This window comes from Rissa tridactyla, chromosome 7, assembly GCF_028500815.1.
Source record: "Rissa tridactyla isolate bRisTri1 chromosome 7, bRisTri1.patW.cur.20221130, whole genome shotgun sequence".
NCBI lineage: Eukaryota > Metazoa > Chordata > Aves > Charadriiformes > Laridae > Rissa > Rissa tridactyla.
The window spans coordinates 8,902,057-8,974,145 of record NC_071472.1 but is presented as its reverse complement, the minus strand read 5'-3'; the positions used below and the strand labels follow the sequence as shown (position 1 = coordinate 8,974,145).

Genomic DNA, 72,089 nt, shown 5'->3' with positions numbered 1-72,089 from the left:
CTCACACCTACCCCCTCACAGCTGACCATGGGGCTTCTGGCCAGTCCAGACCCAGGCCATGAATGGAACCAGGGAGTCTGAGGTGGTGCCATATTGCTGCCAGTGCACCATCATGGTAGCAACTGGCACCTACGGTGGATAGAGAGCAAATTAAACTACACCAGAAGCCCAGTGGTACCATTTTGGGTCCTTGAAGTAAACCCTCCTTAAGCAGTCCACTGCAGGGATGCACAGGGCCTCTGAGCTGGTAACAATAGGATACTTCTCATACCCGTCCCCTGTTTGGCTCACCTCAGACTCCAACACAGACAACTGTTATGATTTCCCTGTCACTCCCAAAATCCACTTTCTTCACTGTAATCTTTCTGATGACAAAACAGGATTGTATCTTTCTGACCAATATATACTGTGATTCCTAAAGGCAGGTCCTCAGTATACATGCCTACAGTCAACACATCTTTCTTTGGACAAGCCTGCTTAGTCGACTGTAAGCATTTCCTTAAGGCTAACTTCACACACACATCACACAAGGGCTAAAGAAGCATAAGGTATCCATGTAGACACAATTCAGGAATGCGGTTCGTTTCTATATTGACTGGTATAAGCTATGGGCAACTTGACCGAAACCATTTCATTGTACCAATAGAAACGCAGAAGAGGACAAGATCAAAGTGAAATAACTTTATGGGACAATGATGAATTAACAAAATGCTCGTAACTAACTGCTGCTTCTAAGGCAGTTTTTGACCAAAATTTTAGGTCTGCACGTTATATTTCACATCCTTACCCATATACCAAACAGATGATTATAACTAATCACAGACATAGCTAAACTTTAGCACATATTTCTGATTGCATCCTAAATATCTAAATATCTCAAATAACAATGGTCTGACTTTCAGTTAAAGTGTTTCTTCTCTACATGTTAGTATATATGATACTTTAAAGGTATATCTGATTAAGTTAGACACTTTAGGAAGGACTTAGAAATTTCAGCTCCAGCATATCACGAATTTCAACTCAATCCAGGCTGTACAACATGACAAACCTGAGGATAACAGTGCAATGAAACTTGCAAATCGTCTGTAGCTAAAAAGGTGGGGGAAAGCAGTGTTTCAGTAGTTTTAAGCTTCACAGACTCTCATTTTTAAATCGTAACTGCTTTTTGCTTCTTTGTCAAGTACGGGTGGCTGAGAAGAACATCAATACAGTTATAAAAAGAACTAACGCATGCAACTCCAAAAGTTGCTTTTCACAGAGAGCTCATGTCTGATGGGATGGATGCCCGTTATTTCTTATAATTAGAAAAAACCCGAATACAAACTTAGCAGAAAATTTTCTCTCTGTTACCATAGCATTGTTATGTAAATATTGAAAATTATCACGAGGGAAAGAGTCTCTTTTCAGTGGCCTGAGACTGTCAGGAACCATCCCAGAAGCAAGAAGTCCTCTGCCTCGCTCCAAACTGCTGCCACTAGGTAACAAGACCAAGTCCAACTCCTCCAAAAGAGATAGAAACTGACCTCCTTGATATTTGGGGACAAGGCGCGTACAAGAGCACACAACCAGAAGGCAAATTCCCCCTTCCTGATGGTGTGGAGTAATTGCACCTCCTCATCTCTTGAATCTGTATCCTCAGGCAGCTGGCCCTCACCCACCCAAGGCACGCTGTATTTCAAGTCAGCACTGAGCTAGTCTGAGATCCATTTTGCACCCATGAAACCCAAAGCAGTGAAAGATAAGTTTTTCACCCTTCTCCATGTCCCAGAACATAAACCACTTCTCTGTATGCCACATCTTTCCCTTCACATCTGAAGCAGCGCCAGTCCACCTAGAGGTTCTGAGTGCATTCAAAAATAAATGTTTTAATGAAAGGCCTGTTTGACCTCTGATGGATATTTCCTTTTCAATCATTCCCTTTTTCCAATTGCAATTCAGCTGAGGCTGCATTTGGTCTAAGTAGTTATTTATTGCTCTACAACAACTCACTTGATAACAGGTGAGTTATTTACTATTGACTGACACCAAATGCAGTCTCATCCTCTTCTGTTAGTCACGCACCCTGCATAAAGCATTTCAAGAGTAAGACAGAAAGGAGTGCAGAAAGGGTGTTATTGCATGGCAGAGCAACCTGACTCTCATTTATTTCATGTTTGGAAATGAAACAATGATCAAGCCAAGTCTGAATGCATAGCTCCTCCTCAGAAACCAGTTCCAAGCTAGGAGAATTGGTCTTAGAGGATTGTTTTCTGGAGGCCTGAAAAGCCCGCTCAGTGTTGAGGAATGTCTCAGAAAGAATTCCTGCTCTAAGTATATTAAGATTTAAAATGTGCTTTCAGGGAAAAAATATCACACACAACTGCATGAAGTCGTCCATTTTTTTCTGCCATGGATGGATCAGCCATAACTGCAAGACAAGGTTCTCATAAAGCAATAAGCAGTGGAGACATCAAAAAAGAGGTGTCGGGAGGGTTAAGATTAGGTAAAATTCTCTAAGTGGCTTTTTTGAAGCATCAGCTTTCCTTATCTTTAAAATACCTGAAAATCTTACACTTAAGATTTTTTTTAGCCTCACTGTTAGGAAGGTAGGTTTCAAGTTTTTAGCTGCCCTGTTTATTCACACAGGGCAGATGATAAGTATCGGTGCTGACAAATTTAAGCCATACATTCTGCAAGAGCTACCCGTACTTCTTGCACAACTCTAAATTCACAAAGCATCTTCCAGAGTAGCTCAATAAAAATCTCTGCTCCAGGCACAGCAATGGTCAAAAAAATCTAATCAAACAATTGGATGCCTAGAAAATGTGATAGAAAATACTGAAATTGGAATAATGCCCTCAGATCAATCTCTCTCAGAACATAAAGAAAGACTCTTTCAGAATATAAAGACTGAACAGCCTATCTGCAAAGAAAGGTAAAGGTTTTAGCTTCAATTTTTACTCAGGCTACAGAAAGGCACAGACCCTGCAGAAAAAAAGTGCAAATTGATGGTACCCTGATTTTAAAATCACTTGGTTTCCTCATTACAGCAAACAGTGTGCACGTATGCGAGGAACACAAACCTGAGGCTCTGTCAGCATCTGCAAGCTCTACTCATGCTCTCAATCTTACAGGCAGAACACTTTATGGCTCAAGCTGTCTGAAATAGATACTGTGGACAGCAGCACAAATACTGAGTTTGTCAAGAGAGCTGACACTGTGTTCAGCACATCTGTAATTGCAATCTGGCCCCTACCAGAAGTAATTCCAAGGAACCACTTAGGAACAATATTTTTCTCCCCCTCCCTTTCTATTTTTAAAGAAACTCAGGGAAAATCTCTTCAGATGACTCAGCGCTCCTCATTGTTGCATCCAGCCAAACTGAGCAGCCGACCCATATATGCACACACATCCACATACAACTGGAAAATAGAGCAGCTGCTGCCCATGTCCCCGCTGGATAAGTAGGGTCCTCTCAATCTTTGCGTGGCACTTGGTGAATAATTTCAGAAGGAAAAGTGTTTTTCTGCAGCAATCTGGTAAACCCCTTTTCCCATTGCAATCCCATTAGCGTCCTGCCTTCCCAGGACTCCTGTACCGCCAGGGAAACGCTAACTGCTTCATGAGCCAGAAGGAGCTACAGAGCTTGTCAGAGAGTATAGATACCTAACCCATCTCTTTCATTAGAAATCACAAAATAAAAGCACCTACAGCTACATTTATCAGCAGTCTCTGAAAGCACAAAGAGGAAATATCAGAAGCTTTTCTTTCCAGAACTGCTTTTGGATGAATAGACCATTTTCGTTGAAGGAAGAAGAATCTTACAGGGAAAAGTACTTTTGCTATCACACCTGGCTAGTACGTAATACACATTTATCTGTTAAGATATGCTCAAGAGGGAATTTTGGTATGGGTAACTTAATCGCCGTGTTACTGATAGAAAGGCAATCCCCGGCTGTTAAGGCTCAGAGCAGGTGACAGAGACCTGCTAGCTATCAGTATATGCCTAAATCCTGCAATACTCCGTGGCAGACAGAGGTAAGTGTTTGCTGAATTGAGGTCCTCAGTATAATAGCTTTTCAAATGGTAGCAGACCTTAAACACATCTATTAATTTTAGGATAACATATAAAAAAAATTCTGATGCCTTAAACATAAAATCTCTGCTTCCCTTCAACCCATGAATTTGTAATTTATAGCTTGCATATTTAGATTCATGCATTCTGAAACTTGATTTTATTATTGTGCATCATCACACTGGCTTTTGTTTAAAACTGCTTATTTACCGCCCCACTGCATAAGATCACAACTGAAGCTAAAGCAAATGCCTGATCAAAGCTGAAGTTGGTTTGTAGACAATGACAAGAACATTTAGAGAATTAAATCATCTAAGAAAGAATAAAGTTACCCAATTAAAGAAAACAAAAACTATAAGCTAGAAAGTTGTTATCGGTAATAGTATTTTCTATTTGAATGGCATCCGTTTTTTTTCACCTTTATGAAATGAATTGCTGCCCTGGCCTATGCAGAACTGGGGCCACACTGCAGACACTCAGACCCACAACTTCTTGTACCACAATTGCGACCCTATCATAGAAAAATCCCTAACATTTTCCAGGTAAATTCTTTTGCCAATGTGTTTATTTTTTAAACAAAAAATACAAGTTTCTTAAAGGCAGAAATCAATGACTTTAATGAGTTTCAGTACAGCAGTTCCAATGCCAAGAAGTAATTATGGTTTATTAGATTTGCTATTTTACTGGAAATGCCCACACTGATGATAAATTGTTACACTACCCTGTCTGGATGCTAGACCACATCCAACATTAGAAGAAATGACGAGTTTAATTAGACTAGCTGTGACATCACCCAGCTCCTTGCACTCAACAGTACCATCTTCCCCAAGATAAAACAGGAAATACCTGAAAGTTTTGATTCCATATGCTAATTAAATAAATTTTCAAACTTTTCCACAGAGAATTTCTTAATACAAATTTAAAGTTTAAAAGTCTTAATTGCTACCTTTCAGCCATATTTTCTCCACAGTCATTTTAACTGTGTATCTTTTGTAATCATGGACAAGCATATTTGATTTACAAAGATATTCTCTAATGATTTTTGTGGTCTTTTGGGGGGGAATACGTCATTGACATCAGTGAGAAACACTGCAGTGCACACAAGTTTGAAACAAGTTGAACAAGCTTGAAATAGTCGCCTCTTCAATGACTTGCAAGCTCTTGAAGGAACGGGCAGGACCAAAAGAGATCGCTATTGGCAACTGGGCATCCTGGCCCTGCCAAGGCCAGCTGCCCCCAGTCGCCCCACACCTCTCTGGCCACCGTGCCTTGTGGCCCCACTGGTGCACTGCTCTCTCCAGTGCCCACACTGGCCTCTGCGAGCAGGAATTTGGTGACCGTCCACCATGCAGGTGGCTGCAGATACGTCTCTTTCTCCCAGAACCTTAGTGATACCAGAAGGCCACTGACCACTATCAATAGAAAACTCGGGAACAGAATGGTTCAACATTTATTCAGAGGCTTTGAGGGGGGTGAGGGGCACCCAAAGCACACACACCTACCTTCACCTCTCCATTTTGAGGCAGCGCTGCCATTCCAGGCTTGGCTCAGCCCCTGCTGCCCATCTCCCAAGGCCTGGCTGCACAAAGCTGCCTGAAAGGGGCTCATAAACCCCCCGGTCCTCCCCACGTTCCCCTCACCAGTGTCACCTTGGCAAGTCCCGGTGCTGCTGGAGATGGGCAATGATCCAGCCAGGGTCAGCCCTGAGGGTCGGCCATAACCCCACCAGAGGGCTGGATGTCAGAAACCCGCTAGGGATAACCAGGGAAGAACAGCCCCAAGCTAGTCACAGCCGCAGGCACGGCTGAGAAAGAAGCGTTGCTTTCCTAAACTTAGCTCCCAAAGAAAGGGGATGCCTGAGAATCATCAAAAAACTGAAAAAAATAGGAAGGAAAAGTAAAAAAGAAAAAAATCAACTTACAGCAGAGGATGGTGAGGTGGTGACCTGCTGGGGGATGGCTCCTGGTGACACCTGGGCTGCCAGCACTCGCACACTCGCCTGTCACCCTCTCTTTTTACACTTGTGAGTAAAAGTTGGAGTGTTTTTAGCCAAGCATTGTTCCCGGTGTGTGTGCCCGGGCGCTGGCTGTGGTGGCTCCTCTGTGAGGAGAAAACAGGGCCGCCCCCTGCCACACGCAGCCCGTTCCAGCTGGTTCCAGCCGGTTCCAGCCAGCTCTGCCGCTGCCCCACCACAGGGCACAGCCAGGCCTGTCAGCAATGCCGGTGGCCCTTAAGAAAGGGCAAAACACCGCAGAGGCGGTGAGGTGTGAGGAAAAAAGCGTGAGAAACAGGATTGGGGAGGAGGAGGAGGAGGGTACAGGTATTTCCCTGCAGCCCATGAAGGGACCCCGCTGGAGCAGGCCCCCACACGGCGGCCCATGGAGGACCCCACGCCGGAGCAGGTGAACGTTCCCCTGAAGGAGCTATGGCTGCAGAGAGCCCACGCTGGAGCATATCGGGAGGAAGGAGCGGCAGAGAGGAGCTGTCACAGACTGTCTGCAAGCCCCCACATGTGCAAAGTACATCTTCAACGTGCCAAAATGGTGGACACCTTACTTCAATTCATTGACTGAATGATTTCCAGCACGATTTCTTTCATACCCCACCTCTCCCCGCTGCTAGAGACACACTGTTTAGGATTCTGGGCCCTTCTGTCTTTACAGCAGGCCTTTATTCGCTGCACCGTAGGCTGCGGTTCTGGCATAATTCAAAATGGACAGGAGCCAGCTCAGAGCGTGCTTGTATGGCAAACCTCCGAGCAGCATGTGCGTTGTAGTGCTTCGGGGGGTAGGAGTCTTTCCTCGTATCAAAAACCCTGTCAGATTTCTAGGGAACTCAATGCTGTCAAAGAAAGCGTTTCTGAGATCAGAGGCAAGAAACAGCTCATGCCATAAACTGGTGAAATTTAATCACAAACATTCATCAGAAGATAACTACGGCCATGGAGGCTGAAATATTTCTCTCTAAACATCTTGAGCTCTGCAGACTTTTGCCGAAACTTCAGCCTGGCTCCCGGAGCAGGGCTGATTTCCAGGCAAATCTGGCCAGAATCCTTAGATCTAAGGCAGATCTGCCACAAGGCAGATTTCCTCTGAAAAGGGATGTTATCTCCAAGTCCTGTCAGCCTTTCCAAGATTTTTCATTTCTGCCTCAGGAATGAGGCCTTCCAGCTCTGCAAGTTAGAAAGCCCCACGAGTGCTGAATGGAGTTGGGCTCCGACAGCTTCCAAATTCTTACTGCAAAGGTGAGACTGAGGCTTGGAAAGGAGCCTCCTTTATTTGGGTGTTTGGGTTTTTCTGGTTGGTAGGAAATTTTGAAAGTTTTGAGGGTTGCCTTCACTTGGGATTGAAACTACATATCAAACCCACACAGGCAGAAAAAATCCTGGCAATCCTCTGCCTAATCTGTCCTTTAAACCTCAGCAGTAGAAATCCTACAGCCTTTTTCACTGCAGCTCAAATGAAAAAGAGATACAGAGGAAGAAGAAAATCCTTGCCCATGACCCTTTCACCAAGGGGTAGTGACAGACCAGCCAGCTGCCAGTCTGAGAAGTGTTGATTTGGGCTATATTTTAGCACATCATGATGTATTTTGAGCATCCTCAAAGAATAGGAGTGCCCTCGTGCTTAGCTAGCCCAGAAGTACAAATATCTTCCTAATGCCTAGGTCCCCGTTGCTGCAATTTAAGTCCAGCACTTCTTCCTTTACCTGTCATACCTATGGAAACAGTTTCTTTCTCTTTGCAATGTTTTTCTCAGCTGTATTTCAGGGCTGAGATCTTCCATCAAACCTCTCTCCTTTACAGGATGCAGATACAGCACTTCAGTCTTTGCTCATACATCTCACTTTTAGTAGCTCTGAACTTCCTTGCACGCGTCCACTTCGTATTACTAAGGACGACACTGAGTACAGCGACATAAGTGAGTGAGACATTCCCAGAGTGCTGTGTACACACTACTTCAAACATTTTAAATGCCACACTGCTCCTTAAATATTGCAGTATTTGCTATTTTGGGGGGAGAAGGAGGGGTGCAAGAGTATGATGTTCATGATTTCCCTGACATAGCAGAACAACTGGAGGATAACTCAGGGTGGCCCAAAGACCCTTTTTATAAGCATCATTTGTCACTCGGTTTCCACTTTCTATACCAATTCCTTTTAAAATTTCAGGGCACTAAAAAACTTACAGTTTAACTTCCTACGCCATCTCCACAGCAGGATACTTTACTCTCAAATTCCTTAAGGAACAGTCAAGCATCCTGTGTACCTTTTCAATGTAGATTTGTTTCCCATGAGTAAATCTTACCAATTATTGGAGGGGACCAACATGTGCTGTCTTGAATTCATCTTTTTATTGTCTTCTCCCTCTTTGCCTTCCCAAGAACACTATCACTATCATTTCATGGTGAAGAAAGTGCCTTTCACCATCTTATTCTCAATGAGTCCCCTGTGCTGATCAGAACAAAGCTAGACAAGTCCTCCTCTCTGCTTTCTCTCCTTCTCTGTCCAAAGTTGTCGCCAGTTTACTTCAGGAACCTTGGCCTATGTCCCTGGGCAGTCTGTTCCCTCCCCATCAATCCCAGTCCTCCCTGCAGATGATGCTATTTGTTATTACATGAGGTCACATCCACCCAATGTGCTTACCTCGGTCCCTACCACTGCCACACTTGTCTTTCATTCCTTTTACATTTAAGTAGGGACTTCAAATGGCTTCATCACTTACTACCTTCTGGACCTCGAAGTGGTTATACAGCTTCTTTCTTGGTTCTTCCTCATCCCTCATCCCCCAGGGCAGTATGCACATACCTAAGGTGCTTGTGAAAATTAAACTCAGCTTTTCTCCTTATCCTTCCCAAAGCTGTAACTTCACTATGCAAATTCACATTACCATCTCTCTTCCTCTCGTGTCCTTGTCCAAGGATCAGCTTGTCAGTTCCAAATCTCATTTACTAGTTCACAACCTTACAACCAAACATATACTTTCCAACGTTTATATTTTAGACCATCCTTTTTTTCCATAGGCTGAATCACTCTACTCTAGATATTTGAGGTAAGAGGGCAGGTTCTCATAAAAGTGTTTTTTAGCAAGAAGCAAATAATCACAGTGTTTTAGAACCAGAAGAACATACTTTAGTAATTCCTGGGTTTTGAACATTGATGGAACAAGAAAAGAAAACATCTATATGTATAGAGATTTGTGTATTTGTATAGATAGAGAAAAAGAGTGTTATAAATTTATAAATAAAAAAACTAGTTCATCATCAGAATCTATTCCCTTTAGTGCATTTTCCTTTGGCTTCATTATAGATGACCTTTCTTTAGATCAAAGACAAGCTTCCTGGAAGCACATTTTCATAATTTATTAGTTTTAGAAAACAAAATCCAAAAATACTGCAAAATTTCACATGCATATCACATGACACTTGCTTTGAATACAAAAGACCAAATGCTGCTGATCTTGTGGCAATAGGACGCCCACTCAATGAAATTACATTTTTGCTTAGGGAAGAATAGTAGGTTTCGGTCCAGGATTTTATTGGTTTTAATTTTTAGAGATTGTTTTGTGCAGAATTTTGCAGTGAAGATGACTTCCACAGTGCAAAGCTATACAAGCCTGTTTGTTAATCTACTTACAAGTGGACACATCTCTATCACAAAAAATCTGTTATCCCTTGAATGTGAATAAGAAAAGAATTGTTTAAGTAATGCTAAGAAAGGACCATGCAGCCCCAAGAATGCTGAGTATTTTAAGAGAAATGGGCCAGAAAAGAGAGAGGAAGGTGATGATCAGAAGTTCACCTTTAAGTCTCTGTAACACCTTCTTCTTCCCCATTTTTTTTATTCATCCTTTCAACTACATAGAAAAGAGTTTCACAAATCCTTTTTTGTAATTGAAGTATTTATGCTCATCCTATGGCCCACCCCTGATGCTGTAAACAGAAAAACTCACCAAATCTCATGCTGCTGCTGAAACCTTACACACACTAAAGGCTACTTACATCAAATAACCCAAAACGCAATGCTCAGTTTTGCTAATGGGACTCTACATGACTGAGACTCTCCAGAAGCCCCACAGAGCTGCTCCCTGGCTCTGCAGGAGCACTTGAACAGAGGCTTCCCCAGCCGCTGGGCTGAGACTGCTGCCACATCTTGCATGGGTCACAGAAAACAAGCTTGCAAAACTTTCCGTTGGACATTTGCAGGACCAGGATGAGCTCTGTAATTGCTGCAGACATCAGCCACATCGAACTGTTGAGATTGACAGCAGCTGAGAATATCAGGGGATTTTTCTGTCATCTTTCAATAGGAAATATCTCTGCGTGTCTGCTCGATAACAGCAGGCATTACGTCGGGGCTTGGCAAACTGTCTACGTCTTGGCCCAGACCAGAGAACAGAAAGCAACTCCTGGCAAGGACGGCAGGGCAGCATCAGCGTGAGCCACATCCGCAGAGTTAATGAAGTCAAGGAGTGAAGCTCTTAAAGGAATGAATATCCCAAAATTAATGAAATTTTTCATTTCATTAGGAAGCGAATACTCTTTCTTTTTATTCTACACCATTGAAACCATAAAGATGGCCCCTCTGGAAAGGGAAGACTGATTTGAAAAACTGATTTCATCTTTATCCATTATCTTCCCCAAAGCAGCATCTTAGTGCCTGTGCTTTGAGTGTTCTCCAGAGAGCCAACGGGATTTCTTAATGGACTCTGTGCCGGGCTGTGGGAGGATGGCTCTGGCATTTAGCTCCTCGCATAGCTTCACCTAATGTTATAAATGTAGCACTGCAGCTGAGGAAAGATGGAAGTTGTCAGTTATTGCCTTGCATGTGGGAATCTCTCGTTTTCAGTGCATTTGGGTGTGTTTCATGCCAGAGAGAGCTCCAGTCCAAATTTCAGTGTAATGTTTAAAACATAATTGTGTTTAACAAACCCAGTAAAAAGTGGCAAGCAATGCAACAGTGAGGTAAAGCCCAGACTTGTTTCCAAACAAGCCCTGGGCTGACTGAGCCAGGCAGCTCTCAGGAGCTGTGCCTGAGGACACATCCAGCAAGGATGGGGTGTCATGGGGAGCTGCAGGGTGGCTGCAGGAGGTGCATGGGGACTGCAAGAGGTAAGGTTTAAGGGGAGATTTGGAAGCCTCTGCGCCTGCTTCCATCACTGTTGGTCTCAGCGCCAGCCCCCATCCCTGGAGGCCTGGCAGGAATGGGGAGGGCAGCCCAGTCCCACCGTCCCCAGTCAGCGCAGTGGTTTGGCACAGGGAAATTTCAGTACTGGGAGGAAGGAGGGAGGCAAGAGTGGCCTCACAGCTGATTACAAAAGTCTGCAGGTCCAGCCTGGCCACTCACAATGTAAGTAATTAAATACCGGTCTGTCACCTCTCTATTAAGCCCAATACTTTTTGTTTGACCAAAGATGTCCTCTCTGGGCTTAAGACAACCGTTTGTGATTTGAAAGCATTTGAGAGACTGTGAATCAGCTGCTTCACTTGGTAATTTGTTCCAGTGATTAATCATCCTCACTGCTAAAAACTGTGCTGGATTTCTCATTTGAATTTATTTGACTTCAGCTTTCAGCTATTCATTCTTTTTATACCTTTTTTTCCCTGAGCCACTTAACTCTATAGTAACTATTACTTTTTCCCTGTGGATTTTCACCGTAATCAAGTTACCTCTCCGTCTCCTTTTTGATAATCTAAACAATATAAACTCTTCAAGGCTGCCTCTTTCAGACAGAGCCTAAACAATTCTGCAGCCTGAAATTCTGTGTACAGCTCTTTTTTCTAAATCCCCAATAGTGTTCTTCAACATCCTTTTTAAAATATCAGTCTCATTAAAATCAGATTAAAATGCATTTTGCCCAAATAAGCCCTGCCTCCCAAGTGATCTGCATGACTTTAATAGATTTCCCTTTCCTCGTGTTAGTTCTCGGTTTGCATCAGCCACAGGTTTGTAATCCATGTTGTTATATTTGCTTTGATAGAGTGCAGTGGTGCTGGGGGGGGTGCTCCTCTCCACCAAGCCCAGAGCCACCCGGGGCAGGTGGCAGCTCTGCATGCAGCGCTGTAGCCTTGCACACTTAATAAGATCCCACGTGATATCTGCCTTTTTCCCAGCCTGATGCTGTGAAGCTGTGACCTATCCCTCCCGTGACAGCGAGCTGAGGGACTGCCTGGGGTAGTACCTGATCCTGCAGAATGAAGACAGCCGGGCCGGGGGAGCTGCAGCCCCTGCACCCCTCTGGATCAGCTCCAGTCATCCTTCCTGCCTCACAAGAGCCGTTAGGTCTACATAGTACAATGGTATTTACACTCCTCTACATGTGTTGAGGTATTTTCTATGCGGGCAGCATAGTAAATAAAACAAGCAAGGCATGCAGCAAAGGGTTTTTGCTGATGTATCTGGTGCAGTCAGAGTTCCCATTGCTGTATACCAATACCACTTCATCCGTGAGGAGATGTGAAAGGAGCAATTGTAAAGCTGAGACCAAATTCAGCTGTTCAACAATTTACAGATCTCCTTTTATGAATACCATAGGTATCATATTTTTTTTATCACAGTACTTCCGCAGGTGCCTTATATTTTTTCTTTCCAGTAGTGTTGTTGCCTCCAGCTCACCTGGTCTAGCGTGGGATGTCCCTGCCCATGGCATGGGGTTGGAACTTGCTGCTCTTTAAGGTCCCTTCCAACCTAAACAATTCTATGATTCTATGATTCTATGATTCTATGAAATAGCTGCTTGATTAATTTTAATAGCTTAGCTAAAATTGCTATTTACAACACAGGAGTGTTAGCAAGAAAAGGAAGGCTGGGGGATGGCAGAGGGATGGCAGCAAAAGTGCTGCTCTCTGCTGCTGCCAGCTCTCCTTCAGCCCCAGCACCTCGTGCAATCCCACTTGCTGCACCAGGGGCCACAGCTTTTGCAGACCCAGTGATGGTTGTGGCTACAAGCTGGAGTTTCTGGACTTCAACTATGTAAAAGAGGAAATGTGGATTCCATGCCCTGATGTCTCCAGGGCTGCAGACACAATCCTGATGTAGTTTTTATTTATAATTCAATGGAGTTTTGATCGTCTCTGGGGGAACTGAAGAAAATGGGGTTACAATGAAAGATCTGTTTGTATTTTCTGTGTGCCTTGAGAAATGCCTCCCCAGGATTCACCTTTATGCATTCCTTGAGTCAGGAGTCAGGAACATGTTTTAGCTTCTACATTTTATGGGATCTGCAGCTGCAGAATTAGAAACCAGAGCCAAAATAAATAATAAAAATAAAACAAGTGCCACAAAGACACTATTGCCATTCTGAGCAGAAGGCAACTCCTGTAAATGGGAGTGCCAGGAAGAGCTTCCTTTGGGAAATAACAGGACAGCATCTTTCCATCACTGAAATCATCTGGGAAACGGCTCTCTACAGCTCCTTGTTTCTTGTGTTGTCTTAAGTTAGGGCAGACATTACTCAGGGACCTGCCATAGCTTATAATTTGGCAAAGAAAGGATCGGGTGTGCGCAGAGCCGAGTGGCTGGCGGAGAAGCAGATAACAGCAAGTGTGCAAATGGGCAGCGGTGGCTGCTTTCTGGCCACCCACACCCTCCTCTGTGGTGCACAAGGGTCAACACTACGCAAAGCCCAAGTTAATATTTAGTTTTTTGTAACTAAATATTATAGAAGAACCACACCTTACCTTCTGGGATGAGGGAGTTAATACCTTAAGAGTTATGTTTTTGAAGGCAAGCTTAATATCAGGGAAACCTGAAATCAGCAAATGCCAAGTTTTCTTCATTGCCTCTTCGCTGGCTGGTGTGATTTCTGTGCAGCACAGTGCAGTGGGTGCGGGGTCCATTGCTCCCACCGTGTGGGGAAAGCACTGATACAGCACCGGAGGATACACGATACAGCCAACTCAGCTCCCAGTGCGGCAAGCAATTTTAAAGCAGATGGTCTGAAGCATTGTTCAGTATTAATGCATTTTAACTCTCTTTCTTTCCTTCCCTCCCCTTCCAACCACACATCTGTAATAATTTTGCCATTTTATTTGCTAATGGAATCAGAGCAACTGAGAGCAGCAGCTTTAATGCTCGATGAAACACACCTCCCCTGGAGCACCGAGTGTGTGAAACAGCATGGGGAAGCGCTGAAAGTCAGATTGGTCTTTCTGAAAAGTACCTGCGCAGCAAACTTGACGTCCTCGGCTAGAAACGTGTGGGCTGACAGATAATATATTTTCCTTTTCCCCATCACTTTGCACTAAAAGCCTGGACAGTTTTAGTCTTTCAAATACCAATGAAACATAATTTTTTAACAGTTTTGAAACTTCTTTCTGGTTTTATTCTCTTTCCCGGACAAGGACTCTTCTTCTGTCTGGTACTTACTGGAATTGCTTTTTAATTCAAATTACTCCACCTCTAGGTCATCCTGTCAGCATGAGAGGTGCAGCCATTACATTTCTGCCTTCCCAAGTTTGAAACATATTTTTCATTTTGCAGCTATAGAAATTCACTCTCTTTGCTCCCAGAAGAGCAGCGGTTACAAGAAATGCACATCTTGAGCAGCAGAAAAGCAAAAAGTGGCATTAAGCGAAGCCCTGGCAGAAAGCCTGGGGAGTGCACCGGTGCCCCACTGCTGTGTTTTGGGAAGGTTCATTTGTTTGTAGCTAACTCTGGGCCAAATCTTGGGCACCTCCTTGGGATGGGGAAAGATGGCTGTAATGAGTGGAAAACAGGTCTGTAAAGTTGCAACCACATTGCAGAGATTTGCCGTGATTTCCCTTTGGATGCAATGATCAGATCAACACTTTGATGTGTTCAGGCAGGTAGTTCTACTTCACTTTTATTTTTATTATTTTAATCCAGTCCAGTTCAGATTTTCCATGAAAATATGATTTCCATTTGGAACAGAAATTTCTATTTTCCATCAGTTCTGCTGAACTGATGAACAAGGAGTTTCTCCCTTTTTTGTTTTTTGAATGTGGCCAGAACTCTTCTTCTCCAAACACTGCTTGCTTTCTGCTGTTGAGCTCCCATTTATTCTTCTGCTTCTGTGCATGCTGGTCACCTTTCACATTTTGGAAATTGCTTTAGATGCTAATAAATCCACTTGTGGCTCCGCACTCAGGATTTTAAAAGTTACTAGGAAATTCAAAGTAACATATGACAAATCTGAGCCTTTGCTGCTGATTCACATAATTGTTTTTAGGGGGGTTGGTTTTCTCATTTTCTTCTTTTATTAACAGATGTTCACTTCCATTTTAAAGGCCCTCAAAATGCTAATTGCTTAAAATACCAGATCTGATCATCCTTTATCCTCTCTATGTTTTTCTGCTTTTTCTTTCAGCAAGATTACCAACCAGCACACAGCACATTTAATTCACTCTGTAGACCTCAGTTATAGATAAGTAGACTGATTCCTTTCACACAGCATGCTGAGATTTAGAGAAATGGAAGTAAACACAAACTGTTGGACTTTAAATAGGGATTCAGACACAAAAACAAGTTACCCTGGCTTGAAAAGTTTACAAGGAGCAGCTGGAATGCGGGAACTGTCTATGTCCATGCTTTTAGCATGAGTCAAACAGGAAAATATTGTAGAATCATAGAATCATTTAGGTTGGAAAAGACCCTTGAGATCATCGAGTCCAACCATCAACTCCACTCTACAAAGTTCTCCCTTACACCATGTCCCTTAACACCACATCTAAACATGTCTTAAACACATCCAGGGATGGTGACTCCACCACCTCCCTGGGCAGCCTATTCCAGTGTCTGACCACTCTTTCTGTGAAGAATTTTTTCCTAATGTCCAGCCTAAACCTACCCTGCTGCAGCTTGAACCCATTCCCTCTTGTTCTATCACTAATTACCTGTGAGAAGAGACCAGCACCAACCTCTCTACAACACTTCAAATAGCTGTAGAGAGTGATGAGGTCTCCCCTCAGCCTCCTCTTTCTCAAACTAAACAGTCCCAGCTCCTTCAATCACTCCTTGTAAGATTTATTCTCCAGGCCTTTCACCAGCTTCGTTGCCCTCCTCTGCACTCACTCCAGCACCTTGATATCTCTCTCGTATTGAGGTGCCCGGAACTGGACACAATACTCAAGGTGTGGCCTCACCAGTGCTGAGTACAGGGGGACAATCACCTCCCTCCTTCTGCTGGTCACACTATTTCTAATACAAGCCAGGATGGCGTTGGCTTTCTTGGCCACCTGGGCACACTGCTGGCTCATGCTCAGCCACTTGTCAATTAGAACCCCCAGGTCCTTTTCTGCCAGGCAGCTCTCCAGCCACACTTCCCCAAGCCTGTAGCGATGCATGGGGTTGTTGTGGCTCAAGTGCAGGACCCGGCACTTGGCCTTGTTGAAGCACATTCCATTAGCATTAACCCATTGGTCCGACCTATCCAAGTCTCTCTATAGAGCCTCCCTATCCTCATGTAGATCAACACTCCTGCTTAGCTTCATGCCATCTGCAAACTTGCTGATGATACAGTATATGTCCTTATCAAGGTCATCAATAAAGATGTTAAACAGAAGTGGTCCCAACACTGAGCCCTGAGGGACACCACTTGTGACCGGCCACCAGCTGGATTTAACTCCATTGACCACCACTCTTTGGAACCAACCATCCAGCCAGTGCTTGATCCAGCAGATCGTATGCATATCCAAGCCATGAGCCGCCAGTTTTTCCATGAGAATTCTATGGGGGACAGTGTCAAATGCTTTTCAGAAGTCTAGGTAGACAATGTCCACAGCCTTTCCCTCATCCAATAACCGGGTCATCTTGTCGGAGAAGGAGATCAGGCTCGTCAGGCAGGACCTGCCTTTCATAAACCCATGCTGACTAGGCCTGATCCCCTGCTTGTCCATTATATGACTTGTAATGGCACTCAAGATGATCTGCTCCATGACTTTCCCTGCTACTGAGGTCAGACTGACAGGCCTATAGTTTCCTGGATCCTCCTTTCTGCCTGTTTTGTAGATGGGTGCTACATTTGTTACCCTCCAGTCCATTGGGACCTCCCCAGTTAGCCATGACTTCAGGTAGATAATGGAAAGTGGCTTGGCAAGCACATCTGCCAACTCTTTCAGCACTCTTGGATGCAACCCATCCGGTCCCATAGACTTGTGCGCATCCATATTGATTTAGTTTTGTCTGAAGAGGGAAGGATGAGCAAAGTCCAACTATCTGGTATTTCCAGTAGGCTCAGATCATGTGCACAAACCGTAGGCACAGCTCAGCTTGGGCATGGCAGCTTCTTCATTTATGGTCCCATTTTGCTGCCCTTGAGCCCCACATTGTCATTGACTCAAATGGAACATTTTGGATGGGCTATAGGGTGTGTTATCTTAATTGTCTTTTATCATTAAATACATGTTAGTGCTTGAGCTTCCTGTAGGTTTCTAGGCAGGTGAACACTTCCAAACTGAAACCAAATGAGGGCCTCTAAACGACCACTCGAAGGTCCCAGCTCCAAAACATGCCTCCAACAACAAGCCCCAGAGCCCCAGGACACTCAGCCTAACTTAGAGCCATGGGCAGGTATCTACACTTGAAAAGGGTAAATAGCTTCCCATCCTCTCCTCAGTTGCGTTTTCCAGACCCATTCTCAAGGGCCAAAACACAGCAAAGGAGAAGCCCCAGCATAGCAGTTACACAGACATCAGATTCTTCCAACTTAAGAGGTTTTCTCTAAGTATTCAGAAATCACATGAAGAAGTGGTTTTGGCCATTGAAAACTGCTGAAGATGGGCCAGTGAGCAGGCAGCAGCAATGATGCTTTGCCCCTGTGTTTCCCCCCTGCTACCTTCCCTGCTCCTCAGACATGTCTCTCTCATAGTGTTGGAAAATGAAGGGGGTTTCCTCACCCCTACAGGCATGTTTGTGAAGTTCAAATAAAGATTTTGAAAAACTTGCATGGAAAGCACTAGAGAAATTCAACATCCTGTCAGTTCTGGGGCACAGGCTGACCAAGGAGATGATGCACAGCCCTGGGGCTGCCCTGGGGAAGGGTTTCTTGTGCCGTCGTTCCTGTCTCTATCCATGTTGCAGCTCCAACGAAGAGCCCTGGGAAAAACACGACTTGGGCCTTTAATAATGTACAGCTTACAGCAGGCAAGAGAGCAACCTTGTGTACTGTTTCCATTTCAAACGGTGCTTCTTTTTTTCCTTCCTCGAGGTGAGGGGCAGAGGCAGGTTTAACACTTCCCGGGCTGATAGCAAGACGGTTTGGCGATGGAGAGGGGGCTGGCCACGAAGACTCAACACCCAGTGCTGGGGACAGCTGGAGCGATGTCAAACAGGGAGCATCCATGGGAGGTGGCACAGAGAGGCTTGAACCTGCTTTCTTCAGTTCTGCCAGTAACTGTTCTCATTTCAGTGTGAACAAATTCGGCATATGATGCCCTGGTGTTTTCTCATCTTAGGAGGCTGCCCCATGCAGCAAAGATATCAAGGGCTCCCTTCAGCTGCCTGAAGGGCTAGTGCCACCTGAGGAGTGATTTGAGGGCACCCGAGACATCCTCAAGGCAGATGTGGCACAGGACCCAGGGATACCCACCTGGCTGAAGGTGTAGCAGGGTCCTCCATGAACAACTGAAATGGCAGGAGTTACCTGTGTTGAAGCAGATGCCTTGAGCTGCTGCCTTGCAGACGTCTGCCCCACTGGAGTGTAACATGGGAGCGCAGTTCCCAAAAATGCATATTTTGTACCTTAACATCATTCAAGAGTCATGTTGGGATACAAATCACAGATCCAAGAGATGACTTCACCTGTCACTATTCCCAGGCAGGACCTTTCAGCTGCACCAATTAAGGCCCAGTCTGGTAACTTCCTGGAAGTTATTTCTTTTAGGATTTCAGCAATGGACCTGGCTGCCAAGTGACATTTCTGAGCACTTTTGTCTAAGCCAAGGCATTCTCTGATGATCCAGGCCACCCTGTGAAGGTAGGAGCAGTAAGCCATTCAAAGACACAACCCTCCTTTTCTCTGAAATGTTGTTGGCAGTTTATTCATTTCTAAAGGAAAACAACAAGAACTACCATGTGATATATATTTTATTGCTATTAATTTTTGGACATTTTATTTATATAGATTCCTGAACACATTCTCTCTCTTGAAGTTTTTTATTAGCTGGAATAATTTTCACTACTTAAGAAAATCTGCATGTTGAATTGGGGGGGGGGTGTTCCTAGTTATTTAAACTCCAAATTAATTTCACTGTTAACTTGCTTGATATCCATTTGCTTAGCATGGATAAATGCCACCACCTGCTATTAACATGGTTTAGATGACTACATACTGTTGAGAACTTGAGTCCTAATTTCTGCTGGTTTTAAGGGGAAACAAGCAGCTCAGGGCTGACCTGCCAGTTTGGGAGCCCTGGTGTCTTCAAAAGATGCCCGTACTGCAGTAGAAATCTGCAGTATCTTGAATGAGGAAAAGAATGAAAAGAGCAAACGTATCATGTTTATTACAACAGTAACGATACCACAGTCGATATGCGTTGCCTTATTCCAAATTTATAGCTAGGATCTGCAAATGCCCCAGGGCTCAGCATGCAATCCCAAAGACACTCTATTTGCATGTACTCACCATTCTATAAATAAAAAATGGTAGTGTCAGAGAAGTATTTTAAAACACTCTGTTATTAAGCAGTTACTGGCAGATCTTGTGCTTTTCGGTCATTAGTCTGCCACAAGCTCTCCCTGTGTGTTGTGACAAGCTGTAGATGTTCTAGCTTTGGTGCCAGACTAAAAACCAAAGGAAAAGGGGAAAAAAAAAAAAAAAGGAGGGGAAAAAAGTAATCTTTAAATCTGTGTGTCTTAAGATAAAATCCTGCCTGGAGAGAGAGATCCAGCCTGGCAGAAGGAGTGATGGCTAAGCCCCATTTCCTTCTGTGAACAGCCACTTCACTGACAACCTTAGACACGCAGCCCTACACACCAAGGGACACTGATGGTCCATGAAATTTGAGCCTGTATCAATGATACATTTAATTTCCCATCCTTCACTCCAGCTCCAGGTAGACATAATTCATAAAGGACAGGTTTTGCAGCTAGCAAACAGAAACAAAGCCCTTGTTAACATCAAAAAAGGCAATTTTTTAGCCATCCACTCTTTCTATGGAGATTCAGGACCTGAAAGATGATTAAAGCAACACAAGATTATTCCTCAGGCAGAAAGCAGGAGGTTATTCATTCGCTCTAATGAGTAAAGCATGCAGAGGAAAGAGTGAGACCTCCAAGGTCTCTGAGCAGGGCCCTCTTTCACACCTCCACCTCATTTTTGAGCTGTCTGTGCCCTCCCCAGCCTGGCTAGCTCTTACCTCTGGGAGGCACAGGACCATCATTCCTGCAGCATGTCTGCTTCCCCAAAAGCCCACGTGAGTGGGCTGACAACCAGCTCTCCCTCCCTCTTCCCCAACACCAGCAAGGTTGAAGCTTGACATCCCCTTTCATGGGGGCTGCCAGCCCGGAGCATAAAACCTACCCGGAGCTGGTAGGTCCCTGCATCCCAGCTGATGTCCTCCACATGGTTACCTGTCCCCTGAACCTGGCCACCCCCAGGACTTGTCCTCTACTTTGCTGTCCCTTTTTCTGCTGATTTGTCCCTTACTAGGGTCTTCTGATTTCACTCTGGGCATCACACAGGTTCTTGTCAACTAGATAACCCAGGGATGCGGGATGTATTTAACCACTACAGTCAGCTCCCTTACTTTTTACCCTCTAGAACATAACTTTTATTTTATTTTTTCATTTCAGCAGAAGGCAGAGCATTGCTGTGCAATGACCTCTTAGAGATAAGTAAATTTATAGCCCTCACACCCCTGCAAAGGCAAAAGCTAAACTTTAATTTGCTTTCCTAAAGCAGGACTCTTCCCACTCCATTATGTTAGCGCTTCCCCACTGTCAGGGCCACATTGCACAGTGAGAAAGAAAGAAAAGCAATTCCATAGTCACAGGAAATAAAATAATTTGTGCTGTAAAGTACTTCGGTCATTAGGTAATTCATCTGAGTTATTTTTGTTTGCGCTGCGATGATGAGTCCTACCTCAATAAGAACTGAATGTTTGTATGCCCCAGATTCGCTGCCTGTGCCTGCAGACATGACACCATTAAGGGTCACATCTAGCACACCTAGGGGTGCTAGGTGTTACACCTGAGGGTCACACCTAACACCTCACACAGGTAACAAGCCTGTGCCTCTCAGCCTCCCCACCGACTCTGCCAAGCTTGGTTACTCAGTTGAGATCTTGCTCTTTACCTTGAAGCCTGAGCCCCCAAAGTTGAGGTGCCAACAGGGAGACGAGCGAGTGGAGGGAAACTTGTCCCTAAGAACCCACCAGCAAACCCTCCACTGACATGTCCCATCTCAGAGGGTTTCCATGGTCGGACTCTTTCACAGCCTCTCCCTCTGCCATCCCTCAAGGACGGGGCTGCAGCCACCAGCGCTGCCCGGCCACGTGGATGGACAGGGCTCACTGCCCCAAGGAACAGCAGCTGAGCCTGAAAGCCAGGGGTTAGGGAGGTCCACCATGCAAACACCTTAGCAAGCTAAGCACCTTTTTGCAAGCACACCTGGGAGCGGGTAAACATGACATATGAGCCAAATCCTGTCCTTAAACCTGAGCTAAGCCCTGGGCTTCCCAGAGCATGTGGCCACCAGAGGAGCAAAGCCGCAGGGGTAGGCAGCTGCAACTCCCCGTCATCCCAGAATGAGAAAGCAAGGGTTGCTCTTCATTTAAGCAATTTCAGGAGCTGGTTTCCAAGACAGCCCCACAAGCAGTTACGTGGAAAGGTCTGCAGGATTGGCACAGTGCAGCGACGGGCAGGGGAGAGGGGAGAAGGAGGGAGTTTGCAAACTGCCTTGTGTTTCATACATGTCTTCACAGTCTTTTTTTTCAAGTGTCAGTAGAGGGTTCCTACCATATGTGAAATTACCTGCACCCCCACGATCATTTTCCTGATTTACTGTTGGGTCATCCCAGAAAAATCACCATCGCAGATGAAGCTGTGAGTTTGAAAACCACTGGCTTGGGCTTTTTGATTATTATTCTGTTTCCTCTGTGAGAGATGAGCTGCACTCTCAGCTCTGTGTTCTTTATTTGCAGGTGATCTTTACTTAACTGCGCTATTGATCCCAAGATGGATAGGAAGCCTGGCAGCTTAAGCCCCGTCCCCGAAGGTGTGAAAGCTTCATTAGATTTATGAAATTCTCCAGGACACACTGAGGCTCTGCAGTCCATCTAACAAAAAGTCTTTACAGTTTACTCACGCTCCCATGATTTGTATTCCTTGTTGAGTTATTATTTTTTTATTATTATTATTGTTTAGACTCAAGGTTTCTCCTCTAGCTCAACTGCGTGTGAAATGCAGTCAATTAATAGATGCAGAGAAGAGCAATCCACCCCTCATGAGCCTCAGATATCCCATCTCTTAACCTCATCCTAATGCTATAATCTCCCCTTCACGTCCTCTCTCTTTGGCAGGACAGATTTGGCATTTTCCTCCAAGGGAATTAATGAGGCTTTCAGAAGCTCCCATTGTTTTCACCTGGGCTAAATGAAAGCATCTTTAGAAATGGTCAGAGAAAAGCAAGAAACAATGACCTAGAGGTCAAAGATGCAAACAAAAACTGGCGTTCCCTTCTGGCAGCGATGCTTAGAAGAAGCATCACCCGGCAGTGGGGACAGAGCCACGAGGCAGCACACAGCACACCAGGCTTCATGAAGCAATGCTGTATAAGTGGTCCAGGGCAGCAGCCTCCTGGCGCCCTGCTCCAGGTCTCTGAGCAGAGTGTGACTTTTAGACCTCAGTTACCTGTTTAAGAAAAGGAAAAGTACCGGCAGGATGAACTACGTCAATATGCTGCCTCCTCTCCCCGAAAAGAAAGACTTGCTGCTGTCATCGCATCTCCAGCATCTACTGAGTTCCCATGGAAGGCAAGATGTCCCCGGTTTGTTTCATTGCCTCTTATTTAATGCAATAGTACTGGCTAAAGGGTTAGCGGGGAACCAGAGGGACCGCTTAGGACCAGCATTATTTAATACATTCCCTCACCATGTAGCTAGGGGAGTTAGTGGCAGATTCATGACATTTGTAGAAGAGACTAATCCAGAGGCTGAGAAGTCCAGAGAGGATAATGAAGTTAGACAGATATCAGCTAAATGAGAGAGGAAAAAGGCCACCTTGTATATATAGAAAATATAATCCAAAATGTGGAATTTTTATTCAGAAAGTGAAGCTTGGAAAACAGTAACACAGAAGTAGTCCAAGAACAAGAATGGACAATAATTAAAGTAAGTGGTAGATGTCACCAAAACGTGACCATGCCTCAGGGCTGTTCTCTGGAATAGCCACAGGCTCTGCTGCCCCACTGGGAATACAGGCAGGTGGTACCGACACTGGATGGGTGCACTGGCAGGATCGGGGAGGAAGATGGCAAGGTCTGTTGAGGAGCAGCAAGAAGGGTCTTGGTGGGGCTGTGCAGGAGACATGACAGCTACATGCTTGAAGGTTTTGCAGGACAGGAATATCCAAAGAAATGCCAGCAGGTTTCAATATGGCTGCATGTGGAAGGAATGTAAAAAAGCCAGCTGGAAGACCATGGAAACCTCCCTGATAGCAAGATCGGTTTGTCTATGAAGTCCTGCAGGTTCCAAGAGGCAGGATGGGAGCATCATGCACCCATTTTGGACCAGCATGAGCCATTCTCCCCACGGGTGCTGGCAGCCGGGCATGGCCACAGCCCTGGCTCAGCCACCTTCTCTGGGCTGCTGCAGAGAGAACCTCCTGCCCACCTAAGGCAATGCAGCTCCAGCACTTTCCCACTAAAAATGTTCCTGTTTGCCCTTTTCCACAGTTTTGGTGAAGCTTCAGCATCAAAAATCCTTACAGAAATGACATCTTTTTAGGCAATTTCTAGTTTTTGTCCACAGCAAGAAAACATGCTTTTCTTCACAAGAAATAGTGATTGTCCTCGCCGTTAAATGGCTATTTGGATTTTCATTCTGTTTCTTAGTTGCAAAAACCATTGGACATGGACATTTTTTTTAAGCTACCTCTAGCAATGATAATAGCAGTAGTAATGAAAATGGAGCTTTGAAAGACCTTTTACAGCTTTTTCATTTTCCTCATTTCTGCCTTAGAGCATCAAAGTTTTCTTTTGTTTATTTTTTCAAGGCAGCCTTTTCCAGAACTATTTCTGGTTTATTTTCAAGGAGATGTTTCACAAGCAACATCTCCCAGGTCACGGGCAGTATCCATTTTGCACATGCATAGTTTTGGCTGTACCTGGTAATACCCTGGGGCAGCCTGGGGTCAGAGGGATCACAGCCTCGTCAGAGGGTCGAACGTGAGATGTAGGATTCATGAGTGCCATCATCAGCCCTCAGCAGCCAAGGTACCCTCACAATCCAAGCCCCTTGTCCTCCCTTACAGTTGTTTTGCAGGTGCAGTGGTAAAGTGGCTCCTTTAGCATCAGATGAGTTATATCCTGTTTCTTTCTCTTGGGTGCAAAGGGAATTGGCACGGAGCACCCTGATGTCCCAGCCCCACTGTAGAAGGTGACACAGGAGCAGACAAATCCCCCCCCCTTGCATCCTCCTTCATGGTATGTGAGGCTACATGGATCAATCAGTCCCAACGCGACTTCGTTTAACCACTGGTAAATAGCAGCAATGCGCTTACCTCAAGCGAGTGGTGAGCGTAGATGATTCCTTAGGTAGAAGGTTCCTCTAGCTCCTCAGACAAAAAGCACTATCAGGTGTGCGAAGTGTTACTGTAATTAAAACCCCTCTGCTGAAAAACAACTGCAATAGGCAGTCCTGCACTAAATGACTACTTCCAAATGCAGGCCTCCATGTGTAATTCTGGCTGACCTTTAAAGAGCCTGTCTGCTGTGCCGTTAATTTTCAGCGGTCCCTTAGGTGGGCACTTAAAAGAGTCTTCACTTGCTCGCACGCTGCAGTTCCAGGATTATGCCATTCCCAGACACCGCAGCCAAAGACCCGTGCAGGCTTATTTTCATCAATGGCTATTTTTATACATCCTTTTAATCAAATATTTGGCTGCTGTGCTCATCTTGATTAATGAATGTGAGCGCAACCCCTCCTTGTTCAATGACTGGGTCCTTCTTTTCATTTCACGTCCACATAACACTATTCCCCCTTTAATATAGGGACAGCTGCATACAGCGTCTTGTCAAAATCTAATTTATTATTTCTAAGAACTGCTAGAATTTATTTCTTCCTCTTGAACTAGAATCTGAAATAGTGAATTATTTTCCTATAAGGTAGGCTACCTAAATGAGTAAGCCTGTGACCATGTTGTTTATTTAAATATATTATTTTTAAAAGCTATTGAAAAAGGTCCACATCTCTTCAAGACCATTTTTCAAGGTCCTGCTTTATTTAAAAGCATAGCCCTTATAAAAACACTAAACATATTTCAAAGCTGTCCAAGAGTTATTTGGGTGGATTTAACAACATCCGCGCATTACAGCTAATCAACGTGAATAGCACAGTGACAAAGAGAGGCCAGGCAGGTTAAGGTCCTGCTTTGGGAAATCACGTCTCAAGCAGCAGCCGCTGCCCCAGAAGAGCTCACAGTAATTACAGCCCCACAAGAGGCGTAATGGGACGTAATCTAGTGCAGTTTATGAAGTTCGAAGTACACCTGCGGTGCATCACAATTCTACAAACAACTATGGCAAGCATTATATAGCTTTCCTTTGGGGAGTAGCGAAAATTATACACGTAGGGACTAGAAATCTATTAAGTTATTCAGCAGGTAATAATTCCTGCCAAATCAGGCAGTTATGTTAGTTGCTTGTTAGCCGGATTAGACACCTGCAGACAGACGGCATCCGACATTGTGCTGCGGCACAGCATTATCCTCTGCTTTGTTTCAGGCCACTTGTATTTGTCACCCCCCCGCCTCAGGAAGCCACCACCTGAAATAGGTTAGCTGTAGGCTTCCGCTCTGTCAATTGATCTTTGTGAATTACGGCAGTACAAGCTGTGGGCTGAGTTACACCCAGCTGTCTACAGGGTTGTTTTAAGAGACGATTGTACTTTAAGCTCAGGTGAGCCAAGGAAGGGATGAGGAGGTTTTGCTGTTGCAGCACAGCACAGCACAGCGCAGCACATCCCATCCCATCCCATCCTGAAGGCTTTGTGGTCTTCCCCAAAATAGTGCTGCCCAATGAATGAGCCCAGTGAAGCAGTACTAGCGTCTGTATCTGGCCTGACTTAACAGATGAAATAGTCTGTGCTCCTGCAAGGTAAGAGTAGAGAAAAGATGCATCAATAGACATTTTATAGACATAAAAGGTAAAAATCAGATTTCTGTAAGTTATGTGGCTCCTTGACCAATTATTGCGTGGTAATCTTGGGGAGGAATTTAATTTAAATTTCTATTTACTATTTTACAGCCACTAAGAACAACAACAGCCAATTCCCTCCCCTCCTTTGCTCCTGATTGCCCGCATGATTTTACTGTGGAGCTGCTTATCTGAAACTCCATTTTGAATTTGGCTGACCTGGGAGCCCTTGGGCTGGTTTGGTTCCTCAGGTGAGTTACTCTTGGGAAGCTGCACCTTCTCCACAGGTGGGAGAGCGGAGCGGCAAGCGCGGGAGTGCCAGGGGAGCTCCCCTTTACCACTAGCACCTGTCACTGGCAATGTTCCCTAGCTTTTTAGTTAAAAATTTCATTGGAAGCAATAATACGAAAACAGATGAAGTGTTGGTGTCAGCGACGCGTTCTCCTTGGACGGATCTGCTTTGTAAAAATCCAAAACCCCTGAAAATATGCAGCACCTCTATCCAAACTCTGCACTGAACTACCAAAAAGTAAAATAAAACTAAAAAAAAGTTAACCAAATATTCCTATTGGAGAAACCTTAGAAGGGTTTTTCCCAGCATTTCTTCCCAAAAGACCTCAAGGTGATACCTTGAAGACCAGGGCCGGGGCACAGGCCGAAGCGGAGAGCAGGTCTCCGCTGTCACCCATGCATGACAAAACTCCTGTAGACCCTCTGGGCATTTCCCCTCACCGGTCCCTGTGCAGAGGCAGGGAAGCAGCGTGTCCTTGGGCAGACCCTGCTGGCGCCGCGGGCTGGGTGATGGGAGGAGGATGAAGGCACACAGCAGCCGTCCACGCAGGCTGTAACCCCTAAGGCCAAGAGCCCCTAAGTGACCCAGTCCTCTATCTTACTCAAAAAACATACTGGATTTTAATTATCACCTTATTTCTATGCAATACCTAAAAAATCGTGGTAGAGAGGCACCACATAAATAAACATTATGCAGCAAGTCACAGAAGAATCATGCTCATCATCTAAAGACCTGGCTGTTTAATGGTCTTTTCCATCACATCTTAATTTTTTAATTTAAAAGGACAGGTAGAGAGTTATTAGAGTCACTGCTACCTAAAGTCTAATATACCCGATGAGCTTTGTGGTGTGTGATACAGCCATGAATGAGTAAGATGCCCTTTCACTTCAGTAGGCAGTTTTGTTTTCATATCAATATAAAGACGATATTGAAAAGTCAGTTTTGTTTACCTAGTTAACACACACATTTTATATGCTCACTTAAGCCAGCACACTATTTCACAGGCAAGCCGAAGCTGTTATTAAGGTGAATACAAGTACGGTAGAAAAACTTAATTCAGTTTTTATGTCTTCGCAGTTGTCTCTTTTTTATACTCTCCTGCTCCTTTTTTATTCCCCATGTGAAGTGTGGAGCACCATTCCCCTGCTGAAATACTGACACCTCTAGTTACAACCTCACTGCAGCAGAAAAGCGGACCTCGTGGTCTGCAGACCTTGCTAGTGAAGTGGTGGCCAAGAGGGTGGAAGGTGATGGAAGTCACCAGGACGGAGGGGCCCGTGGTGCCATGCTAACGTGCTGTCCGAAAGCTGGGCACTTGCGGTTCGGAGCGAGGAGTCTCCTGGCTGTGTAGCCCCTGCCTTCTGCTTCCTCAGCAGGTATCGATCATTTCTCAGGTAGTAAAGTGCCTTTCTTGATCTACCATCCCAGTCAGGGCGAGCAGGAGCCCCTGCGCCGTTACTACCTCACTCTTTATGTCTGGGCATTTGTTCCCCCTGCTCAGGACAGTCTCTGGGAATTCCCAGTCCCCATCGTCTCTCCTCCACTGCTCAAACACACCCAAAACAGGATATGTGAAGTTATCCCTGAACTGAGCAAGGAAAAAAAATACAAAAAAACGAAACTAATGAGCCAATACTCCATGTGAATCAGGGCTTAAAGGCTGAAGAGAGACAGGGGGTCCCATCAACTCTGCCAAGAGAGAGAGGGGGTGTCTCTGTCCCGCAGCGGGGGGGAGGTCACCTACAGAGAGTCTCCAGCTCCTGGTGTGGGCTGCTGCCCCTCCAACCAAATCCAAACGGATTGCTCAGCTGGCAGCTTTAAAATCCTTTAAGTGCTCCTTCCATGGCTCACAGTTTACCTAGTTACCACCTTTTGAAAGCCATATGGCAAATATACCCACATGTACAATCCTTGCTCCCGGAGAAGGAAATTCTCTGATTCCAAACATTATTCTCCCCTGAAAAAAAAAGGTTTCACAGTGGAGGAAAAAACATCCTGCATTTTCATTAATTCCCCTGAAGTTTTACAACTATAAAGACAGGAAAGCAATTTTTCAACGAGGGGAATAAAGCAAACAAAGCAGCAAAATGACTTTCATGACTTTCTTGCTTTAGCTGCACGAGGAGGTGGGCAGGGGTTTTGCTTACATGGAGGCTGAGGGGTCTCGTGGCAGACGCATGGCCCATGGTCCTGCTACAGCATCAGCACCTCGTCTGCGGGAAGCAGCCAGCACTGCCCACCAGAGAGAGAAAAACCCTGCAGATGTTATAATCAGATTGATGCAAACGTTTTCTCCCAACAAAATTTCAGATTTGCAGTATGCTTTGAATGAAACTTTTAACAGCAATTTTTTTTCCAGTAAGTATCCCCTCAGTTTTTTTATTTAAGATACTCCAACTTACTTAAGTGAGCTCCTAACATCAACCTGTCCTAAGGAATGAGAATTGCATGAAACCTTATAGATTGTTACTCTTTATTTATTTACCTAAATTAAATTCCACTCCTAAGGACCAACAGCCTGCACACATAGCAGAAAGCACATGTAGGGTCACAAAAGCCGGCAGGCGAGATGCTCAGATGGGCTGAGGAGCGAGTGAAGCTGCCTCCTTCTTCCCGACTGCCCTGGGCGCCTGCCTCCATCGATCCACAGGATTCGACCCTGTGCATCTCCTTAACCTCGCTCTGACCACCGGAGCAAACAGGTTTCGCATTTAAAGGATGATTAACCTTTCGGGTGAAAGCCAGGGGTCCCGGCTGCAGGCAGGGGCTGCCGCTGGGAAAACTGTGGAAACCCCAGCTGGCACAGCAAAACAGGGAGCGGGGCTGTCGATTCAAATCCCACTTTGCTGCATACCAGCCTCTCTATCTACACAAGCTCTGGGTACATTTTATCTGTCCTTCTAACACATCCATTTACAATGTGTTTAAACTTTCAGGACACCGGAAAATAGCATGTCATTTGGTTTCTCTGTCTTTTAGAGGCTGGAAAAGCCTCTGCTGCATTTCTCATTGGGGTTGGACTGGGTCACAGCGTGGGGTCTCTTACAGCCATTACCTGGAGAAAGTATTTCAATAGCCCTGCTATCCAGCGGGGTTTTCAGCAGGGACAGGAGGCAGGGAGCAGGGGTGAAGGGGAACGCTGCATACAGCCAGCGTGCCTGGCCACTGACCATGGCCGGGACCTCACCACATATGGCACAGAGCCCCCGTGTCCCCAGCGCTGGCTCCAGTTTCTCAGCCTGGTGCCGTTGCCACAGCAAACCCACCCCCCTCACTAAGGGACTGACGGGCAAGTGGGAAAAAGAAAAAAAAGAAGAACAAAGAGGAAAGCATTTGTAGAGTGCTACGAAGTGAGACATCAACCCCACAGGTTGTGAAGCATCACCTCCTGTTGTCCCTTCGATCGTTAGTTTTGGCCTATTTAGCCCTGTAGGGCGAAGACAATAAACCTTTCCCTAGACAGAAACCCTTTCCCTAGGTACAACAGGATAAGGCGCGGGAGCGAGGGACTGTAGGTATTTAATGGGCAGTATCTGCGCCAGCAGAGAGCTGCTGTTACCCCTGTTTCCCAAAGCACACGCGCAGTTGCCTTTCCCGGTGCAGCACACCCGGCATTACCCGGGGAGCGCAGGGGCTATGCTGTGGGATGCAGCTTTGTCAGCAACACGTCCCTGCAGCTACCCCTCACCTGCTCCCTAACCCACCTTCAGCCCCTCCGGCTCTCGGCTCCTGAGGCATCAGGCAATCTCTTCCCTTAACCTTAGAGACAGGCCCCCATCCACCTGACACTGAGGGATTTCAGCAGTGTTCGGGGTGCCGCAGCGAGCTGTCCCCTGCCGGGGGGAGTGCGGGGCGAGCAGGGCAAAAGAGAGAGGAAGAGCCATCAGTTAGATGTGATGGCACAGACGTAGCAAAATCATCCCCCACCTCAAGGGGCTTCATAGCTGAGGGATGATGTGTTCTGCAGTTTCAGACCTTGCTGTCAGCTTGCACGGTTTGGCAATAAACTGTGTTTGACAGTCAGATGAGCTAACTGAGTTGGGAGAGGAGTTGAAGGTTGTCAGGTCACGACTTTGATAAAATCAAAATGCATTAGGCAATAATTAGAGGAGGAGTTCTAAATACTCAGAGGTCCATTAAAGGCAAGAAGTGCAGACGGCCCCAGCCCAGGACCATCTCCATGGTGTCTGCCCAGGCCAAGAGTCACAACTACACCAAAAGAGCCTGATTGTGGCTCAGCTCCCCAGAAGAGGGCTGCAGGGTGAGGACTATCTTGGCATGTGGCTCCTCAATGCCGCATTTCTTGTTGAGTAAGCCTTAATGTATTTTTGTAGACTTCTGACCCTCCTGCCCTCCAGTGCCTTGGCTCTGGGTGGGCTCCCAGGCTCATGTGACCACAGCTGGGCAAGCACAGCTGCACAGGGGCCACCAGCTCCAGCTCCCTCTGGCTGCGTCTCCTCCCTGCACCCACCAGGGACACGAGGCTTAGCTGTGGCTTTGCAACAGCTGTGGCAGCAAGAGAAGACAACAGGTTTGAAAGCGCTGAGCAGGGAGTTACCTACCCATGTTCACAACGTCCTTTCCAGCAAAAATAACTGATCTGGCTTAGGCACAGGCACAGTTTGGACGCATTTACGCCACACCGTGCCATTTGCATTTGGGGGATGCGGGATGAGGTGCAGGCAGGCGGGCTCGTGCTTCCCAGCCCCCCAAAGGCTCTCAGCAGCCTGTGCAAACCTGGGAAGCCTCACAGCCGCCCCACGAAACTTCTCAGGCATTCAAAGAAGATATTTAGTCAGAAACAGAACAAGAGTAGAAATGACAGGTTGCCCACCATTGCTCATCAGCCTGAATTAGGGAGCATGGGGTCAGGATCTGGGCCCCGGAGCATCCTAACCCCAGGCCGGGGGCTGCACTGGGGGTGGATGCTGGCAGGAAATTTGATCAAGGACCAGAGAAACCTTCCTGATGAAAAAATCATAATGATGGTGAGCTCCCACAAAAACATTCTACTTTTATAAACCAGATAAAAGCACCTTTTGCTCAGAAACGCCTGATGAGCTATAGTGACAACAGTGCTGTGACATCCGTGCGGCAAGTATCATCACATTAGGGTAATATTATCATTATCTCCACTTTGTGGATGACAAGCACAACACGCTAATGGCACCTAGTTATAACAAAACTCTATCAAGACTCCGATAGAGCAGAGCTCTCCCTGGCTTTATCTCTGCTTGCGAGTGCATCAGGTCTGACAAGACATCAGCACTGCCCACAGCACCCCCAGGTTGTCTCCTGTGCGCTCCCCATGCCCAGGTGCAAGGAAAGGTTGAATTAATTCAGAAGCAAGTTGTAATGAGAGTACAAAAGCTTCCTCGCAGTTATCTCCTGAAGTGGCTTCACGTACTGCGTGCGACATCCCCCCCCATACGTTGATTCTCCTCCAACACACCTCTGACAGCCCCTGCGCTGAAGGACTGGGTCCAGCCCAGTGTCCATAGGTCATCTCACACCACTTCTGGGGGCTGGAGGTGTCTGAGCACCCACATCTGCAGGGAGACACTGATTTATTGGCTCCAAATAAGAAGACAACACTCAAATCCCATTCTGTGTGACTAAAAGGCATCATGAGCCTTTCTGTCAAGGTTTGCCGTTGGGGCTCCCTCTATTAGATGCTTTTTGAGGCAGGTTGCGCCAAAAGGTTTTCCAGGCTGCGGTGAAGCCAGATTTCTTGTGGGAAAGTGCCATCCCGTGGCTAAGTGTGAAACCCTGACTGCGTCACGCCTGCAAACTCAAAAGCCACCTCAGACAACTATAATATAATCAGTAAATACATACATAAGCACAGTCTTGCTGCAGTAAGGCTGATTGCCCACCTCCCGTCCCTGCAGGGTTTCAGCAGCAAATCTGCATTATAGTACACTCTAGCATCTTCCTTATTTCCTGGCTTCCTTGGAGTTTTACATGGGCACTTAATATTTGTTCTCCGACAGATATTATTCTTTGGGGCACTACTTTTGTTATCTTTTACCATTAACAACATCTGACTAAAGGGCTTGGAAGTTGAAGAAAAGAAGGAAAACAAACCGAACCTAATCACGGCCCTGCTGGGTGGAGGGCTTCAGGGGTTTTCATCTCAGACCAGAGCTGCTGCTGACAGACCCCTTGCCAGCAGCGTCCACAAGGGACGGATGGGGAGACTTCTGGTAGCCTCTCCCGTACGCAAAGCTGGACACCCGGACACATTTTTGCCTTCCCAACTCAAGCCAGTTTAGAAATTCCTCCTCCCCCAAGCACAGCACAGGAAATACGTCACCTTGAATCACTAAATTTTAGCCATCGGTACGTCAAATATACCTCTTATAAGACTTGATACCTCTACGCTGCTGCACAGTATTGAGCCGATATCTGTGGGATTTCCATCTGAAAGGAGATCAAGAGGACATTTTATTTTAATCTGATCTCCGTGTTTATTAATACCTTGAACCTACCTATGCTTGGAACACTTCAACAAGTTCAGCCTGGAGCAGAGAAGGCTCTGAGGAGACCTTATAGCAGCTCTCCAGTATGTGAAGGAGGCCTACAGGAAAGCTGGAGAGGGACTTTTTACAAGGGCATGTAGTGATAGGATGAGGGGTAATGGCTTCAAACTGGAAGAGGGGAGATTTAGATTACATATCAGGAAGAACTTTTTCACTGTGAGGGTGGTGGGACACTGGAACTTGTTGCCCAGAGAAGCTGTGGCTGCCCCATCCCTGGAGGTGTTCAAGGCCAGGCTGGATGGGGCTTTGAGCAGCCTGGTCTGGTGGGAGGCGTCCCTGCCCAGGGCAGGGGGGTAGAACTAAACGATCTTTAAGGTCCTTTCCAATCCAAACCATTCCATGATTCTATGATAAAACACACTAAACTATCCCACCAAGGAAGGGCACAGACATGCCGAGTGTTCAGCAGAGTCTCCAGCAGAGGCTGGCAGGACTTGCTAAAACACCAAATTTCCAGCAAGGCTTTACAGGAGAGGGGCAGCATCCAGCGTATGCGACCCAAAGGGGTTGGAGGGTAGCTGGGAGGGCACAGGAGGAGCAGGGTCCAGCAGAGCAAGCAGCAGGAGGTCTACCTGAGGCTCTGCAGCTCAGGGATGGGAGCGCAGGCTGAGATACCAGCAGCAGCACATCTCCAGTTCCTATAAACTCAGTGCTGTCCTATTCTCTGCGTCTCTCTCCACAATTACTAGAAAATTTATACAATTTATATAATATGGGAAAAAGCAGTTGGGGTGGTGAGAGTGAAATACCAGAAATTGCCATCTGTCTGCTGGTACAGGGATCCAGAACTGAGTAGCACATCCAAAACCACGGGGCATCGCTGGGCGCGCGAGCGAAGCACAGCTACAGCCAGCACAGGTCAGGCTGCGCCTTCCCTTTGGCGATCAAGTTCTTGATAAAAATTTTAAAGATACGAAAGAGACATCTGCAATATCCACATAGCACAGAGCTGCCCAGCTCCTGTTTAACACGTGAAGGCTTATACTAAAAGGGGGAGGGGGACCAGCCTTCGGAGCTGATTATTTGAGCTTTGTTCAATAGTTAAATCAGAAACGAGATCTGGACTGCAAAATCGCAACCCCACATCATTTGCTACTTCAGGGAAAGAAAAACAAAACCAAACCCAAACTCAAAACAATTAACTGCTGATAACAACTAACGTATTTCCCTTTGGTTTACTGCCACAGAAATTTTGCAGAAATATTTTCACCCTACGCAAGTAAGGCCAGGGCTGTCGGGCAGTAAGGCCAAACAGCAGCGTCCTGCCGGCAGGAGCCCGCTCAGCTCGGCGCATCCAGCAGCCGCCTGCAGTCGGCTTTGCAAGTACTAACTCTGCATCCCAACACCTTAATGTTTGCTCACAAGTGTTTTCACAAAACAAAGAGACAAGCCTAAGCTGACTTGGTGGTGACCTTTGGTTTAGTCTCAGCTCAGCTGCGTGGAAGCACAAGCTTTTAACCGCACAGAGCCAAGTAAACCTGGCGTCCCACTTTGTCTAACGGAATGAATCAAACTCCTGAAGAGCAGAAAAGCTGAGTTTGGGCAGACCCATCTGCAGGTTTTCAGCGCTCCTTGCAATTTTCTGGGCAGAAACAGCACTGTTGCGGGTGCCCCAGACAACAAAAGTATGAATCTCTTTTATGCTGCTCCATAACATCGGTCCCATTTGATCCTTCATTACACAAGGATAGTGTCTTTGCGGTATGCTTGGTGATTGAGAAGAAACACCAATGCCGGTTTTTCCCCGCCTCATGTTTCTATACATGCGCTTCGGACGCTTCCAGCCAGGTCAGGTCGCCCAGCGTGTCCCAGGGCCGGAGCTCTGCCCCCGCTGCAGCCAGCTCGGCCCTGGGAGGGGAGGGGCGTTACAGCCCCAGCCAGGTTATCCGTTTGCACTTTATCATAGAAACGTGGAGATTAGGAAAGGATTTTGTGTATTCTTGGGATGTTAATTACCAACACAACAGGATTTTGAAACCAATAGAGGGGAAAAAAAAAAAAAAGCAGCTAAGTTTCTACATTGGTGCAAACTGTAATTGTCTTCTTTATGTAATCTCCCCCATAATGAGTCTTAAGAAAAGGAAAATACCATTTAATTCTAACTCTTTTTTTTTTTTTTTTTTTTTTTTTTTTTTTTTTTTTTTTTAAGAAACACTTGCCTTTGCAATTAACCTTTTGGATGCTTTAAACCCAACCCAGCACAGAACAGCAGTAGAAGGTACGAGTTTAAGGAGAGCAGAGGGAGAAATTGCCTTTTATTTCTAGTGTACGGTCTCTGCGGCAGCTCAGATCCCAAACTGGTGTTACAGGTGCAGAAGACCAATGTGAGCCGTTCCCAGAGTTATGCCCAGCGTACAAGACTGTAATTGACTTGTGGGTTTACGTATTGATGACTCTGCTCAGTCCAAGTCATTGATGGGACCTGCTCACAGATTTTTAGTTCCCTAACGCACCAGAAATCAGCCATGGCTGTATACCACCTCCAAAACCATGTCCACAGTATGAAAAAAAAAAAAAATAGAAAAAGACATTGTAAAAAAACTCCCACTTATTTCATTTTATGAGGAGCTTAACATCATTTTAAGTTACAGCTACAAGAAACTGAGTGTTGTGTAAGACCATGGGTACCTTCCCCCTCCTTTCTCTTCCACACAAATTAATAATAGAAGTTGAAAGAGACTTTCTTGGAGCCATGAACAAGTATAAGGAAAGACTAAGCTCCTACATCCCTGATTTTGTAATGAACATGCCGACAGCTAAAGTTGTACACGTGTCACCTGAGCAGGCCAGGCGCGGCATGGGCTGCTCAGCAGCACTCGGGGCACGTGTCCCGCCTCCTCTTCTGAGAGCCAACGTCCATCGGGGAGACAACATTGGGACAACAGAGCTTCTCTTCGGAGCAAGAGATTTCTAGTTCTGTACGCAGGATCGAGAGTTTGGTGTGAGAGGTGCATAAAACCACACCGTCCTGGGCTGCTTCAGCTATTTTTATTCAGTTTTGGCAGCAGGGATCCCTCAACCTAGGAAAAAAAACTCCTGGCCTTGCTCCTGAACACACCGAATTAATGAAAACCCCAGTAGTGCCTGCGCTTTCCCCATTGAATACAGCTGGAATGCAAAACCCATCTTATTTTACACTTGGCAGCAACTCCTACTCTCAGCCTGACAGCTTTCACACTCAAATGTCAACTCTTCCTCCCATCAACGTGCTCACTGAAGAGCTGGCTCGTTTCCTTGACGTACGAGCTATTTGCTAATCCAGTTATGACTGTGCCAGACGCACGGTCCAACTCGAGAGGGCTCCCCACCGCCAGGCAGCGCCCATTTCTGTAAAATACCAACCTAACAGACCTGCCTGAAGCAGTGACTCCGTCCCACGCCGTCCCCTCCTGCTGCCGCCTGGTTTTCCTCTTCCCACACCCCTCTCCTGCAAGAGCCCAGCTGCTGAAACACAGTACACGAGAACCACTTGTCTCTCCTTGTTACCCACCATAGCCAAGAACGGCCAGGTTCTGAAGATGTAGATGCCACCACTCTCTAATCCAGCCAGCTCTTTGCACAGCAGATCCACGCAGCACCTGAGCCCAGGGCACCTCAATAACTTACAGGCTGTAAAGGATCTGTACAAAACCAGATTTGCCGAAGTCTCACTCGCGCTGCCTCTCGGAGCCTCCCCAAATTGCCTGTGACCACTCACTCATCAGCTCCTGCGTCCCAACTCCCACCCCTTGGGCTCTTCTGCCGGTGCCTTTACAGCAACTGCCCCAGAGACAGAGGCCTCCACGTGGCAGTGAAAGAAAATGGGGGGAAAACACGTCTGATCTGAGTCCCAAAAGACCCACAAGCCAGAGCTGTAGTAAAATTTAGGCCTAGCCACAGTACAACTTGTGGGTAATAAACACCAAGCCTGTCCTTCAGCTCAGAGGGGATCTCCATACCTACACAGCCTGTGCATCTCTGCACATAAATATATACATATAGCCCTGTGAGACAGGAACTAGCATTCACTCCTTTTCTTTACGTTTCCTCACTACACTATGTATCGGGAATTTTTGAGTTCTTCAAGTGAATTTTTAAGACTCTAGAGAGGGGGGAAAAAAAAAAAAATCCCAACCTTGCCTGATCTTCAGGGCATCACAGTGTATCAGGAAATCCACTCGGAGCATGATACAGTTGCAGAACCAGAGGACTGCTGGAAAAGGCACAGCTTAAATTAACTTCTTTATTTTTCACATATTTGCCTATCGGTCTTTCTTACCACATGAATCAGTCAGCAGTTATGACTTGAAAAGTCACTATTTGAAAAAAAAAAAAATCTCAAAAGTTGTAGCACTGACAGGGAGATGTTAATAACACAGTTTTGTATTACAACTATTTAACATTGTCTTGTTTGCACCAAGATTCTACTCCAGTCCAGCAGGTGAATTACTATGATCGTTGCTGTAAAAATACTTTCCCATATTATCCTCATTTTGGAGCCTCATTTATCACGCTCTGAAGCGACTAGAAGCTCTGGCAATTTATAGGCTTCTCAAAAAAGAATCTGAAGAATCTTTACAACTCAAGAAACCAAGAGATCTCCCTCTTGTGGTCTTCTATGTAAACAACCGTAACTACATTTGTGAGTTCAGAAGTATCTTTCATCAAATGTGAACAGAAATTTTAAGTAATTCCATTCAATATATGAAGCGTTCTTCCTAGAAAGAATGAGAAAGAGATTGTTTTCACTTTATTTTTATCTACATGGTATTTTCTTGCAGAAAAACCACAGAGATGTAAAACGCAGCGCTGCCTCCTGTATGCCACCACTTGAAAGTGGCGGGGGGGAAAGAAGTTACAGAACAAAGTAGATGAACAAACCTAACAATGGAGGAGATGTTAGGTTTATATGGATAAGTGCTATCTAGATGAACATATAAACTGCAATTCTAAAATGCTCACACTTCAGTTTACACAATGCACATAATGATCTCTACCTTACAGACCAATCTTACTCTTCAAAAACCACAGCGGATATGTAGGAACCCATGCTCACAACTTCCCATGTAAGGAGATTAACAAGTCTGACACAAACATAAAAAGAAATTTTGTGCCTTTATTGGAATGGTGTTAGGCTTTAAATACACCAATTTTGATAACCTGATTATTTGGTTTTAATTAGAAATGACACTACAGAACTGCAATACTGGTCCAACAGTCTTGTCTTTACTTTTTTTTTTTTTAAAGCAAGAGATAGTATGAAAATGCACCAAGTAATCAGAAAGCACTAGCAGGCGTCGGTTAATCCAAGATAGTAGCTTCTTAGTTCCAAAAGCACTCGCATTGTATGGAACCCAGGATTTAGACTGGTCATGATTTGCAAGAACTAGTTGCATGAGTCATGACTTTGTTTTTTTAATTTACTTTCAAGTTGGTCACTGGTAGATTTTTTTTTCCTCAAATATTACAGTTTCTTTTATTCATATTTTTCCTCAAAGTATAAAAAAGTATGAAATATAAACAAGCTCCTGCATTGCACCCATGACAGGGTACAACGGAAGCATTAGAGAGCTGACTATCTACACACCGTCAAATCCCATCAAATCTTGGATAATCCATTAATATACAAAATATCAGGGCACAGAAAGAACTAAAATCCACTTTTTTCTTTTTGTTACGCACAGGTTCAAATAATCAATCTAAAGAAAAAATGTGATCATTTTGGCTTTCCACTACATCCGCATGTTGAGACACTTATTAAAATAATCCTGCTTAATTGTGTTTGGTCTTTTTCTTATTGTCAAGTCATGTTCGTTATCTTAATACCAGCCATCAGACAAACAAGTAATCAGAAAGACTCCTCCTCCCCACCTCCCTATCCCTGACCCCTCCGAGGTCAGCTTTAAGACATGACTCCAAACACAGGGTTGTGACGACAGATGCTAGGACCAATCTCTTCATAATCTTTTTTGGTATGGCATACTTGGTAGAATTCAGGCTGTAAAGGGAAGGAGAAAAAAAAAAAAAAGAAAAAAGTCAATGGTATGTATAGCTTAGCTGAACAGCAGTAACATTTAGGTAGCAAATGGAAAAACACAAATACAGATAACTTGGAAGGCTAAACACCAATGCAAGCAATGCATTTTGCCACAAAACTAAAATGCACTATTTAACAACTCACACAAAGTTGTAACAGAGCTCTCACTTGCTCTTTCAAATCTTTAACGCAAAAACTTCAAAGGGGGCAGGGAGGGTATATTCGCTACCCGAGGCCTAGCAGAAATCCCCCAACAGCATTTAGTATGAAGTGAAGGAGAGATGAGAACTCCAAAAGCGTACCCAGGGTGACTAAAACACGCTCAGCTTTATAGCTAACTTACTGTGGAAGCCAGCATTGATCCTCCGAACCACACGGCGTATCTCTGCATATGGTGTGTAATGACTTGTACATCAATGGGCTTAGGCTATAAAAGGGAAGGAAAAAAAAGGAATACATTAAGAGTCACTTTTGCTGATAAAAATTCAGTCTTTCTTTGAAAGAGTGTACATTGCAAGCTTACTTTTCGCAAATTACTATTTTCTTAAATCCTGGGTTATTTAAATTTACTATTATAGCATCAGATTCTCTTGTACAACCCAGACTAAGAAATAGCTCTTGCTTATAAATCGCCAGTTACCTATTTTATCAGGTATTAAGAGATACCTGCATTCACACCAATTTTCTCCCAAGAGCTCCCATACAGTGTTCCTCTCCAGTTATCCACGTTCTATTTTCTGCTGAATTTCTTGCGGGACTGTTTATTTATGCAATTGTAAGAACAGATCCATACTACTTACTTCTTTCAAAAAACACTTCAGAAGGTTAATTCTTAAGTTTCATGTCATTATTTTAACGAAGCATCAGTTGCAGATTGATTGAAAGTTTATCTAGGCCCAACACAGTCATGCTTTTCAAAACTACAACACTCATTACAATTATCCCCTTTCCCTCCATACCCGCACAAACCTTCATTCCTTACTTGTTCTAATCAAAAATGACAGCATACATAACAGCTTCAGAAAGATTTGGTTTTTTCCAGTACAACCTGCTGAAATCTGAACAATTTGAAACAGTATCTGAAAATCATTTGCAATAGATTAAGAAAATTCAAGCCAGTGATGATGTGCAATGCCCAGTACTCTGAAGAAGGAAGAATTGCATCAGATTTCCTTATTCGTTTCCTGCTTCCTTACTAAGTGGTAAAAGTCTAGTAAGGAGAACTAAGAATAAAATAGGTTACATGAACCAGAGAACTGTATAAAACTGAAATTTCAGAGTTGTCTACATGACATATTATGAAGCTATACTGGGCATTTGAAGGATTGTTTGAGCTCCTCTACCTAGATTACTACTACAAAATAAGTGAGGAAAATCACTTCAGGCTTAAAAGGAAAAAACATAAAATCATTTCTTTCTCTGCTATCTTTTATGTATGCGGAGTCAACGTCAACAGAAAAAATGCGAAGGTTATATCAAAGGTTAAAAGCGGAAATAACATAAATGAAGGATCATGCAGTTTAGTGAAGACACGAAGTCATTTCACAGGCTAGTTTGGGTGGGAAGCAGCCTCAGTGCCTCTAGTTCAGCCTCTTGCTCAAAGTGGAGTCAGTTACGAGGTCAGAGGAAGTTATTCAGAATTTTTTCCAGCTAAGTCTCAAAAACCTCCAAGAGTTTTGCCCAACTGGGCAAATTAGGCAGAAACTGCCCAGCTCCTCTGGGCAGCCTGTTCTCACGCTTGATCATCCCCAGAATAAAAATTTTTTCCCTTTATCCAAGATGAATCTCTTTTGTTTCAATTTGTATCTGTTGTCTCTCGTGCACCCACCGCTCACCACTGTCAAGGGCCCAGTCCCACTTTCTCAGTCACCTTCCCACATATACCACGGGGCTACTATTAAGACTCCCAAAGCCTTCTCTTCTCCAAAACAAGCCAGTTCCCTCAGCCTTTCTTCACAGGACAAGCGCTCCGGTCCTCCGACTACCCTGGTGGCTCAACAACGAGCTTGCTCCATCTCTCTTATTATCTTTAAGTTCAAAAGACTGGAGATGATGACTTGCAACTAATCAATAAGCACTAATGGAAAAAAAAAAAAAAGAAAAAACAAACCAAAAAACCAACTGGGGAGTGGAGTGACCAATTCTTTTACGTAGCAGGCGTAAGTCCCATCCTTTCATTAGGTGAGATTGATTCAGTTCAGTGATAAAGGCACAGGCAGCACAAGTGTATGCCCGGGGAAACAGTACTACAGCTTCCTACAATTAAAGGATTACATAAACATTCTCCAATACCAGTCTACAATTCTCTGCAATACACAAGTCTCCGAAAGAACTTCTACAAGAACTTTAAAAGAAAAGACATTTCAACAAACAAGGACGTCATTGCAATATGCTGGTTTTGCATTTTCCAGGTAACACGGGAGAGAAAGATGCTCGTTAAATGCATTAGCTGCAAGAACTAACCTTCAGTCTGCCGCCACTAAGTTCTTCACTAAGTTTCAGTCTGGCATCGACAGTCCTTTTCAAGTCTCGCTGTAAACGGCGACCAAAGTCCCTGAACATGGTTGAGCCTCCAGAGAGGACAATATTCTGTTTTGAGTAACAAAAATTATTAATTGCTTGTGAAAATTTAAGTCTCCAACTTTACCCAGTTCTTAAATTCTAAATACGGCTTTTAAACTTACAGTTAACAGGTATGCTTTTAAATTACCTAACACTTAATCATGACAGAATATGAATTCACAGAGGGGTTGTCACATCAAAATTGGCTGCGCTTTAAAATCCATTTACATCTTAGTACGTCTCGCTTCTTTCACTGAGATTTATGTTTCTCATTTCTTTTCTTTTAAAGAAGAGTTTGAGTAATGAAACATCATATTCTGAAAAAGCGTAAGTCAACAACAAAGCCTTCTGCATATTAGACTTGTTTCTGGAAAAACGGTTAGTTTTGTTGGTGGTTTGTTGGGTTTTTTGTTGTGTTGTGGGTTTTGTTTTTTTTAAATAGAGTTTCAAATACATATTTCAATATAACGCACAGTCCTAAAACAAATATTTAAGAAATTCATTATAGCTACTGACCTTATACAGAGGACGTCTAACATCAATGGGACAGTTCTGAATAACTTCATCTACTACTTCTGAGATTGGTTGCGTGAAGTCAGGGTTAGCAAACTACAACCAAGAATAAAACCAGATGAGTCAACATGTAGGACCACACATTGCAAAGGAAAGGGGAGAAAGAGAAAAAGGGAAGAACTACCCTATTATACTAGAGACGTCATGAAAACTAACAATGGAAAGTTATTTTAGCTATTTTTGCTGACATTTATAAAAGGTTTGAAAGAATAAAACCTAAAGTATCTATTTTGCCAGCTATTCTCTACGAGAGTTTTTGTTAACTGTAACAGGTTGAAGAACACATCCCCTTCTCAGATGCTGAGCACCAGAGCAAAACAGTGCAACATGAAACAAGCTGCAAGAGGAGAATGTAGAGAGGGATGTGGGGGGTGGTGATATGTGGAGGGAAAAAAAAAAAAGGCTTTATTCCTATTTAATTTTTCCCAACACTGGAAGAAAGACTGAGGGTATAAAGGCAAGAAGACAGAATATTTAGAAACTCAACTTTTCAACAAACAGCTAAGAAAACAGGGTACCATGTGGTGAGACCAGGAAATTCTATTAAAAATTGCAAGAAGAAAATATGGGTTTAGTAATCCATTTACTGTAAAAATTCCAAATATAGTGCTTAGTTTAGACATCCACCTGACTTCGTATAAAGATTACTAGCAATCAAGACTCAAAACCACATTGACTTACAACAATAGCTGGTATCTATTTACAAATAAGAAGAAATATAGGCCAAGATAACCACATATTTAAAAGTTTCTAAATACTATTTATATGCTATCATCTAAAATGCACCTAAAACAAAAAAATCTAGAGAATTCAAGTTAACTTACCTCAGGATGGAAGAAAATCTCTGGCCCCAGGAACCTCTCATAGCCAACATCAATGGTGAATTCTTTCTTTGAGATAGCATTAATTCCAGTATACTGTTTAATCCATTTTGTACCATCTGTGTCATACTTGTTAAATTCTTTTACTAAGTCAGGGCAAACATAACTAAAGCGTTCCTGAAAATTGAATATGTACGGTTAGAAGTATCTTTTTAAGTATAGCAGAGAAGATGGTATGAGCTTTAAAAAAGTGTAGTAATTTAAGCTTTTAACAATGAGAGTTTTAAATTGGCAGATACAGAATAGGTGTCAAAAACAGGTGAAGCGACATTTACTGTATACCATTAGATAATGGCTCAGCTACGACAAATCATTTCCATGCGGCACTGAAAGCAGCACATCTTGCTGAGCTAAATTACTTTTCTTCTATTTTTCCTCTAAACTTCTACAACGGTGAGAAACGAGTTCTAAAGTATATTGAAGAATTGCCATAGAAACAAGGTTTAAGTGTACTTTAAGCCAAATGTCTTTCAGAACAGCTTTGTACTACAAAAAAAAAAAAGAATGTATCAACATTCAGAAAGAATAAAAGAGTAATTACAGCTCTTTACATTATGCATCCCACCAAGAACGCTTCCTACTGAGTATTACAATGATAATAAGGGAAGGAAGGAGAAAAGGGAGACTACAAGTGAAGAGTGAAATTCTAGACCAAATTGGGTATAACCCAACTGCATACCCTAAGTTTAAGGTATTTCATGTTATTACATTATTTAGACATTTTTGTATTATTTAGAAACGGAGCGCCACTACTTGGAACGATAATGATTAAGAGATTATTGTATTTTTAAAATAGATATCAAGCTCTGATCTAAAGATAACCTTAATATCTACAATGTTCACATTACCTTCACTGCTTTAGCTGTTTCCAAGGATTGTTCAGGAGGAATTCCTACTTCTCGCTCCCTCAGCAGCTGCTGAATGAAGTATGTTATATCTCGCCCGGCAATTGGAATGTGTTTGATACAGCTGCCAATCACGTATCCTTCAGCCTGTACATAACATTAATTGGGAGAAAGACATTGACAAGAACTCCTTTAAACAAAGCTTAGGAGGGACAGAGAAAGACATGGAGTCTAAATTCCTATTCACTACCTGTGATTGTGAGGCTGAAGCCCTTTAAAACTGGCTCATTTAATTACCAGAAATCCTATTCGTCAATAGCCTTATTTCACTTGTTAAAAGTGTTTCGCTTTGCTTCGGTTCATAATTCTTACAAGGTTAGGAGGAACAGAAAGGTCACTAGTACATAAGGCAGACAAATAGCTATACTCACTATTCCTTGGCCTTTATTTTCTCTTCAAAATGAGGTTACTCTTACCAAAAAGGTCAAGGAACCTTGTATCGTGAAATATTATTTTAGAATAAATGATGTGGCTCTGCAGTCACAGCCACTGATGTAAGACGTTACAATCCACATGAACCAAAATTAATTTTCTGAAAGCAGGGAGAAAATGCATCATTTCAGCACATTAATTGAGACGGCTTAGAACATCAGACTGGCCCATACTCATCCATCAGCCTACCCTTGCAGGTCACACTCGTGCTAGGGGCCAGTGTCAGGGCATTAGAAGTATCTCATCTAAACACAGAAACCAAGTGTTCAAGACTGGCCTTCAACCTCACCAGACCTACTGCATTCAAACACATGCATCCAAATACCACACTAATGTTAAACGCTTAAAGTTTCCTATATACATCTTACATTCATATAAAATGTCCCTTCTAACATAGAAAATAATAAAGTCATAAAAAATGTACCACAATGGTTAACTTCACTACAGAGATAAGCGTTTAATTTCTCTTTATCTATTTTATTATAAAATTGCTGTCAATTTGTTCAACATGTTTAAAAATTCCAGAAATCAAGCAAATGCCACTCTACAAAGGAGGCAAATGTTTCAAGTGACACAGAATATCTACTCTTGTTTCAATTAAAAAAAAAAAAAACAAACACAAACAAAACCGACAAACCCACAAATCAGGAAAAGTTCAACCGTTTTAAATAGCAATTTGAACTACTAAGTACAAATTTAGAAAAGTTTACGTATAAAAGGTTTGAAATGTCAATTTTTTCCTACGTCTTATTAAAAATAGGCCATTTTGGATGAACAATCTGAACAAAGATTTAGCCATTAGATTCCACCAAGACTTAGAATGATCTGCTACATCACAGCATATGGCTGATCACCACCAATACTATTTGGTGTAACAAATCATTTTTAAAAATTGAGGTTGCTGTGGCATGATAAAGCTTTGTATAGGTTTTAATCTTAAAAACTGCAATCTAACTTCATTTTGATAAGAAAAATGCATCTGGTGCCTAGGCACGCATTTAACTTCCCAAGGAAAGATGGGCAGAGAGACATATTACCAGCCACTTGAAATAAAGTATTATTTCTATGCTATTAAATATTCCAATTATAAAGTTTCAAATATGTAACTTCGTAAAAGGAAATACATACCTATAGCAAAAACAATAGTCTGACAGTTAAGAAACTGCAGTTCTAAGTGTTAATTATTTAATAAAACATCATACAATCATACTAATTTTTGCTTTTAGCAACTTGGCATATTGGAACGGATATGCACAACAGTCATTAACCATAGGGTTTGCCCTTTTTTTTCCCCAGTCAGGTAGAAGTTTTTCATTTTTGCTTGTATCACTGATCCATGATGACATAGTATAAAACATTGGTCAACAGATGGAGAAAAATTGTAAACAATGCCACATCTGCCCTCAAATATTTTTTATTATTTCCATTTTATATATGAATTAACTGGATTAAACAAGTTTCCAAAACTTTTTGGACTGACTATTGTAAAGAGCATATTCCCTCATACCTGCAAAACAAACCGGCAATATGATAAAGCAATACTATTGCACTGATCACTTTGCACAGTCTTGGCAAATGACCTTTTAAGATAAGTCACCAAAAGACAATATGCCCTGACAAACTCAAGGTGCAGAAGAGTTCTTCAGGAGGTTCTGCACTACAAAATAAACCCAAACCCACAACCTCAGAAATTATCTGACATTTTTGAAGATTCCTAGCTATACTTCAATCTGTGCAAGTGTAAGCTTCAGAGAAGTTAGAGGACAAACTGTTCTGTTAAATTGTTTCTGTGGTTTTGATGTATACTTACAACAGGAATAACATGAGTGACGCCATCACCACTGTCTATAACTGTGCCAGTCAGCGTTCGTTCTCCTACTTGTCTTGACGTCCAAGATGCAGCTAAGGCAAGGACAGCCTTGTGGAAGAACACAGGCAAAAACTAAATCTTAATAAAAGCACTGCATTGCAGATCCCACCTTCCACTACTCCTCCCAACAGTACCCAGCCTGACACCCTCATGGTGTCACAGCCTGGAAATTCATTTAGTAATATTATATATGCGTGCACAACAACTTACAGAAAAGAAACTGCATAAATGTAGTTTTTGACTCCTAATACATTTTTAGCCACGTTCAAACAAACAACTTCTTTGCTGCTTCATACACAGAGGGATTCAATTCTTGGCCTGACACCATTATTATGCTGTGGTGTGTTGGTTTTTTACTTATGATACAACAGATACTCTACTGCTTAGAGGCCACCTTCTACACAGGTAACAGAGGAACAGTACCTAGCCAACAGACCACAGAATCAATGCATATCAAACATCTAGTGGTGAAACTGCTAACCAAAAGTACGTACAATATTCCAAACACCACTCATACAGTTTTCATAGTTAAATTAGTTTTAGCTCAAAGAGAAATACTGTAGCTCTAACTTTCAACAGCTCTGCCCTTACCTGAACAGCAATATATAGCCCTGGAACATTGAAAGACTCGAACATGATTTCAGCAGTATATTCTCTGTTTTCTGGAGTATTTAATGGAGGCTCAGTCTGTGAGACAGAAATAAATAAATAAATAAATAAATCCAAGTGTTAACTTACATTCATATCAAACACTTGACTTGAAAAAAAAATAATCAACCAACCCTAAGTTTTGAAAGATGAGCCATTCGAGAACAATAGCATGTAAAAATAATAATGTGCAAAGGGTGCTTTTAAAGGCAAATGGTACAATTAAGAAAATCTAGAAACTCCTCGAACAGTAGAAGAATTTATGCAATCTGCATTGCAAAAACAAGAAGTACAATAAAAATGTTATAGTAATTACTGCTTAAGAATTTACATTGAAGGCCCCTTTGTGGGTTGGTTTAGCTCATTACAACTTTTGATTTCACTTGAAAGAATCAAGGATTATCAACCTAAAAATGTCAAAGGATGCAGTTTAGCACATTTAAAGAATGACAATTATTTTAAAAAATTCTCAGTGACTCATTAAAGAAAAAAGGTGTTTTTCTTCATAAGGCAATCACTATAAAACAAGTTGATACGACCAGCTGTAGAAATGTACTCAACTGAGAACAGCGAGCAACAACATACAATATGCTATAATAGTATGCTGTAGTTTTCATTAAAATACCAAACATAATTAATATTAAGTCTCTCCTCTGAAAGATTATTTTGGACAGTGCTACAGAATATTTGAGGGGGGAAAAAAAGAATTTAAAAAAAAAAAGTCACTCTTCCTTTGCAACAACTACGTAATAGGAGGGAGCCAGACTCTTCAAAAAGGTGATAGGACAAGGGGCCACAGAGACAAACTGCAACATGGGACACCCTAAGTAGGTATTAAGAAGAAAAAAAAAAGGAAATGTGAGGGTGGTCAAATGTTGCAAAAGTGGCCCAGAGTTGCTACGGCATCTTGATCCTTGGACATATTCAAAACTTGGCTGGTCACAGCCTTGAGCCACTGGACCTAATTAGAACTGCTTCAAGAAAATATTGCATTAGATGTTCTTTAACAAGTCTGGCCAACACCTCTAATTCCAAACTTGCTCTGTAAACATCACACTAAAACAAATTGCCTATTTTAATGGCCTTAAATACAATACTAAGGAACAGCAGATGCTTCTCAATAACATTAACTTTAACTCAAGTCTAACCCAAATGACAATCAATTCTTCTGATTTCACAAAAAAAAAAAATAATCCAAAAACACTGTCTTGACACACTATTCAGTGGCAGCATTGTAAAGCCAAAAATAATTGTAATTATGTCAAGTCAAAACACACAGGTACTTTTTTGTCTCAAAAAATGCAAACATGATTATCGAATTCAGTGGGTAAGGAATAGAAAAAAGGGACAAAGCAGACGTGATTTGGAACGAAATGAGAAAAGAAGAGAGTCTGCAGTTCAGACACTGACATCTTTCGAAGATTAAAGAATCTGGATAGGATAAGCCAGGTCAGGAAAGTTTCAGGTAATTTATATTTACTTTAGTTTTAAAGATAAGCATATCCTTATTTAAGAATTATTACATAAATCAACACAAACATTCTTACTAGTCATATGCGATTTCATAAGCAGGACATAATTTTACCTACCAAAAGAAAATAATGATCCTCGGGTTCTGCCCTTAGATACTTAAAGATTACTTGCTCCATAAACCTCTCCATCAAGTCCCAGTCTTCAACTATACCATGGCGGATGGGCCACTGTTGCACAAGAGTATCGATATATAATTGGAAACAAAAGAAAAAAAGATAAAACAATCAGTGTTTTCAACTGCAGTAAAAGCATATGATGTACATATGCAAGAAACCTTGCATTAGGTTTTCCCTAGCTGCGTCTGACACCTATTTGAAATTCAGATTCCAACCCTGAATGGCAGAGACAATACATTGCGCTTTTCTCAGTACAACTGAACGGTGGCACTAGGATAAATCCCCTTAACCCAATATCCTGACTCTGATGCTGCTGAAAAAAGATGCCAAGGAACATGAAAGAACAGGACATTTCCTCTTAACGCTCTCCCAGCCTCCCTTCACTTCAAAAGAAATATATATTCACACATTTTTTTTGCAAATTCCCACAGGCTCCTGAAGGTCAACAAAACTAATATCAAACCTTATTTTCAATTAAAATAGAGTTAATAAGAAAATAAGGTTATAGTTAACGGAAAAGCACTCTTAAACAGCTGTTTACTATATAGCTGACACTTTCTAAAGAGTACTGGAAAATTATTTTTAAGCATTTCTCTTAATACCTTGGTTGCATAAGTTGGTTTTTCTATTGCTTCATCCCCGATAAAGAAGTCTAAATCATCAACACCTTTCAAAACCCTCCTTTGTGCTTGATCGACCACTTTCGCCGATTCTTTGATAGCAATACCTTTAACAGAGGACACAAACAATAATGTAGATTATATATCCCTCACAATAAAAAAAAAGAAAAAAACAATCCAACATTCAAAAATAGGAACACACTGTAATTGCATTCGTCCATTGTTTCAGGCATAAGCACAGAAAAGCTAAATAAAACAGATAATTTTAATTCCAATCATAGGTAAACATAATTAGGATTTATAAAGTAACACAATACAGACCTAAAACACATTTAATTATTAGACACTCAAAATGCAATCAGGTAGATAAAATATAAAGAGAATTTCTAAGATAGGGTATCCCTACAGATCTCATTTTATTAAACAAATGTGATAATTTTCTGCACACTCTGCTAATAATAATTTTTTTTTTTTTTAAAAAGTTTTATAAAAAGCAAGAAAGAAAACATGTTGCCATTACATAAACAGACGTTCTACTTCACTTGCACCAATTTGATTTCTGGACATACTATGAAAGTGAGATATGTCACACAAAAGGGACTGAATAGCAACTAAATAAGCAAAAACATGTACAAAAGAAGGCAGGAATGAAGAAGTAGGAGAAAATGTAAGGCATGCAGAAAGAGAAAACTGGACAGAAATAGGAGTATTTTTAAAAGGACAGATGGACCCATGATGCACCTTTAGATGCTTTAAAACAGATTTTCACAAAGTCCATGTTTAATTTCTTCCTTTAAATCCTACTCCTATCTTATCATTAACAACAGGATGGAAAGTTTCATTTAAGACAGACTATAAATCTCTCCTTCACTTCAAGGAATAATTGGCAAAAGTTAAGAGCTCGTATCTTGGCAATTTATTCCTTCCATGCTAATTACTCATCATAAATAAAGAAAAAAGTTTTTAATCACAAAAATAGTGGCTAAGACTAAACACAGGATCCTGGAAAGATGGATCAGTGATTAGATATCACAGGAACACAGATGTTCCCTTTCCCCATCTTCTGCATCAGCCCCCTGGCTAACAGGGCTGCCATGCCAGCAATACCTGCTGTATGTTTTCAAGTCTTCCTAATTGCCTTTAAACACAATCCTTTACACAAATGAGGAAATTCATATATATAAGAAGCATTAATAACAGCCTCAATTATTCAAAGGCCATGCTCCAAAAGCTCAGAGGCAGAATTATTTTTCTAATTCTCACCTTCAGTAAGAAGTTCTGTTTGCTCACAACTAAAATTAAAAAAATAAACAAATTACGAAAACAGCTGTTGCAGACTCAAGCCCACTGGGCGGCACAGCTACAGGATTTGGAAATCAATAGCATGCTAAGGTAAAGCGCAGTTAGTTCACTGATGCCCCCCATCCTTCTCCTTTCTCATCCCATAAAGAGAAACAAAAGCAGAGTCGCACAGCCAAAACGTTGTGAACTCTGAACAGGATAAAACAGAAAACACTACTTCGAGCTCTTCAGGAAGAAAAGTGAATCATCCCGTAACTTCTGTAGCAGCTTGCAGGAGAGCAGAGAGGAAGCAAAAGGCTGGAGGAAGCTGAAAGCATGGGCCGGGGGCGGGGGGGGGGGGGGGGCAAAGATAAGAAATAGAAACTAAAATCGTGAGGAAAGAGATGTCGCAAGGCCAGTGCCTGATGCAACTGAAAAGAAGAATCTTGCCAAATATTTTTCAGGTCACCATTCCAGAGCTCACACATTTTTTCTGTCCAGACGTGTGTTATCTTCAAGAATTTTCAAGTAAAATACCAGCGCTTGCCACAGGATTATAGAAACTTTCAAGTCAAAGTGGTTTCACCCTGTTACAAGCCTGAAACAAGACGGGAGCTCTCCGTATTTTGCTGACCTTAAGGCTAGCCTCTTCGGTCCTGGGTTTGAAAGTCAGAAATGAGAAGGGAACAACCTGAATCAAGAATCATATCCTGAAAATACAAACAGGAAAATAAATCTTGCTGAAACCAGAGCTAGGCTACCGCGGTGTCTGAAGATGGGCAGCGCTCCAGTGGTATCTCACAGCATTTGCCTTTGGTTTGCTTGGCACAGGAATCAAGAGCTTTTACCAAAAAAAAAAAGGAAAAAGGACGTACTTGCATCAAATCAATTTTTGTGCTGAACCACTACTCAAGACATTTTTTTCCTTTTAAAGGTAAAGGAAAGGCCATCTAACGTGAACTATTATAGATAAACTGAAATAGATGACAAATCAAGAGAACTACTGGGGTCATGGAAAGAAGCTGACTCCTATTTTAACATACAGCAGGAAAAAGGGATTAAGTGAATAAAAATCAAGCAAAATTAACGATCTGCTAGGATGTAAAAAGCAGCCAGTGAACCCAAGTCTCTTAAAAAAATCAGCCCAATATATTCCCATTTACTTCACTTTTCAAACAAGCATTCGTCATCTCTACAAAAGCATATTCAGAATTAAATCAAGAACACAACAGGAGAGGAGTGGGAGACAAAAATTTGTGAAGAGCAGAAGCCAGTAAGATAAGCAGGAATTGAACAAGGCAGAAGGAATGCTGCTCGAACCTGTTTAACAGCAAACACTTTTTAGAGAATCAGACTGATAACACGCAACCATCATTGCTGGAAGTCAAAGGAGAAACTAAACCATTTTTCCTCTGTGGATAATATTAAGGAAATTAAAGACATCAAAGTGCTTTGAAAAGATCCACAGTTTTCCGTAACATTTTACTTTGAAACTAAGTACTGCTATACTCTACTTTTAATGTGGATTACACCATTGCTATTTGATTTCATGAGGCAGATGATTAATACACTAACTGCACGAGTTTGCGAGTACAGTACAAATGAGAAAAACGTCTTTTTCATTAAGAGAACTGTAGTCAAGGACCACTGCAGCTGTAGGAGCATCTAGACTAGAGCACCCTTTTTTATTTTTTTAAATACACCAGACTATCAAAAAGCTATCAAAAAAATCTCATTTCTCCCCTTTCTCTTCTACTTTAATACCATCCCTGATGTATAAATTTCTCTGCATAATGATCTGACAGGTCATTTCATTCTCAGAATTTGTTTAAAGTGTCATGATCTTTCTTCTCCTTTTTTGGAACAAGGGAGTGATTTTAAAATTAAATAAACCAAATCTGAAGATACAGAAAAAGTATATAAACCCTATTTATCTGAAATTAAATAAAATAACTATTTGCCCATTTTTAATTTAAAGATTGCTATGAAGTTTAAAGAGCAATATGAGGGTTTTTTCAGTGGTTCGTTAACTTTTTTAACTCTAATGTTAAAACTAGTTTTTGTGGGGGGAAAAAAGAACAACGCTGTAGAGTATATTTAAAAGAGATTGAAACGCTTCTCTCACTTGTATGAAAACAGAAGAATGCATTAAGTGAATTAGCCTTAGCTTTCCATGAAAATTGCTTTTTGAAGCATGCTTTCTAGAAAAATTAACAGAGAGCCTGAACTACCAAGTTCTATTTTACAGCAACTGTGCTGAAGTATTAGTTCTAGCTCTTTTCCTGTTGCATTTACAAGGAAAACTGGGTGTACTAATTATTCCTTTTTACCAGGATGTAATACGTGATTACTTTGGCGCAGATGAACAATGACAAAATGCCAAGTGGTGTAGGAGGTCAAAAGGTGAAGCATTTTGAAAGGAAGCTGATTGAATTCCACACTCTCAAGTAGAGCCGTTTCACTTCAAGGCGAGAAACAGTTCAGAAGACAGGGAGCAAATAAGCAATTTTACTTGTAGAATAAATAAATGTTTTCCTGTTCTATTTACAAAACATAGTAAATTAAGTAACATAGCTGTAATACTGAAAAATACCTAGGAAGTATAACATTTTAAACCCTAAAAATATTAAAACATCCAATTTTTTTTTTTCTAATTACAATCAACTAAACTTTAACCTCAGAAGTTCCTAATAAGGGAAAAACCTTCTGAAACATAAATATAGCCACACTATTGTATTTCAATATGGTTTCAGTTTCCAAGACATTAACTTCAAATATTAGTATACCATTTTAATAAACGTATCTTTCTAAATTGAGCAAAACAAAACAGTGCCATGCTACCACTCTGTGTCATTACTTAAAGGTCTTCAAGTTGCTCATTTTTAACTGTTTTTGTTTACATAGCAAGTTATACAAGCTCAAAATGTAACTTCAGCATTCATACACAAGTAATAAATACTTACATGAAGGAATAATGAACTGGGGTTCAGTATTACCAGCATATCCGAGCTTTGTGTACCTATTGAGGCAAAAAAAAGGTAGGATCATGATTATTATTTTTTATATATATGTATATAGAATTATAATTCAATACCACAAATACCAAAGATATCTCCCTTTTTTAATTAACATAACTCTCTTCCCATATATCAAAAAGACCCGCTGAATTTCCTTTAAAACACCAGACTGCCAGCTGGGCATGTGGCAGGGCTGGCCGTCATTACTTCACAAGCATTTCCCAAGATGTACTACCGTAGGTGGCAAGTACTGACAGCTGATAACGACGTGGTAGCAAAAGAAACTCCATTTAACAAGTGGAAAACAGTCTTGAAAGTGTGTTTCAGATGACTAAGGAAAGCAAGAGGAAAAGCACTACATACCTTCACCCACCCAATTTTCAGAATGTGCTACGGAAAGATGCATAATTTTCATGATGTAAGATAACTGAAGAAGTTACCATTGTATTCATGAAAAATAACGACAAAACTCACAGTAACGAAACTATCCAGCTGCTAGAAATGTTGTTACAAAAGAGTTAACAGCAGCATAGGCAAATTCTAAAACGTGCAGACCAAAACGCACACTACATTCAAGAGTTACAGCCTATGCACAAGTTTTTAATAAAGACAGACATGATAAAGTTCTCATTTTCCTTATGCAGCCAGACAGCTGTATTGACTAAACAAGTAGCATCAGCAAAAGCACGAAACACTGTAGTAGCACCTCTACAATTTTCAGCACTTGGATATAAACCTGGCAGATCTCAGGCTGTATGAAGCGGTACTAACTTGAACAAGCCATAAATCTACGTCAACAACACAGCAAAACGCCTAGCAACGAGTACAGCAAGAGGCTGGTTTTTAGAGGCCGGTTTTTAGAGGCCAGAAGAGGAGTGGTGCTGCGGTAGGTTTTCCTGTGATGCTACCCACACAGTGGTTGACACTTTGCTCACGTGTCCGCTAACGCCTACACAATTTCTATCGCTGACATTAATTGCACACAATAGTGCTGGGCCAGGAAAAACAGTACCCTCAAAAGGAAGGTCTATTTCTCTCTAAATAACAAAGTGGTTAGCACAGGATCTCACCTAACACCATAAACACTTTGCAAGAGAAGTATCTTTAAAGCTGTAAACCTGATCTTCTGTGTAACACACTGCAACAGTTGGGAGTAATTGTGCAAAAAAACCCTTGATTTCATATTGATCAACCGGAATGTTTACTGAAAAAAACACTTCACAGGCAAAATAAGATAAATAATTAAAAGTAAGAAACTAAATACCAGAAAAAAAATCACCTCTGATTAAGAGATCAGCATCATGCACTGTATGCGCCTGAGCTTAGGACGCGCAACTCAGACTTTGTAGACTCAAGTTCCAAGTTTTTAATTTCTTCTTAAATATCTAGTTCCTAAAACAAAATAATCAAGACTTCCACAATCTGATGCTTCTATAACCTGTCATGCAGAATAAAACTGTTCGCTGTGTCTATATTAACAGGCTTTTAGTTCCACAAGTGAATTAGTAATAAAACCAGCAAATATTGACTCACTCCCTCTACCTTCCCCTGCAAATATGGAACTGTGGCACATAGACGTTAAAGCTAAATCTACAGAGGAACTTTGGAGCCTGAAAGCTACATAAACCTACAACTAGATCAGAAGTGCCTTAAGCAAAAAAGTTAAAACCATTTGATTACTAAACTTGGTATTTCAAAGAAAACAAAAGCTAAGCTGTTGGAGGTAAGGGGCTGTTTAGCCACTTGTGGTGTGGGAGACTGCCCAGCGCACACACAGCCAGCAGACTGAAAGGAAGAGTCAGATGAAAGATGCATTTTACATAAAAAGACCGTATTCAGACATAAAATCAGCATATCTAAAAATACTATGGCCTACTCAGCAAGAAGTCTCCTGACTCATGGAAAAATAAAAGGTCACATTTTTAGACTTCCAAAAAAAGGAAAAAGAAAAAAAAGGAAAAACCCCACATGGCTTCTGGTCTCTGAATATTATAATATTATAGTGGCAAGTCTCCAACGCAAGGCTTCACATGTCTAGTGTTCCCAGACTTCCTTGCCACACTCTCCTTTCTGCATCAGGAATGCCACCGCTGCTTGCCCAGGGGTGAGGGAAGGGACCCCCTGCCTCCCCAGCTCCACGCTGGCAGGCACGGCCAGCCTTTGCAGTATTCGTATGGCGACTGGTACTATGGGGCTCTGGGCAAGAGCTCGGGCTGCCAGGGACTATGGGAATATACATAACAAACAGTAAGTTTCATTTTCATAATTAAAAATCTACACACTCTTGAGTGAAAACAGAGTTTAAAAACGCAATAGATGAGACAAAAAAGGCAAGTTAAAAAGTGAATAAAAAATGATAAAAATCTTCGGTTCTTCAAACGCACAATCTAGTAACAGTGCGGGTTTTAAAAAAATAACTTTTTAAAAATTAACTTTTGCTAAGATGAGGCTTTATTCAGGCTGATCAGATCTATTCTGCCACTGTCACTCAAAGTAAACATTTAAATCACATGAGAAAAGGATACCATGGGCAAGCTAAATTTCACAAGTGTACAGTTTCCACAAGCAGTTCATACAGAGCAAAGTGTCTGACTAATGTATGATTCACAGGGGAATGAGGCACACCCTGTCTTCTTCACAGCAGCAATCACTGCCACTACAGAAAAACACCCCTGATATTAAAGATATCATAAGGCAGTACCAATACTTGATCACAGTTTTCCAGTAAATCACAGCTTGTCTTGCTTTCTACACAGCACTGAAGAGTGGCAGGAGGGACTTCCATGGAGACGGGCAGGCACATGTCATTTAACGAGACATGAACTCAGCTTTCCCACACTGAATTTGGGGCACTCAGCAGTAAGAGAGCAAGGCCTGTGCAGATGAGTATAAAAGTGTAAGCAGACTTCTATTAAAATCTGTAACACAGAACTGATTTACAAAATCCCAAAGGTGAAAACCTCAATTCAACTTTGATCATTCAGATGTTTTCATTTATTTCTCCACGTTCAGCTACCATAAGTGTTTCTGTAGGTGCACCAGCTCATTTAAGTAGGAGAAAAAAAAAAAAACACCAAACAAACAACAACAACAAGAAATGGCAAAAAATTTTGTTGGAGAATCATGACCTTCAGATTTACTTTACAAGATAAGCTACAAAATATCCAAAAGCAGTCCACAAAGTCCATGCGCATGTAGGTATATAGAGAATCATATACATACACACACACCCCTCTATACTATCTATCAATATACATATATAAGATGCTGATATTCCCCAGTGACTTCCCTGCAATGTCCTCTCCAAAAGGCCACATACAGGGGTCTCATACAGAATCCTCTGGCCTATGCAGATATAACAATGCGACAAACAAAATATGATTATTTTTTTTGTAGGGGAAATTCCTAACACAAATAGATTGGGGGTAGCAACTAATGAAGATTCCTTCTAACTCTACTAATCTACATCAACTATCAGTGGAAAAATACCTCTAGAGTCACATCCACCTCAAGCTCACACCCTGAAATTGCAAGGTAGCTCTGGACTGATCTGCTGGAGATGTCTCTGGTAGGACAGGCAAAAGGCTCCCCGCAATGTTCTCAGCTGCACTAATGGGATTTCTTATATGTGCTCTCTCACCTAGAATACACGTTTCTGAGGCTATGAGATGGAAGCAATGCCACTTGAAGGTTACTTACGTATTACTCGTGCAGACAATTTTAAAGCCAGAAGGAAACAGCATTTAGGGTAAGAACTTCTAATAAGACTGTCATTAACAGAACCTCCGTCTGCAAACCACAAGCCATGACCACGCGCCTTTGCTCCACTTCTTTCCTATCCACAACAGATGTCATTCTGTAAATATTCTCTGAAGTTATACACCCTAGTTCTAGCACAACTGCAATTTTAACTATGGTGTAAGGAATAAGGGGACAACTGCTTCACAGACAACGCATTTGTTCAGCTGCTCTGAGAAGTACAACAGAAATGGGGTGGCCCAACGCGGGTTGTATCCTTGTCATTTTGCTGACAGCTGCATGCAGAGACACGAGTTAGCCAGGGACAGGCAGAGATAAACACTAGAGGATAAACGCTACCCGATTTTCAACTTCTGTAGAGCAAATCCAGGTTACAGCCTACCCCTCAGCTACTCCTAATGACCCGGACTAAAAGCAGTTTCATGCATAGGACACTTTTTTTAGCTGCGCACACAAACAGGAATAAGATGTATACCTCCAAGGCTGGCCTCAATAGAAAAATGCAATGTAACTTTAAAAACAAACAAAAAGAACTACTTTTCTGTAGGGAAGAAGGAGCAACAGACCTGAAACTCTGCAAAGAAAGTCAGGACTAGGCTGAAATCAAAACGGTCTCTTTCTGGTTTACCTTCGAGGTGTATAAAGTTAGAAAAACAAATATATATAGAAGGATATTTTTTTCAGTGGTTTTTTTTGTTGGTTTTGTTCATCAAATTGCTGTCTCTTCACAATGCTTCTGTACTACTGTCCACCATCTCAGCCGCAGCAATCCTTTGTTCAAGCTCTCACTTAAAACGCACCACAATCATTGCCTGTATCTTACCTTGCAGATGCAATGGGCTTCCCAAGTCCAGTAACCTGTACAGCACCTGTGTTAGCTTGGTGTGTGTACGTCCTAAAATTCTGCTTTGGTGTATACCACAGCCTGCACACCAAGCCCAGCAAGGTTTCTCTAACCAAACACACCTCTGCAGAGTCCTATGCCGAACCCATGCAAGGGGTCATACTCCAAGCAAGTCTGACATTCAGCAATGGGATTAGGCTTCACACAAAGTTCAACTGTGCTTATTTATTTATGAAATTTCAATCATTACTTACATCTTTAAATAACTATTAAGTAAATAACATTATTATGAATGGCTCACAATAAAAGACGCAAAACCAAGAAAGGTTATTTTATGATTTCACAATTTCACAGTTTCACAGCAGGCCACTGTGTGAAGGCATGCAAGACAGTGCAGATGCAACTTAAATTCACTGAAGCATGCAAATTCTTTGTTGCAGGTGTGCCTACAACAGCAACATTCATCGCTGGCTAAGTTACCTTAACTCTAGGAAAATTGTAAATGAGCAGCTTGTAGAAGGCACTACAAAAGCTCTCAGAAAGCTGGGAGGTTCTAAGGCCACACACACAGTCATATATTCAAAAGAGCGTGAAATAAATCAAATGGCAAAAACTCCAAGTTTTTAAACAGAATGGAAAGGTGGAAACAGATTCTGCTCTTCAATCCCCAGCTCCTTACAGATGGTCTGTCCAAAGACTTCATCAAAAAGGGCTTAATATCATTTCCTGTTTTAACTGGACAAATTCTACATAGGCAGAACTTACAAGACATAGTGTTTTTACTGTCTGAAGTCTTAGATAACAAAACCGCTTCAAAAAGAAGTGGGAAACTTATGAAACATGGATGAGGCCTGAAGTCTTCATACACAGAGCCCCATGTGACTGAAAGGTCTGAACAAGCCTTTGTTTTTATTTGTTGCTTTTCTTCTACAATCCTTCTTGCAGACCAGATGGGACTGAAAAGCCTACAGAGTATTTACTTTTCAAATCCCTGTAAAGAGAAATAACAAGAAAATGATGGCAAAAGAGGAAAGCCATCCTGTCCCTTTAAAAAAGGTCCCAGCTCTAGGATCTGATGCAAATCGGTTAGGCAGCAGCAGATCAGAAGTCCCTGAAGGAACTGATTATATTAGGAAAATGGGACTTGTATTAATAAATTAGTTTACTATCTCTTTTCAAATGTCCTTGATAAAACAAAAGATAGCAAAAGACTTTGAAATCTGTCACACCTTTCACATTTTTACACCTTGAGCTATAATATATATATTACTTTTACACATCCCTAGTTTATATTTTTAAATAGCAACTGCTTCTGTCAAGTTTTAAAACACTTGTTGATCAAAAGTGTTGTAAGTAATCAATAGTGAAAGCCAAAGAATTAGCTCTATAAATGGAAAAAACCCCAAGATTAGAAGTGCTCTCAGGTGAAGAATCTTGTTGAACTCTGGATGAGACACATGAAGGGATGGTAAAAGCGGATATTTCAAAGACATATGGGACCCCTAGACACCACAGATGTTACAAATCCAGCAGTCTGCAACCTTGGCCTTGGAATTAACTGCATTACTGTGTATCTGAAACTATTTTCTTACAATATTTCCCCTGAAAAATATCAGTCCACTTGAACAAAAGCCTTCATCTTGACAACAAATACTTCTTCACCACATACTGTAACTGTCACAGTAAAACAAACCATAAGCAGATTGAAGTGGTGTGCAATTTAAAGAGTGAGCTCAAAAGCAGCTTGAGAGAAAAATGCTTCTAACAGAAATTTATTTCCTAAATAGGAAAAAATACACCTTTATAAAAGGTAGACTTATCTTTAAAAGCATCTATATTTTTGTCTAGATTATTTATCCAATGCTGCTTTTTATCAGCAGCTACACAATTCAAAGCACAGACATGACTAATGCTTACTAGTAAAACCTACCTAAAAGGTGTAGCTAAAAACCACAAAGTCATGGCCACAAACACCCAGAGTAGAACCATCCAGGTGCGTGACTAAGAGTGACACAGAGGCAATAGCAGCCTGCACAAATTCACAGGCATTGTAATAAGAGTCCCCAGGTGACAGTTTCTACACCAGTCTGGAGGATGGAGAAAGCTACCACATCGTGCAGCTTCTAATTTTACAAACATTTGGATGGAGTAGAAGAGAATCTACTTTCAAATTTGCTCTATGTTTACTTGCATCAAAACTTTAAAAATAAATAAATAAACAACAAGCATTGATAACTTGACTCCGGAAAAGTTCTCTTCTCCTAAAAGTAAACAGGAAGATAAGATGCATTTGTTATTGAATGACTCTAGGTTATGATTGAGTCATGAAAAGCGTGCTTGAAAACCAGCCCATATTTAAGCGTTAAAGACTAAGAAAATCCAATTCAGGCATTTTGATGATGTTACCACCTAAATTTGTAATCCTAGTCAATTTTATTTACATTTGTAAAACCCATTAAAAATATTTAATGCTGACGTACTTTAACACAGAAAATAAAGTCAGCTTTCTTTTGAACACATTTTCCTCAAAGTAAGAAGAGCAAATGGCTTTGGGTATTATCTTTGCATAATGAAAATAGTTTGTGTTGGCAAAAGCAGAACGCTCTCTTAACTTACTGCTTCCTTTGAGACTTCTAGACTAATTCATTTTAACAAGTGTCTTTAACAGTGCCTCTGTGTTACACCACACCCACACAATACTAACCTGCACTGCTAGGTTTTTTAATAATTTCTATTTCATTTTCACTGAAGATTTCTGAGCATTTTCCACAGCCTGACTGCTCCATATGGTATTTGCAAATAACAAGGAAATAATGCCCCAAAGTTTGGAAGTCTGCATGGCTAATTACTTAACAGTCTAAATTACTTATTAACTTACTATGAGGGGGAGATTCATTTGGCAACTTTCTACATTATTTGCCCCAAATAAGCTGAACATTGCACAGACATTTATCAGAAGTAAAAAAAAAAAAAAACAAACAAACAAAAAACAACCCACAAGACAATAGATTAACTATATATACTTTTCAACAGACAAAACAGGGAGAGATCAATTGAGCCAATCAATACATAATTGCCAAGGAAACAAAATCTTGTACTTGAAGAAATGAAATAGGCAAAATCCGAGTCATATGATGCAGAAAGAGCCATATCCAATATAAATCTGACTTAACTCAGAAGTCTTTCCAAACAGATGCAATACAGTGGCTAAAACCTTTTTAACGTGGAATCACTTCACAATGTTGCGCATTTGTGCTTGCTATTTGCATGATTTCAGCAGTTTAGAGCTCCAGTGTTGAACCCACAGCTACTACACTATCGCCCCAATCACACCACCCTGAGCAGAGGGTTAGATGAACCAAATGGACGGGCAGAGCACAGACAGGAGAGAAGGAGCACACAGCAAGCACCGCAGGACACTCTCCGCACACCTCCCACCTGCCCAGTACTATGGTCACCACTTCGAGCAAATAACTGAATGTTTTCCATCAAGAATAGGCTTGCATTAAAACACCAGTTTACGTACTCATCATGTTACACCGTGCTTCTAATAAAAAGACAGCTTCCAATTACAAACAGTTGTCTTGTAGAAAAAAATGCCCCACTAAACTGTGGACAAAAACATACCACACAGTTTTGTTTAATATAAAAAGCAGGTCTCATTTAATAAGATTCTGAAGTCTGACTACAAATATGCAAGGCTCTTACAGATGATAAACAGCATGATAAATCTAAGGCAAGACACGACAAATAAAATGCTAATACTGAAAAAATAGGTAAGTAAGAGATACTGCATCAACTACAGAATTAAAATTTGGATTCATTCATTGATAGCAGGGTACAATCAAAATAAAGTATCAACAGACAACCTCCTGTCTGCATCTTGCTCTCTACAGACTGAGTATGCCAAAACACATCCTGTGCACAGCTGCAAACACTCACAATGACCACAAGAGAATAATAAAGAGAAAAAGGAAACCCCAGAAAAAAAAAAATAGCTAAATTTATCTAGAGATTTTCCACGTCTGGTCTTAAAAATGCAAACTCATGATCAGAACAAAAATTCTAATGTAGGGTATAACATAATTTTTAAGTCAGTGGATGAAATGATGACTTTTTCAATTTGGGATATAAACCTCCTTGACAACTGATTTTTAAAAAAAGAAAAAGAAAGCAATATAACAGCACTAGGACTTGGAAGGAAGGACAGATGCTTCATACTGATCGTTAAAAATAATCCTGCTATGGACACTAACAAGTTTGCAATCAAATTGGTATTTTTAAGCACCTACGCAAGGAAGATTTTTGTTAGATTAGTACACCCAAATATATTTTAGTTCAGTGACTAAAACAAATCAAAAATTAAAAATTAAGGTAATAAAAATTTATTTTCCTAAACAGAACAGAAGAGAACTCAATAATTTTACTGGGGACAAACTAAAATATTGTTTTAGTTATTTTACCTTCAAACCTAACTTTTCTCCTTAAAGTCTATAAATGAAGAATGTTTGTCTAAAATTAATTTTTTTAAAAAAAAGTTTGTTTGAAATTGTCAAAGCCTTTTTGCATTTCCCCAAGGAAGCCTGCAATGATGAAACTGAATGTTGAAACATTATGTTGAAACTTTTAAATTGCATGAACTGAAAGAGCAACTGCAAAGTTTCTTATACGTGCCTTTAAAATAATATAGAGGCTGGATTACTACTCAGGAACTAGTACAGTAGTTCTGAATTATGTGAAAATACAGCTCTAAGAGTTCAGATGAGCAAATGTGCATCACACTCATGCAATCAATGTAGTTTCTGGACAGAACATTCAAGCCAGGTAATAAATAAGAACCAAAAACCAAGAAGGGAACCTGCTCTGTCCCACCCACAGCCCTACCCTCCCTCAAACCCTTCCTCATAACCAGGGCCATACTCTGGTCTCAGCAACTGCGCAAGCTTCCCCCGCGCACAGGAATAGGAGCTCTGCTGTACCTAGAAGGTGGCTCATTTATCATTAACTTTACAGATTCAGCCCGTGAATGCAAGTGGGTTTGTCCTCAACTCAGAGATGTCGCCTCCTCCTCCCCCCGCCCTTATTAGTATATCAATATATCAAGCGTTAAGTGTGACACCAGAAAAGAAAAGCAGAAACAGAAGGACTAGAAGGTGCAATGCATCTTTTGCAATAAGATATAAACTGATTCCTGTAATGGAATTCCAAAATATATACGTGTGTGGTTAGGAATATTATATATTCCTAACTGAATTCCCATTATTCCTAACTACATTGTAAGCTCTGTGCATTTAGTGTTAAAACATGGATTGTGATGTGCCAGAATCATTTAAGAGACGCTACAGGTCATCATGGGTCTCCAGAACCTATTTGCAATTATCAAAAATATATATATATTTTAAACCACAACTCTCAATCTAGCACAACTCCTTTTTCCGTGTTAAGGATGAAGCATTTCGCCCTCCCTCTCCAACCATTTCAGCTACTGGCAAGCAAAAGATACTCTTAAAATCCTGGAAGAGTATTTTTTCCATATTCCATTAAGGAATTATTTTGTTCAGGCTTTCCATACTGAAAAATTACTTCTGGGATGACACAACAGAGAGAAAATTCATCCCAAAAGAGAACATTTTCACGAAGACTGGAACCCATGAAAGGTTACAACAAGATATCCAATTGAAATATTAACTGCAAGAACACCACAGTGCTGATATATTTATACTAAATAGAAGTTATGATTTGAAATAACCCGTATCTGGAATGTTAGGAAAGAAAAATAATTTTGAAGTCCAGTATAAGACTAAAAAAGTTGCAGAGCAAACAAAATATAGGCTGTTACTTCCCCTTACCTTGTTTTTATAGCATTGGATTTCTCACCTCACATATCTTTGCTGTTTATTGAAGATTATTAGTTTTCATGGATCTTGTATTCATTTATGCTACCAGGTCAAAACCCAGAAGAGAAACAGAACGATGTAATCCTGTTTAACTTCTCACATCAGAGGACACTCAACCCATAAATACTTCACTCTGCTAAAGAGCATGAAGCTATAGAGGTGTTCCATGAAGACTGATGGGAGAAGTCCCCCAGTGCAAAGCTCGCTGCACTGTGCACACCACCCAAGCGCCAGCCAGGATCTCAGCTTCTCCGAGGTTTCACATGCCCAAGTTCATCCTTCCTTCATTTACAGCAAAACTGGCTATAGAAATGGAACAGCCAAGAAACTCTCAGAGATGTGACTCATTACAAAGAAGAGTTTGCAACTTCACGCCAAGAAAGCTTGGAAATCCTCAGTTTTCCATGCTCTCGGCTTAGAGGGAACCCAGACTGCCCACCACAAACAGCGGGGCTTTCTCCTATTAACTCTGAAACCTTTCATTCTCCCCTAGTACTCAGGAAAGAAGGAAGAGAAAAACCCAAACACAACCATTTTTATAAACTGTGTAAGGGAAGTGAAAAAGGGGCCTAGCCTGGCATATAAAAGGAGATATAAGAAAGTAGGATGTGAGACAACAGATTTTATTTTTTTTTTTTCCACACAATCACGTAACCAATTTACTCAAGAGAACAAACATACTGACCCTACAGACAGAAGGCTCTGGGGTACACCAGAGAAGCTGGTCACCTACGACACTCTGAGTGGTAAAGGATCCACCTGACAGCCACAGAAAAACCGTACACAAGCCTCTAGAAAAGGGAAAGTTTAGGTACAGAAAAGACAAATACTTTTCTTTAAATCACTTTCATTGCTAAAATTAAGTTCTCATTTTGGAACTGCAGTAGGTTACACAGCCACTTACTTCAGTTCAGCTGAAGAGCCATTAATTTGAACACTTGGAATTAATTATCTGCCATCCCAAATGAGCTAGTTCAGTGTTATACAAGGTTATACTTAGAAAAAAATGCATTCACACAGAAAGACACAGTTAAAATCTACTTGTCAACCTAATCAAGCTAAATTCTGAAGTGGCGTAGGAAGAGCTTTTAATCATGACTTGCAGGCTGCGCTGTGTTTGCCTGTAGAACAGGCAGCAAGAACTATTCAAATACCCAAAAGGCACAGAGCAAAAGACTGCAGCCTACTGAGATTAAAACATCAGTAAGAGCCTTTTTCTTTCTTTGGTGTGCTGTTCATACAGTTTATAGAAATAATTCCATGTAATTTTTCTTTTTTTGTATTTTTATTTTAAAAGGCATGTAATCCTTAGATACGCCAATCTGATGCAAGTCCCATTCACACTATTTACCTGCTCTTACCAGGTATCCATTACCTATTTTCTAGGTATCAGGTTTGCTTAAGCAAAGAATGCAAATTTCAAGATAACAAATGTAACACTGGAAGAATTTTTGCTGCGCCTATAATCTGACTGCTGTGTCACTGACTTTACTCATTTGCCAGCTCCAGCTGTATGACACGTACTTGGATGTTCCCTAAAAAGTTTGACTAACCTGTTAAAACCTCAAACAACAGGGAACACATGATCTCCCCACCCTCTTCTGTGCTTTGAAAGGGGTCCTTAAAATTTGTCTAATCCATGCAGGCTGATGCTGAAAAGCACAACTATGCCACCTTTCTCATCCACCCCTTTCCCCTCAATCTTACCTGGCAAAAATGAAAACACACACAAACCACTCAGATCAACAAACTGAACCTGTGGCTACATGCACAAGACACGTAGGAAGACACCCTTAATACCTCTCCTACGTCTGCCCTTTTGCTGATTAAGGTAAATTCTCCTTGGACTGTAATTTAATTATCATCCCCTCCCTCTAGAAAAACCCTACTTACTGAAAAATTTGTGCACGTTTAAAGCCTTGCCTGTTCTAAAGGCAGTTCCTTTCAAACTTTCTGCTTTGGTTGTATTTTCGAAACCTCTTTATTTTCCTGTTTTCAGGGGCTATCTTTAAATTGTCTGCTTTCTTCCATTTTGGTACACAAGGCAGAACCCTAGGTGAGACCTCAACTGATCCACACAGAGTACAAGGCTGACATAACTACTGTGTCATGTTCTTGCTTGTGCACAAAAACCGAGATGGAGTTAAGGAGGGCTGCAGCAATTAAAAAAAAAAAAGCTATGAGCATGATATGATTATGCTATCACATCCCACTGCACTACTACCCACCTGTTCCCTATTTGCCTCAAGTATTAGATTTTTCCTTTGTAGATTCACCACTTTATACCTTTGACTACTGAAGTCAATTAATTCCAACAACCCCAATGCTCTGTAATGTTTCCAATGCTAAAAATCTTTGCCCACAGTTTCCTGAAGCAGATCTTCAAGGAAGCACAATTTCAAACTACGAAGCATACCAGAAGGGAAAAGCCTGGAGAGCAGAATAGGTTGGTCTGTGTTTACAGAAAAAACCCCAAAAACCTAGAGGTGCACAATGAAAGAGCATCTTAGAGAGATCTTTGAAGACTAGGGGGAAATAAATAAACAAAACAGGAGCAAGACTCTGCGAACATCATATACAAGAACATTACAGAGTACACCGTGTGCACTGAAGTGGATTAATGGAGTATTTACACACAGATCCTCCCCAGGAACATTTGTTTTAACACTCAAGCCCCTCAGTATACCTCTCGCATTAAAAAGGCAAAGTCGTTACTTACACAGCTATATGCTAATATGTTGTTCCTGCTTGGCATCACTGAAAGCTCTAAGTGAATCTCTCTACTTCAGTGGTCACGAGCTATTCACGAGCTATATTTTGCAAACCTATAAAGACATAATTACTGACTTTAATGGGCCTACCTGCAATGCACAAACACGTAGGATGGGAAAAAGCCCCTAGTGGCATACAGCAGAGTACATTACAGATCTTTTGTTTTGAAAGATAAACAGTGCATATACACATCATGTTCAACTCACATGCACTTCCATTAAATTCAGCTACACACCCTCATTCCCGCTGTGCTAACCCTCATCCCTCAGAACTCAAGGTTTTAGTTCTTGCTCTTCTTAAAGACAAATTTATTAATGTCCTACACCAAAGAGATTCTCTTGAAGGGAAGACGAGCATGTAATTTCAAAAAACAAGCGCCCAGATTTCAAAAGAACTTGCCTTTTCAGAGCATTTTAAGTATTTGTGCCTACATTGCAGCCACTGAGAAATTTCTTTGACTACGTTTAGCAAGATGGATGAGAAGTGAAAGAAAGAGACAAGTTAAAGACTCAGCATGCCATCAGCACCAGCTAAAGAGGAAGAGCCTTAAAAGCTCTTTACTTTACTTCCCAGTAGAAGCCTGATGCATAGTGCCTAAAATGAAATATTTCATCTTTAGAAAAATCACACCACAGAGGGCAGGTCACAGAGCGGTTTCCGCGTAACCCGTGGAAGCCTGCAAGCAGCACGGTGTAACCCCGTCCAGGTGTAACCCCGTCCAGGTGTAACCCCGTCCAGGTGTAACCCCGTCCAGGTCGGCCTCCGACCGGCTCCTCGGAGGGCCGGCTCCCCAGCCCCAGCCCCAGCAGCCAGGCCACGGCGGGGAAGGCAGCCTGAATGCCGAGGGCCGCCTCCTCCCCAACCACCGCTTATGCTATATATCCCGGGCACCGCGTCCTCTTCATCATCTGGCGGCTGCTAAATAAAAAGAAGAGCTTCTAAAACGGATTTGGTTCAGGTTTGACACTGAAAACTGCCTTATAAGGTAGAAAAGCCCGAAAGCAGGAAGAGGCTTTGACAAAACTAAGGAAGTTCCTCTGCGCTTGCTCGCTGGAGGGGGAGGGGTTTTTTCCCCTTCCACAGAGAGAAGCAGCACAGAATAAATGACATTATCCACACATTAAAAATAAATAAGCACATAAGAGACCCCCCGGACGGCGCCCGGCGACTCCTCTCAGCGAGAGCATCTCGGGAGCTGGCAGGGTCGTTGTCCCCGCCGGCCACCCCCGGCTCCGGCAGCCGCACCGGCTCCCCCACACCCCGGCAGGCACCGGCCGAGGAGCCGGAGGCGGCTGCTGCAAGCGGCCCCGGCCCGGCGGGGCGGCCCGAGGGCTCGGCGGCGGCGAGGGGAATGGAAGGGATGGGATGGAAGCCGGCTGCTCCCCCCGGCCCGGCCCAGCCCAGCCCTCCCGCTACCGGCACCGCGACGCCTCGGGCGCGGCCGCCCGGCCCCGCGGCGGGCAGCGCGACCCCCGCCGCCATCTGCGGCAAGCGGAACCCGCCCGGCCCCGCCCCGGGCGGCACCGAGCTGTCAGCGGCCGGCCCGGCCGTCGCTCACCCCGTGCCGCAGTCCACCACACAGGCGGGAAGCCGCCCTGCCATGCTCCTCGGTAGCGGCGGTGCTAGGGACGGCGGGCAGCCCTGGGCGCGCTCCGGCGGGGCTGGGCTCGGCGGCGGGGAGGGAGGGAGCGAGGGCACTTCCGCAGGGCGGGCGCTGCCTCCCCCGCCCGCTCCGCTCCGCTCGCAGGCACGGCCCGGCGAGCCCAAGATGGCTGACCCGCCCCTCCCTGCGCGCGGCGGCGAGGGCGGGCGCGACAACCCCGGCCCTCGGCTGACGTCTGATCTCGCGGCCGCGCCCCTGCGAGGCGGCGCGAAGTGGAGCGGGCGGGAGGGTTCTTACCCTCCTCAGGGGCGGCGAACAGAGGAGGGCGGGTGAAGTAGTATTTTAGTACTGAAAACCTGAGAGTTCGGGTGGAGAAAGTAAAAAAAGAAATCTGTTCAAGGGTTCTTTCTGTTCTTTTTCTCTCTTCCCGCCTCTAACAGCCCTTCAGGGTTGGAAGGACAGGCTGCTGTGTCCACCAGGCCTGGCCCCATGATGTCCTCTAGCCACACACTATTTCGTATTTGCTTTCAAAGTATTTCGATGTTTTACAGTTCTGGTATTGCAGCTTTTGGGTATTTTCAGTCCTTTGCTTGTTGCGACTGCCCTGGCAAAGATGTGAGGTTCGTGGTGTAATCCCATCTCAAACCGAGGACAGATGAGGTAGCCCATGAAAAAGAGTAATTGTCAGGGCTCAGAGTGCTCCAATGGGCCTTAATGGCCCTAATGAGCCTCACCTGGGGCCTCCACCCCAAGCTTCCTGCCCGAGGGCACAGGAGACCCATCCCCAGTTCTTGTCCATAGGTGTGTGCTGTCCCAACCTTGCTTTTGGGCTTGATAATAGACTTTCCTCGTCCCTATGGGCCTCCCTGGTTACCATCACGGGCCCTAGTCCTGGGCTGCAGACTGACATCCCGCCTTCACCTCGGGCCCGTTTCACCACCATGAACTTGGTCTGATGATCTGGGCTCTTGGCTGAGCCTGACCACTACCTTTTGGTCTGCTCATCTCACCTCAACCATGAACTATGGGACCTGGCCAGGCTGGTGAGTCCCCAGCCCCGCTGGCTGCGTTACTGCAGGTGGCTCCATGTCCCTTAGGGAGCCACCAGCCCTCGAGGTATCCCCAGAGTGGTCTTGCTTCCTTCTTCAAGCGTTGGTCCTCCTCACTTAGTTTAAGCTATCTCTAATTAATAGGGTCACTCCCTGAGCTCACTGTAGGGTTAGACAGGAGTCGGTGTGAGTGCAAAGTAGATGCCCTTCAGGTTGAGATAAGAGCGAACAAACCCATCCCTTTTTGTACCAGCAGCTAGACAGTTCAGTTGTGAAGTTCAAGCCACCATCTGGCTTCTGTGGGCTGCCAGACCTTCCTGAGGAACATAAGCAAGGAAAGGAGATAGTGAGAATCTTAACATTTTTATTTTAATGTCAAAGCAAATTATGAATAGAACATTATGAGGCGGTTTACAGATAATGAAAGGGATTTTTGCAGGATATTGTGTAGCCTGTGAGCTATGCTGTGCTAGAATATGAAAGATTAGTATCTCTGAAAGCTTTACAGAGGAAGTGCAAACAGCCCTTTTTTTTTTAAATGCACATGCCTGTGTGTGCATAGGTACATATTTATCTAAAATAAATACAGTTAGTATGTAAAGTACCATGTGGACTTTTCACTTTCCTCTTGGTTTTATTACCTGGTGTTCAGAGTTACACACGCAGCAGGTTCAACAGCTGTGTTGGGCAGATGGAGTCCTGGAACAAGAGAGGGGCTGAGTGCTCCTGTTGCCCTCAGAGATGCGTGAGACAAGGGCCAAAAACCTGTGGCATGCAGACAGCGTGGAGCTGGCAGGTCTTGTCCTTGTTGTAAAGCCGGCACGGAGGGGGTCAGCACCACCGAGTTAGTCTGCCCAGCTGTAGTGAGTTTCGAACAGTGCAATCATTAGTGTACCATAGCTGCTGTTCTTTATTACCTAATATTTCCAAATAATGCTGCTGATCAGTCTAGCTAAACTTTAATAGCAAATCAAAGGACAAATAGTAGAACTGCTATAAAAGCCGCTAATGACTTTTTGCTAACAGAAGCATCATTTCACTATAAAACATTAAATCACACCCACAAGCGCTTACAGTAATGCACTGTACAGAAAATCTCCCAGAGCTGGAGTTATTTTTTGCCTCCTTGTGAGTGCAAGTGTTTTCTGCGAAATGGTAGGACACTGAGCAGGAAAAAAAAAGTACTGCATTTCATATGGAAAGTGAAACAAATCTGTTGAGTAACTCCATTGCAATCTCTTGCTATCAGTTTGTGTTCTTCCTGAGTCTGCGTTAAGAAGGACGTTGAAAAAGAGCAGTGCCGGTGCATTTTGTGTTACTGAATTACAGTGGAATTTATGTGTGAGCACCAAAAAGCATAGAATTTCTCTCAATATCAAGGTGCCAAGTCAATCACAGTTTTGCAAGGGAAAGAGTTGAAAGACTAAACTCCCTTGCCATGAGATCTCATGTTTCATTTTATTAGTCTGGCCAGATGCAGTTCTTCAGGTGGCCGTGGAGCCAGGCCCCGTTCCAATAAAATAAAGGTGCAAGATTTCTCTTAAAGCAATATTATTTCACGTTGTTCTACCATAAACACATTTGGCATATTACTCATCAAAATTCAAATAGATCAATCTAATTTCAGTACTGCTTCCTGTAATACTCCGTACAAAGTACCCTTTGTACTTTCGTGCATTGGCATCTAGATTATCTTGGTGGATATTTTTAGCGTAGAAGTCTTGTGCTTAAATTACCAAATTGAGCTTATAAAGTTAAAATTCAGCTATATCCAGCAGGATTGCAGTGCTGACTGATACATTTCAAAACTTTCTTGCATTGAAATAGTTTCCAATCCTCACTTATTTCTTCAGTACAGCAGCAGTTGGAAAAGCCTACTGTCTGTTTTCATGGTGTAATTTTCTGAATCTTTACATCCTCATTTGGCCAGAAGCGAGTTCCAAACTTAGGCAAAGCTTTTCACTGTTCCAGGGTGTACTAGAAATCAAATTTTTACTGTATAGAGGCAATGTCTTAGTATGTTCTTAATCTCACCATGGAATGGGTGGAATAAAACCCTAAATTGCCTTATCTGGTACCATCCTAGACAGCACACATAATCCAGCAATATCATCATTCTATGATGCATCACAGTCCAGCTTTTATAAGCACAGTTGGGTTGCAGGTGATCTTTTCCTGAATATCCATGATAACAGAAGTAATTACCATTGCAGAGCATCCTCCTTCTGTTGCTGTCTGCCTCCAGGCAGTTTACAATGTAACTGTAAAAAAAGAGAATGCAGATGAATACAAATGCATAAGGAATGAGAAGATAAAAGCTCAGAAGGAAAGTATTTCTATTAGTCAACAAGTAAACACAGGAGCAGTCTAACAGTTTGATTTGAACGGAGGGAATTTTCAGACAACTTTCCGTAATTTTCATGTAAACATGTCTTGGGGCTCCAGACTTTTCCATGATGCGGGTACGTTTTACTAGCTCCAGTAATGCTACATATTAAAATTTCTCAAGGCCTT

General features: G+C 42.5%; 1 protein-coding gene across 1 annotated transcript; it reads right to left on the bottom strand.

Moving 5' to 3' along the window:
- Positions 1 to 38,272: 38,272 nt before the first annotated feature.
- Positions 38,273 to 68,708, bottom strand: ACTR3 (actin related protein 3). Its single transcript, XM_054207814.1, has 12 exons — positions 68,482 to 68,708; positions 53,598 to 53,653; positions 49,336 to 49,460; positions 48,674 to 48,784; positions 47,028 to 47,123; positions 46,377 to 46,484; positions 44,078 to 44,221; positions 43,173 to 43,346; positions 42,292 to 42,384; positions 41,677 to 41,802; positions 39,557 to 39,640; positions 38,273 to 39,174 (listed from the first exon to the last, which is right to left on the bottom strand). Exons 1-12 carry the CDS (start codon positions 68,523 to 68,525, stop codon positions 39,079 to 39,081), a joined length of 1,257 nt encoding a protein of 418 aa, XP_054063789.1. The 5' UTR covers positions 68,526 to 68,708; the 3' UTR covers positions 38,273 to 39,078.
- Between the last annotated feature and the right edge of the window lie 3,381 nt (positions 68,709 to 72,089).

What these genes read in the sequence shown, in the direction of transcription:
- ACTR3 (XM_054207814.1), bottom strand. Translation starts at nt 68,525, where the DNA reads ATGGCAGGGCGGCTTCCCGCCTGTGTGGTGGACTGCGGCACGGG. An exon ending in CCAGTTCATTATTCCTTCAT is followed by an intron (nt 49,461 to 53,597) that starts GTAAGTATTTAT and finishes CCTCTGTTAAAG; the next exon opens with GTATTGCTATCAAAGAATCG. An exon ending in GATCAATGCTGGCTTCCACA is followed by an intron (nt 39,175 to 39,556) that starts GTAAGTTAGCTA and finishes TTCCCTTTACAG; the next exon opens with CCTGAATTCTACCAAGTATG.